Source organism: Triticum aestivum, chromosome 6A (genome assembly GCF_018294505.1).
Source record: "Triticum aestivum cultivar Chinese Spring chromosome 6A, IWGSC CS RefSeq v2.1, whole genome shotgun sequence".
Classification (NCBI taxonomy): domain Eukaryota; kingdom Viridiplantae; phylum Streptophyta; class Magnoliopsida; order Poales; family Poaceae; genus Triticum; species Triticum aestivum.
The window spans coordinates 146,108,202-146,180,290 of NC_057809.1; the positions used below are offsets into that span (position 1 = coordinate 146,108,202).

The 72,089-nt window shown below is 47.0% G+C and overlaps 2 protein-coding genes across 3 annotated transcripts; one reads left to right on the forward strand and one right to left on the reverse strand.

The window, feature by feature from the left end:
- The first annotated feature begins 18,920 nt into the window (after nt 1–18,920).
- Nucleotides 18,921–21,253, forward strand: LOC123132540 (protein ALTERED PHOSPHATE STARVATION RESPONSE 1). The gene is made up of 4 exons (XM_044552367.1): nt 18,921–19,866; nt 20,036–20,196; nt 20,310–20,533; nt 20,635–21,253. Exons 1-4 carry the CDS (start codon nt 18,975–18,977, stop codon nt 21,251–21,253), a joined length of 1,896 nt encoding a protein of 631 aa, XP_044408302.1. The 5' UTR covers nt 18,921–18,974.
- Nucleotides 21,254–21,323: 70 nt separating this feature from the next.
- On the reverse strand, nt 21,324–23,855 carry LOC123132541 (bZIP transcription factor RISBZ4). 2 transcript variants are annotated; one of them, XM_044552370.1, is made up of 5 exons: nt 23,440–23,855; nt 22,650–22,755; nt 22,244–22,397; nt 22,072–22,147; nt 21,324–21,982 (listed from the first exon to the last, which is right to left on the reverse strand). In XM_044552370.1, the coding sequence occupies exons 1-5, from the start codon at nt 23,599–23,601 to the stop codon at nt 21,542–21,544; spliced, it is 939 nt and encodes a 312-aa protein (XP_044408305.1). In that variant the 5' UTR covers nt 23,602–23,855; the 3' UTR covers nt 21,324–21,541. The 2 variants fall into 2 exon arrangements, with proteins under 2 accessions (XP_044408305.1, XP_044408304.1); XM_044552369.1 differs by having other exon boundaries at nt 22,244–22,400.
- Between the last annotated feature and the right edge of the window lie 48,234 nt (nt 23,856–72,089).

The following is a 72,089-nucleotide window of genomic DNA, read 5'->3' on the forward strand; positions in this document are numbered from 1 at the left end:
AAGAAAAACGGTAAAGATAGGAGTTGTGATTGTGATACGATACCGGGGCACCTCCCCCAAGCTTGGCAGTTGCCAAGGGGAGTGCCCATACCCATGTGATTATATCTCCTTGGTTGGTGAAGAAGGTGGTGGTGACGTTGGCTTAGTTGATGGCTTAGGCTTCTCCCTTAATTTGCGCTTGAGGACGGCATTTTGATCCCTCAGATCATCAATCTCCCACTCCAGGGTTAATATCTTTTTGCATAGGTCCTGCTTATTTTCCTGCAAGAGACAAAAATGGATAAACTCGAACTTGGGTTTCTTTACCCTATCAGGGAGACTTGACTTTTTGAACTCCACGTGCATGTCCCCAGGTTGAGGTAATGGTGCTTCATCTTCATCTAAGCTCGTCTCCTCCTTCTCCTTGGGTTCATAGTCCTCTTCTTCCTCCGTGGTCCATCCATTATGTTCCACATCTCCATAGACCTTTGGATTTGCTAAGTAATCATCCACATAGCTTTCTCCTTCCGAATCCTGGGAAGACATGTTGATTTAATCTGCAATGGGACAGCTCAAAACAAAGACACGAGATTTTTGCGTGATACGGGAGCCAAAACCTTCGGGAGAATATATAATGAATTTTTACCGACCAAAATATGTATCATGAAAGAAAACGGAGTCCGGAAGGCACACGAGGTGCTCACGAGGTAGGGGGCGCGCCCACCACCCTCGTGGGGCCCTCGTGTCCTTCCCGGACTGCTACTTATTTTTCTATTTTTCTAAATATTCCAAAACGAAGAAATATTGCCTTAAAATTTTTTTGGAGTCGGTTTACTTACCGTACCACATACCTATTCCTTTTCGGAGTCTGAAATGGTCCCGAAAGTGTCCCTTATGTATTCCTCCGGGGTTACGGTTTCAATAATATTGGTTTCAACATTTATGGGATTACCTGAGATATAATGTTTAATTCTTTGACTGTTTACCACCTTCGGATTTGTGCCTTCGGAGTTGTTGATTTTTATGGCACCGGAACGATAGACCTCTTTGATAACATAGGGGCCTTCCCATTTAGAGAGAAGTTTTCCTGCAAAAAATCTTAAATGAGAGTTGTATAGCAATACATAATCACCTACATTAAACTCATGCTTTTGTATCCTTTTGTCATGCCATCTTTTAACTTTTTTTAAACAACTTGGCATTTTCATAAGCTTGGGTTCTCCATTCATCAAGTGAGCTGATATCAAATAACCTCTTCTCACCGGCAAGTTTAAAATCATAGTTAAGCTCTTTAATAGCCCAATATGCCTTATGTTCTAGTTCGAGAGGTAAGTGACATGCTTTTACATAAACCATTTTATACGGAGACATACCCATAGGATTTTTATATGCTGTTCTATAAGCCCATAATGCATCATCAAGTTTCTTAGACCAATTCTTTCTAGACCTATTAACAGTCTTTTGCAAAATTAATTTGAGCTCTCTATTGCTCAACTCTACTTGACCACTAGACTGAGGGTGATAAGAAGATGAAATTCTATGATTAACATCATATTTAGCAAGCATTTTAAGGAAGGCACCATGAATAAAGTGTGAACCACCATCAGTCATTAAATATCTAGGGACTCCAAACCTCGGGAAAATAACTTCCTTAAGCATTTTAATAGAAGTGTTATGACCAGCACTACTAGTTGGAATAGCTTCTACCCACTTAGTAACGTAATCAACGGCAACTAGAATATGTGTGTATCCATTCGAGGCAGGAAAAGGTCCCATATAATCAAAGCCCCAAACATCAAATGGTTCAATTACAAGAGAATAATTCATAGGCATTTCTTGATGTCTACTAATATTACCAATTCTTTGACATTCATCACAAGACAAGACAAACTTACGGGCATCCTTGAAGAGAGTAGGCCAATAAAAACCAGATTGCAATACCTTATGTGCAGTTCTATCTCCAGCGTGGTGTCCTCCATAAGACTCGGAGTGACACTTGCGTAGGATCTGTTCCTGTTCATGCTCAGGTACACAACGTCTAATAACACCATCTACTCCTTCTTTATAAAGATGTGGGTCATCCCAAAAGTAATGTCTCAAGTCATAGAAGAACTTTTTCTTTTGCTGGTATGTGAAGCTAGGTGGTATAAACTTAGCAACAATATAATTAGCATAATCAGCATACCATGGAGTACTACGAGAAGTACTTATAACATTTAATTGTTCATCAGGAAAGCTATCATTAATAGGTAGTGGGTCATCAAGAATATTTTCTAACCTAGACAAGTTGTCTGCAACGGGGTTCTCAGCTCCCTTTCTATCAACAATATGCAAATCAAATTCTTGTAGCAAGAGAACCCATCTAATAAGTCTAGGTTTAGTATCTTTCTTTTTCATAAGATATTTAATAGCAGCATGATCTGTTTGAATAGTTACTTTAGAATCAACAATATAAGATCTGAACTTATCACAAGCAAATACAACTGCTAAAAGCTCTTTTTCAGTAGTAGCATAATTTCTTTGAGCATTGTCTAGAGTCTTACTAGCATAATGAACAACATTTAATTTCTTATCAACTCTTTGCCCTAGAACAGCACCTACAGCATAATCACTAGCATCACACATAATTTGAAAGGGTAAATTCCAATCAGGTGGCTGAACAATAGGTGCAGAGACTAATGCTTTCTTAAGTATCTCAAATGCTTCTACACAATCATCATCAAAGACAAATGGTATATCTTTTTGCAATAAATTAGTTAGAGACCGAGAAATTTTTGAGAAGTCCTTAATGAACCTCCTATAAAATCCAGCGTGACCAAGGAAACTTCTTATACCTTTGATGTCCTTGGGACATGGCATCTTTTCAATAGCATCAACCTTGGCTTTATCAACTTCAATACCTCTTTCAGAAACTTTATGCCCCAAGACAATACCTTCATTAAGCATAAAGTGGCACTTTTCCCAATTCCAGACAAGATTAGTTTCTTCACATCTCTGCAAAACTCGATCAAGATTGCTCAAGCAATCATCAAAAGAGGAACCATAGACGGAAAATTCGTCCATGAAAACCTCACAAATCTTTTCACAAAAGTCAGAGAATATAGCCATCATGCATCTTTGAAAGGTAGCAGGTGCATTACATAAACCAAAGGGCATACTTCTATAAGCAAAAGTACCAAAAGGGCATGTAAAAGTAGTCTTTGATTGATCTCTAGCCGACACAGGTATTTGAGAGAAACCAGAATAACCATCTAGAAAGCAATAGTGTGTATGTTTGCATAATATTTCTAGCATTTGATCAATAAAAGGTAAGGGGTAATGATCTTTCTTAGTAGCTTTATTTAATTTGCGTAAATCAATTACCATCCTATAACCTGTGATAATTCTTTGTGGAATCAATTCATCTTTATCATTAGGAACAACAGTAATACCTCCCTTCTTAGGGACACAATGGACAGGACTTACCTACTCACTATCAGCAATGGGATAGATTATACCTGCCTCCAGAAGCTTTAATATTCCTTTTCTTACCACTTCTTTCATCTTAGGATTCAGACGTCGTTGAGGATCACGAACTAGTTTGGCATCTGCTTCCAAATTTATTTTATGTTGACATAGAGTGGGACTAATGCCCTTAAGATCATCAAGAGTATATCCAATAGCAGCATGGTGCTTCTTCAGAGTTTTCAATAATCTTTCTTCTTCATGCTCTGAAAGGTTAGCACTAATAATAACAGGATATATCTTCTTTTCATCAAAATAAGCATATTTAAGATTATCAGGCAAAGGTTTAAGCTCAAACACGGGATCACCCTTGGGTGGAGGAGGATCCCCTAAGATTTCAACAGGCAAGTTGTGATGCGGAATAGGTTCCTGTTTAAAGAATACTTCATCTATTTCCCTTCTTTCATTCATGGACATATCATTTTCATGGTCTAGCAAATAGTGTTCTAAAGGATCGCTAGGAGGTACGGCAATAGAAGCAAGACCAATAATTTCATCCTTACTAGGTAATTCTTCCTCACGATGTTATTTACTAAATTTAGAGAAATTAAACTCATGAACCATATCATCCAAGCCAACAGTAACAACATTCTTAGTGCAATCTATGGTAGCATTGACAGTATTTAAGAAGGGTCTACCAAATATAATGGGACAAAAGCTATCTTGCGGAGAAGTAAGAACAAGAAAATTAGCAGGATACTTAGTTTTCCCACACAAGACTTCAACATCTCTAACAATTCCAATTGGTGAAATAGTATCTCTATTGGCAAGTTTAATAGTAACATCAATATCTTCTAACTCAACAGGTGCAATTGCATTCTTAATTTATTTGTATAAGTCATGAGGTATAACACTAGCACTAGCACCCATATCACATAAGCCATGATAACAATGATCTCCTATTTTAACAGAAATAACAGGCACGCCTACCACGGGTCTATGTTTATCTTTAGCACAAGGTTTAGCAATTCTAGCAGTTTCACCTTCGAACTAAATAACATGCCCATCAATATTATCAGACAAGAGATCTTTACCAATAGCAATATTAGGTTCTACTTTAACTTGCTCAGGAGGTGTATAAGTTCTAATATTGCTTTTACGAACAACAGTTGAAGCTTTAGCATGATCCTTTATTCTAATAGGGAAAGGTGGTTTCTCAATATAAGAAGTAGGAACAATAGGATCATTATAAGTGACAATCTTTTCTTCAACTTTAATAGGTGCAGCTACTTTTACTTCTATGGGAGGATGATATTTAAACCACTTCTCCTTAGGGAGATCAACATAAGTAGCAAAAGATTCACAGAAAGAAGCTACTATCTCAGAGTCAAGTCCATATTTAGTGCTAAACTTACGGAAAATATCGGTGTCCATAAAAGATTTAACACAATCAAACTTAGGTGTCATACCTAACTCCTTACCTTCGTCGAGGTCCCAATCTTCAGAGTTGCGTTTAATTCTATCCAATAAATTCCATCTGAATTCAATAGTCTTCATCGTAAAAGAGCCAGCACAAGAAGTATCGAGCATGGTGTGATTGTTATCAGAAAGTCGAGCATAAAAACTTTGCATAATTATTTCTCTTGAGAGCTCATGATTGGGGCATGAATATGTGAAGCTAGATCTATTAACAGTCTTGTGCAAAATTAATTTGAGCTCTCTATTACTCAATTCTACTTGACCACTGGACTGCGGGTGATAAGGAGATGCAATTCTATGATTAACATCATATTTAGCAAGCATTTTATGGAAAGCAGCATGAATAAAATGTGAACCACCATCAGTCATTAAATATCTAGGGACTCCAAACCTTGGAAAAATGACTTCTTTAAGCATCTTAATAGAAGTGTTATGATCAGCACTACTAGTTGGAATAGCTTATACCCACTTAGTAACGTAATCAACAGCAACTAAAATATGTGTGTATCCATTGGAGGCAGGAAAAGGTCCCATATAATCAAAGCCCCAAACATCAAATGGTTCAATAACAAGTGAATAATTCATAGGCATTTCTTGACGTCTACTAATATTGCCAATTCTTTGACATTCATCACAAGATACAACAAACTTACGGGCATCCTCGAAGAGAGTAGGCCAATAAAAACTGGATTGCAATACCTTATGTGCAGTTTATCTCCAGCGTGGTGTCCTCCATAAGCTTCGGAGTGACACTTGCGTAGGATCTGTTCCTGTTCATCCTCAGGTACACAACGTCTAATAATACCATCTACTCCTTTATAAAGATGTGGGTCATCCGAAAAGTAATGTCTCAAATCATAGAAAAACTTTTTCTTTTGATGGTATGTGAAGCTAGATGGTATAAATTTAGCAACAATATAATTAGCATAATCAGCATACCATGGAGCAGTACGAGAAGCATTTATGACATTTAGTTGTTCATCATGAAAGCTATCATCAATAGGTAGTGGGTCATCAAGAACATTCTCTAGCCTAGACAAGTTGTCTACAACGGGGTTCTCAGCTCCCTTTATATCAATAATATGCAAATCAAATTCTTGTAGTAAGAGAACCCATCTAATAAGTCTAGGTTTAGCATATTTCTTTTCCATAAGATATTTAATAGCAGCATGATCCGTGTGAATGGTTACTTTAGAATCAACAATATAAGGTTTGAACTTATCACAAGCAAATACAACTGCTAAGAATTCTTTTTTGGTAGTAGCATAATTTCTTTGAGCATTGTCTAGAGTTTTACTAGCATATTGAATAATATTTAATTTCTTATCAACTCTTTGCCCTAGAATAGCACCTACAGCATAATCACTAGCATCACACATAATTTCAAAGGGTAAATTCCAATCAGGTGGCTAAACAATAGGTGCAGAGATCAATGCTTTCTTAAGTATTTCAAATGCTTCTACGCAATCATCATCAAAAACAAATGGTATATCTTTTTTTAATAAATTAGTCAGAGGCCGAGAAATTTTTGAGAAGTCCTTAATGAACCTCCTATAAAAACCGGCATGACCAAGGAAACTTCTTATACCTTTGATGTCCTTGGGACATGGCATCTTTTCAATAGCATCAACCTTAGCTTTATCAACTTCAATACCTCTTTCAGAAACTTTATGCCCCAAGACAATACCTTCATTAACCATAAAGTGGCACTTCTCCCAATTCAAGATAAGGTTAGTTTCTTCACATCTCTGCAAAACTCGATCAAGGTTGCTTAAGCAATCATCAAAATAGGATCCATAGACAGATAAATCGTCCATGAAAACCTCACAAATCTTTTCACAAAAGTCAGAGAATATAGCCATCATGCATCTTTGGAAGGTAGCAGGTGCATTACATAAACCAAAAGGCATACATCTATAAGCAAAAGTACCGAATGGGCAAGTAAAAGTGGTCTTAGATTGCTCATCAGCTGACACGGGGTTTTGAGAGAAACCGGAATAACCATCTTGAAAGCAAAAATGTGTATGTTTGGATAATCTTTCTAGCATTTGATCAATAAAAGGTAAGGGGTAATGATCTTTTTTAGTAGCCTTATTTAATTTGAGGAAATCAATTACCGTCCTATAACATGTAATAATTCTTTGCGGAATCAATTCATCTCTATCATTAGGAATGACAGTAATACATCCCTTTTTAGGGACACAATGGACAAGACTTACCCACTGACTATCAGCAACGGGATAAATTATACCTTCCTCGAGGAGCTTTAGTATTTCCTTTCTTACCACTTCTTTCATCTTAGGATTCAGTCGTTGTTGGTGATCACGAACTGGTTTGGCATCTTTCTCCAAATTTATTTTGTGTTGACATAGTGTGGGACTAATGCCCCTAAGATCATCGAGAGTATATCCAATAGTAGCACGATGTTTCTTCAGAGTTTTCAATAATCTCTCTTCTTCATGCTGTGAAAGGTTAGCACTAATAATAACAAGATATATCTTTTTCTCATCAAGATAAGCATATTTAAGAGTATCAGGTAACGGTTTGAGCTCAAACACGGGATCACCCTTGGGTGGAGGAGGATCCCCTATGATTTCAGTAGGCAAATTGTGTTTCAGGATGTGTTCCTTTTTAAAGAATACTTCATCTATTTCCCTTCTTTCATTCATAAACATATCATTTTCATGGTCTAGCAAATACTGTTCTAAAGGATCACTAGGAGGCACGGCAATAGAAGCAAGACCAATAATTTCATCTTTACTAGGCAATTCCTCTTCACGTGTTGTCTACGAAATTTAGAGAAATTAAATTCATGAGACATATCACCTAAACCAATAGTAACACCATCCTTTTCGCAATCTATCCTAGCATTAACTGTATTCAAGAAGGGTCTACCAAATATAATGGGACAAAAGCTATCTTGTGGGGAACCAAGAACAAGAAAATCAACAGGATATTTCGTTTTCCCACACAAGACTTCAACATCTCTAACAATTCCAATTGGTGAAATAGTATCTCTATTGGCAAGTTTAATTGTGACATCAATATCTTCTATCTCAGCAGGTGCAATATCATGCATAATTTCTTTGTTTAAGTCATGAGGTATAGCAATAGCACTAGCACCCATATCACATAAGCCATGATAACAATGATCTCCTATTTTAACAGAAATAACAGGCATGCCTACCACGGGTCTATGTTTATCTTTAGCACAAGGTTTAGCAATTCTAGCAGTCTCATCACAGAAATGAATAACGTGCCCATCAATATTATCAGACAAGAGATCTTTAACAATAGCAATATTAGGTTCAACTTTAATTTTCTCAGGAGGTGTATAGGTTCTAATATTACTTTTACGAACCACAGTTGAAGCTTTAGCATGATCTTTTATCCTAACAGGAAAAGGTGGTTTCTCAACATAAGCAGTAGGAACAATAGGATCATTATAAGTGACACTCTTTTCTTCAACTTTAATAGGTGCGACTAATTTTACTTCTATGGGAGGATGATATTTAAACCACTTCTCCCTATGGAGATCAACATGAGTAGCAAAAGATTCACAGAAAGAAGCTACTATTTCAGAGTCAAGTCCATATTTAGTGCTAAATTTACGGAAAACATCGGTATCCATAAAAGATTTAACACAATCAAACTTAGGTGTCATACCTGACTTCTTACCTTCGTCGAGGTCCCAATCTTCAGATTTGCGTTTAATTCTTTTCAATAAATCCCATTTGAATTCAATAGCCTTCATCATAAAAGAGCCAGCACAAGAAGTATCGAGCATGGTGCGATTGTTATCAGAAAGCCGAGCATATAAATTTTGAATAATTATTTATCTTGGAAGCTCATAATTGGGGCATGAATATAACATTGATTTAAGCCTCCCCCAAGCTTGAGCGATGCTTTCTCCTTCGCGAGGCCAGAAATTATATATATAATTGCGATCACGATGAACAAGATGCATAGGGTAATACTTTTGATGATCCAGCTTCAATCTTTTATAGTCTCATGATCTCATATCATCACATAGCCTATACCATATCAATGCGACTCCCTTCAAAGATAAAGGGAAGACCTTCTTCTTAGCGACATCATCGGGTATACCTGCAAGCTTAAATAATCCACAAACTTCATCCACATATATTAAGTGCTCATCAGGATGCTTTGTTCCATCTCCTGTAAAAGGATTAGCTAGCAGTTTTTCTATCATGCCCGAAGGATACTCATAAGGAATTTCATTTTCAATAGGTTCAGTAGGTTGAGGAGCAACTCTTTGCTCTACTGGACGGGGTGAAGATACCCCGAACAAGCCCCTCAGAGAATTACTTTCCATAGTAACAAGTGACAGTAAATTTCAGCACACTATATAAATTTTTCCTTACCAAAATCCACCTACCAAAGGGGCTAAACTCCCCGGCAACGGCGCCAGAAAAGAGTCTTGATGACCCACAAGTATAGGGGATCTATCGTAGTCCTTTCGATAAGTAAGAGTGTCGAACCCAACGAGGAGCAGAAGGAAATGATAAGCGGTTTTCAGCAAGGTATTCTCTGCAAGTACTGAAATAAGTGGGAACTGATAGTTTTGTGATAGGATAAATTGTAACGAGCAACAAGTAACAAAAGTAAATAAAACGCAGCAAGGTGGCCCAATCCTTTTGTAGCAAAGGACAAGCCGGAATAAACTCTTGTAATAGGAAAAGCGCTCCCGAGGACACATGGGAATATCGTCAAGCTAGTTTTCATCACGTTCATATGATTCGCGTTCGATACTTTGATAATTTGATATGTGGGTGGACCGGTGCTTGGGTGCTGTTCTTACTTGAACAAGCATCCCACTTATGATTAACCTCTATTGCAAGCATCCGCAACTACAACAAAAGTATTAAGGTAAACCTAACCATAGCATGAAACATATGGATCCAAATCAGCCCCTTACGAAGCAACGCATAAACTAGGGTTTAAGCTTCTGTCACTCTAGCAACCCATCATCTACTTATTACTTCCCAATGCCTTCCTCTAGGCCTAAAGAATGGTGAAGTGTTATGTAGTCGATGTTCACATAACACGACTAGAGGCTAGACAACATACATCTTATCAAAATATCAAACGAATACCAAATTCACATGACTACTCATAGCAAGACTTCTCCCTTGTCCTCAGGAACGAACGTAATTACTCACAAAGCATATTCATGTTCATAATCAGAGGGGTAATAATATGCATATAGGATCTGAACATATGATCTTCCACCAAATAAACCAATTAGCATCAACTACAAGGAGTAATCAACACTACTAGCAACCTATTAGCAGCAATCCCGGACTTTGAGACAAGAATTGGATGCAAGAGATGAACTAGGGTTTGGAGATGAGATGGTGCTGGTGAAGATGTTGATGGAGATTGCCCTCTCCTGATGGGAGGAGCGTTGGTGATGACGATCGTGATGATTTCCCCCTCCCGGAGGGAAGTTTCCCCGGCAGAACAGCTCTGCCGGAGCTCTAGATTGGATCCACCAAGGTTCCGCCTCGTGGCGGCGGAGTCTCGTCCCAAAAAGTTCCTTCTTATTTTTTTCTCATCGAAAGACCTCATATAGGAGAAGATGGGCGTCGGAGAGCCACCAGGGGGCCCACGAGGTAGGGGGCGCGCCCTAGGGGGGCGCCCCCCACCCTCATGAGCAGGGTGTGGGCCCCCTGGCCTTCATCTTTGGCGTGGATTTTTCCTTATTTCTTTTAAGACGTTCCGTGGAGTTTCAGGACTTTTGGAGTTGCGCAGAATAGGTCTCTAATATTTGCTCTTTTTCCAGACCAGAATTCCAGCTGCCGGCATTCTCCCTCCTTATGTAAACCTTGTAAAATAAGACAGAATAGCCATAAGTATTGTGACATAAAGTGAAATAACAGTCCATAATGCGATAAATATCGATATAAAAGCATGATGCAAAATGGACGTATCAAGGAGCTCGTCCAGATCCAGCAAGGAATGGTAGAGGCAGGCACCGGCGAGGGTTGCCTGAGGCATGGCGACGTCAGGCGGTCTTGCGGAAGAGGGAATGGGGTGAGAGGGAGCGCGAGGGGAAAATGAGAAGAGGAGAGGGAGCGGGATCGGCCTGGGAGGTCCTTCGGCGGAGCTTGACGGCGACGAGATCTTTGGTGGCCGCCGATGACTGACGGGGTGCGGCGCAGACGCGAGGTGGCGCTCGGGCGGAGGTCGTTGCCTCGATCCAGATTGGATCGAGCGCTGTGGGAGGAGCAGCGGCGCGCTTCGGGCGGAGATGGGCTTCCAGGGCCCCGATCTGGGTCCTGGCGGACCGCGCGGCGGCGCAGGGGTGTGGGAAGGCGCTGGCGACAGGTGGCGTGGCGTGATAGGCCGAGGGTGGCGGTGCTGGTGGTGGCTGGCAGTGGCTGGCGAACGGCGGCGTGCCAAGTGGCGGCGGGAAGCGGGCAGGCGCGGAAATTGAGGAGGGTAGGTGGATGGAGGTAGGTGGAGTCTAGTGGATGCCAAATTTGGAAGGAGGGTGTCCATATATAGCAAAATGGCTAGGGTTTGGGTCTAGGGGTTGTTTCTGGACCCTCCGATCTCGATCGAACGGCACTGGACGCAAGGAGGGGTAGGTTGGGCCTTGTGGGCTGTGAAGAGGAGGTTGGGCTGAGATGAGAGGGAAGGAGTGCAGCCCGGCAACTGTTTCCGGAGACCGAAAACGTCCGACATTTGACTGGCTATACTGCCGCTATAGTTAATCGTTGGGGCATCAAACGGACTCCGAATGCGATGAAACTTGGCAGGCGACCTACTAACAACATAACAACACCGCATGCCAACTTTCAACCCATTCTGAGAACATTTTCTGGCCACTTATAAAAATAATATTTCGGACGTGCTGCGGGCGCGTGCAAGTGTGTCTGGGCTCAGAACGGATAACGGAAAGGACTGGGAGACCCAAACGGATGCAAGTTTTGAAAACATGATGATGCAATGTGGATGATGACATGGAAAGATGCAACACGCAAGCGAATGACATGGCAACAACAGCGAATAATGGAAGACACCTGGCGCAACGGTCTCGGGGCGTCACATGGAGGCAGGAGTAAAGTTGTGCAGTTAGAGGCCGTAATACTCCAGAAGCCCTCGGAGGAACGGATGAATTGGAAACCCGACACCTCTTAGCCGATAAGGGACGAAGCACACTCGTTCCCCCTGGATGGATTGGGGAAATTTTCAGCCTGAACCCCGCCATTGAAGGAGGTCAATCCAGCTCGAACAGGGACTAGATCTGCGGGGGGAAGGAATCCCTGTGTTTGTAGCTTCACCAGCTGACTGTGGGATACGGAACACCTCTCCCATTTGCCTTTTTCGGGAACGTCGGGGTGGGATGAAGAGTTGGGAGCGTCAGCCATATTGGAACAGACTATCCTAGCGTGCTCAAAGGATTTCTCCATGTGGTGCTGAATGGATCTGAGATCCAATCTCTTTAAATAGACACTCCTCCTTACATGGCCGTGGTGTTATGAGTAAAAACTCCCTGACCTCTCACCTTCGCTCGACATGTGGAAATTGAAGTTGTTGACACACATAAGCCAAGGGGTACGACATTAAATGGGAGGCCGAGTAGATCACTTTGAAGTCATCGGAGGAAGAACCCGCCTTGCAATGCCGGAGACAATCTGCAAGCCGGACACCTCATCATTGAAGTCTGGTTCGGGGGCTACTGAGGGAGTCCTGTACTAGGGGGTCCTTGGGCGTCCGGCCTGTTAGCCATGGGCCGGACTGTTGGGCTGTGAAAATACGAAGACCGAAGACTCTACCCGTGTCCGGATGGGGCTCTCCTTGGCGTGGAAGGCAAGCTTGGCGACCAAATATGAAGATTTCCTTCTTCTGTAACCGATTTTGTGTAACCCTAGATCCCTCCGGTGCCTATATAAACTGAAGGGCTAAGTCCATAGAGAATAATCATAATCATAGTCATACAGGCTAGACTTCTAGGGTTTAGCCAGTGCGATCTCGTGGTAGATTGATACGTCTCCAACGTATCTATAATTTTTGATTGTTCCATGCTATTATATTATCTGTTTTGGATGTTTATGGGCTTTATTATACACTTTTATATTATTTTGGGGACTAACCTATTAACCGGAGGCCCAGCCCAAATTGCTGTTTTCTTGCCTATTTCAGTGTTTCGAAGAAAAGGAATATCAAACGGAGTCCAAACGGAATGAAACCTTTGGGAGAGTTATTTTTGGAACGGAAGCAATCCAGGAGATTTGGAGTATACGTTAGGGAAGCTTCGAGGTGGCCACGAGGCAGCGAGACATAGTTGCATAATTATTCGACTACTCATTGATCTTCACTTATATCTTTCGGAGTAGTTTGTCATTTGCTCTAGTGCTTACTTATATCTTTTAGAGCACGGCGGTGGTTTTATTTTATAGAAATAATTGATCTCTCATGCTTCACTTATATTATTTTGAGAGTCCTTTAGAACAACATGGCATAATAAAAACTATCATAAAAAGTGCATTGAATACTATGAGAAGTTTGATACTTGATGATTGTTTTGAGATATGAAGATTGTGATATTAGAGTTATGCTAGTTGAGTAGTTGTGAATTTGAGAAATACTTGTGTTGAAGTTTGTGATACCCGTAGCATGCACGTATGGTGAACCGTTATGTGATGAAGTCGGAGCATGATTTATTTATTGATTGTCTTCCTTATGAGTGGCGGTCGGGGACGAGTGACGGTCTTTTCCTACAAATCTATCCCCCTAGGAGCATGCGCGTAGTACTTTGTTTCGATAACTAATATATTTTTGCAATAAGTATGTGAGTTCTTTATGACTAATATTGAGTCCATGGATTATATGCACTCTCACCCTTCCACCATTGCTAGCCTCTCTAGTACCGCACAACTTTCGCCGGTACCATAAACCCACCATTTGCCTTCCTCAAAACAGCCACCATACCTACCTATTATGGCATTTCCATAGCCATTCCGAGATATATTGCCATGCAACTTTCCACCGTTCCGTTTATTGTGACACGCTCCATCATTGTCATATTGCTTTGCATGATCATGTAGTTGACATCATATTTGTGGCAAAGCCACCGTTCATAATTCTTTCATACATGTCACTCTTGATTCATCGCTCATCCCGGTACACTGCCGGAGGCATTCACATAGAGTCATATTTTGTTCTAAGTATCGAGTTGTAATTCTTCAATTGTAAGTAAATAAAAGTGTTATGATCATCATTATTAGAGCATTGTCCCAGTGAGGAAAGGATGATGAAGACTACGATTCCCCCACAAGTCGGGATGAGACTCCGGACAAAAAAATAAAAAAAATAAAAAAAGAGAGAAAAAAGAGGCCCTAAAAAAAGAGAAGGCCCAAAAAGACAAAAAAAATGAGAGAGAAAGAGAGAAGGGGCAATGCTACTATCCTTTTACCACACTTGTGCTTCAAAGTAGCACCATGATCTTCATGATAAAGAGTCTCCTATGTTGTCACTTTCATATACTAGTGGGAATCTTTCATTATAGAACTTGGCTTGTATATTCCAATGATGGGCTTCCTCAAATTGCCCTAGGTCTTCGTGAGCAAGCAAGTTGGATGCACACCCACTTAGTTTCTTTTGTTGAGCTTTCATACACTTATAGCTCTAGTGCCTTCGTTGCATGGAAATCCCTACTCATTCACATTGATATCTATTGATGGGCATATCCATAGCCCGTTGATACGCCTAGTTGATGTGAGACTATCTTCTCCTTTTTTTTCTTCTCCACAACCACCATTCTATTCCACCATAGTGCTATACCCATGGCTCACGCTCATATATTGCGTGAAGATTGAAAAGGTTTCAGAACATCAAAAGTATGAAACAATTGCTTGGCTTGTCATTGGGGTTGTGCATGATCTAAATATTTTGTGTGATGAAGATAGAGCATAGCCAGACTATATGATTTTGTAGGGATAGATTTCTTTGGCCATGTTATTTTGAGAAGACATGATTACTTTGTTAGTATGCTTGAAGTATTATTATTTTTATGTCAATATTAAACTTTTGTCTTGAATCTTATGGATCTAAATATTCTTGCCACAATAGAGAAGATTACATTGATAAATATGTTAGGTAGCATTCCACATCAAAAATTTTGTTTTTATCATTTACCTACTCAAGGACGAGTAGGAATTATGCTTGGGGATGTTGATACGTCTCCAACGTATCTATAATTTTTGATTGTTCCACGCTATTATATTATCTGTTTTGGATGTTTATGGGCTTTATTATACACTTTTATATTATTTTTGGGACTAACCTATTAACCGGAGGCCCAGCCCAAATTGTTGTTTTCTTGCCTATTTCAGTGTTTTGAAAAAAGGAATATCAAACAGAGTCCAAATGAAATGAAACCTTCGGGAGAGTTATTTTTGGAACGGAAGCAATCCAGGAGACTTGGAGTATACGTCAGGGAATTTTTGAGCTGGCCACGAGGCAGGGAGGCGCGCCCCCCACCCTCGTGGCTCCCCTGACCGACTTTTTTCGGGAGTTCAGCCGCCAGAAGCCTCCGTAGCCACCGAAAACCAATCTAGACCCGTTCCGGCACCCTGCCGGAGGGGGGGATCCCTCTCCGGTGGCCATCTTCATCATCTCGGCGCTCTCCATGACGAGGAGGGAGTAGTTCTCCCTCGGGGCTGAGGGTATGTACCAGTAGATATGTGTTTGATCTCTCTCTCTCTCTCGTGTTCTTGAGGTGATACGATCTTGATGTATCGCGAGCTTTGCTATTATAGTTGGATCTTATGATGTTTCTCCCCCTCTACTCTCTTGTGATGAATTGAGTTTTTCCTTTGAAGTTCTCTTATCGGATTGAGTCTTTAAGGATTTGTGATCCACTTGATGTATGTTTTGGTGACCAACTTGCGAGTCCCGTGACCTCGTGAACTTATGCATAGGGGTTGGCACACGTTTTCGTCTTGACTCTCCGGTAGAAACTTTGGGGCACTCTTTGAAGTTCTTTGTGTTGGTTGAATAGATGAATTTGAGATTGTATGATGCATATTGTATAATCATACCCACGGATACTTGAGGTGACATTGGAGTATCTAGGTGACATTAGGGTTTTGGTTGATTTGTGTCTTAAGGTGTTATTCTAGTACGAACTCTATGATAGATTGAACGGAAAGAATAGCTTCATGTTATTTTACTATGGACTCTTGAATAGATCGATCAGAAAGGATAACTTTGAGGTGGTTTCGTACCCTACCATAATCTCTTCGTTTGTCCTCCGCTATTAGTGACTTTGGAGTGACTCTTTGTTGCATGTTGAGGGATAGTTATATGATCCAATTATGTTATTATTGTTTTGAGAACTTGCACTAGTGAAAGTATGAACCCTAGGCCTTGTTTCAACGTGTTGCAATACCGTTTGTGCTCACTTTTATCATTAGTTACCTTGCTGTTTTTATATTTTCATATTACAAAAACCATTATCTACTATCCATATTGCACTTGTATCACCATCTGTTCGCCGAACTAGTGCACATATACAATTTACAATTGTATTGGGTGCGTTGGGGACACAAGAGACTCGTTGTTATTTGGTTGCAGGGTTGCTTGAGAGAGATCATCTTCATCCTACGCCTCCCACGGATTGATAAACCTTAGGTCATCCACTTGAGGGAAATTTACTACTGTCCTACAAACCTCTGCACTTGGAGGCCCAACAACGCCTACAAGAAGAAGGTTATGTAGTAGACATCATAGATCAACTCTTGTAATACTCATATTCATCAAGATCAATCAAGCAGGAAGTAGGGTATTATCTCCATAGAGAGGGCCCAAACCTGGGTAAACATCGTGTCCCTTGTCTCCTGTTACCATCGACCTTAGACGCATAGTTTGGGACCCCCTACCCGAGATCTGCCGGTTTTGACTCCGACACTCAACGCTATATATTATTTCCCAATGATGTATGGCTATCCTATGATGTTTGAGTAGATCTGTTTTGTCCTATGGGTTAATTGATGATCGTGATTGGTTTCAGTTGCATGTTTTATTACTGGTGTTGTCCTATGGTGCTCTCCGTGCCGCGCAAGCGTGAGGGATCCCAGTTGTAGGGTTTGCAATATGTTCATGATTTGCTTATGGTGGGTGGCGTGAGTGACAGAAGCACAGACCCGAGTAATTGTGTATGGGAGTAAAGAGGACTTGATGCCTTATAATGCTATGGTTGGGTTTTACCTTAATGATCTTTAATAGTTGCGGATGCTTGTTAGAGTTTCAATCATAAGTGCATATGATCCAAGAAGAGAAAGTATGTTAGCTTATGCCTCTCCCTCAAATAAAATTGCAATAATGATTACCATTCTAGTTATCGATTGCCTAGGGACAAATAACTTTCTTATTGACAAAAGCTTTCCACTTTTATTACCTTGCAATTTATCCGTATTTTTATTCTCGCAAAGTACTCATAGTTTTATCCTTGCAAAATAGTTTCATACTTGTTTTCGGTAAAGCAAACGTCAAACGTGCATAGAGTTGTATCGATGGTTGATAGAACTTGAGGGAATATTTGTTCTACCTTTAGCTCCTCATTGGGTTCGACACTATTACTTATCGAAAGAGGCTACAATTGATCCCCTATACTTGTGGGTTATCAATTAGCGTTAAAAAGACCCAGAAATATCGAAAACCCTTCGAAAACCACACCAAAACCCTCTTATAAAAGTGACAAAATATCGAGCCATTAGGCAACTTTAGCCCGGACTCCAAGGCTACCTCAAATGCAACGCCTGGTCGAAGCGCTCCAGATCAACCACCCCAAGACCACCCAAGATTTTAGGGGTACACACCATCTTCTAGTTCACCAAGGAACACCCACCACTGGCGTTTTCACTATCATCAACATGTCAATTAAAATTCCTGGCCAACTTTTCCATCTTTGAGTGCCCATATGGGATGCAGGATGACCACCGAGTAGTAGCAATGAGAACCGGCTTTGTCAGATCGACCCAGCCAGCCCACGTTAGGTTTCTTCCCCTCTAGCCATGAATGTGAGCACCAAACTTGCCGATGAGAGGTTGCAATTCCACCTTCCGGGGGCGCTGAATGTGCAGGGGGGATCGAGGTATTTGCCGGGGAAAGCGGACATCTTAGCTGGGAAGATCGAGAGGGTGTCAGCTAGGTCAATGTGCTCGCAACGAATAGGAAATACTTCAATCTTGCTGATGGTCGTTCTTAGACTAATGGCATCGGCGAAAACATCAAGGATGTGGCGGATGGCTGATAACTTCTCCTTGTTTGGGTGGCAAACATTCCAGCATCATCTACGTACAGAGGAGTTCTTAGTCTAGCATTACGAGGCTAAACAAGCTTAAGAACCCCCATTTCTGTAGCCATGTTGTGTATCTGTTGCAGCAGTGGGTCAATGGTGAGGATGAAAAGCATGGGTGAAAGCGGGTCGACATGACGAAGCTCTCAAGCATGGTGGGATGGGGGCGGAATCTCGTTAAGCAAAACGCTAAAGGTCAAGGATGACAGGAACAAAGAAATCCAGTCGTGCATATTCTGGCCAAAACCCAGAGCTTGCAACACCTCAAACAGGTACGCCCAATCAACTGAGTCGAAGGCCTTAGATATATCGAGCTTTAAGAAGTGGTTGGATTTTTCTTTGTGTGCAAAGTTTCGATAAGATTCTAGACATGGAACATTATTGTATCTCCATTGGAGATTCTTCCTTTCATCGGTCTGAGCCAAGAAGCAATGCTAAGATGCAACTTTCGCCAGTCTATCTATCAATAAAGAAGCACAGCGTGTGAAGCGTTACGACCATTTCTTGTCAGCGAGAGATTCTTTGCAAGCCTGAGCTCTTCCATGTTTCCCTCAGCTTCAGTTCACCTCCCCAGGGAATTCTTCGTTTCTTGCACAGACCCAACGCAACCAAAGCATCTCAAGACGTACTGATCCCTACTACAAGAACACGTAAACAGAACGAGACAGTAATCACGTCCGCCTCTCGTCCTCGTACCGACCGACCCAACGGCAGCAGCAAGCAATCTGGCCTGCCGGGACCGATGGGCTGCTCCTCGTCGAAGAAGCTCGACGAGGAGGAGGCCGTGAAGGCGTGCCACGACCGCCGGAGCTTCGTCAAGAAGGCGATCGCGCAGCGGGACCTCCTGGCCTCCTCCCACGTCGCCTACCTCCAGTCGCTCCGCCGCGTCTCGCTCGCGCTCTTCTACTGCCTCGCCGAGGACGAGCACCTCTACTTCCTGCAGGACACGTCCGCGCAGTGCACCCACCGCCCGTGCTCGCCGGAGAAGAGGGCCGTCCTCCTCGTCGTCAACCGCCTGAGGCAAGGAGGGGCGCCCGTGCACCCGCTGGTAGGGCGGTGGGACGGCGAGGCTGGAGCTGCCGAGGCCGCCGTGGTTGACGGGTTCTTCGGCGTGGATCCCCGGCTCTTCCGCCCTCCGGCGAACGACGTGCCGGTTTCCTCGCCGTCGCACCTGCCGTCGGCGTGGGACGTGTTCTGGGTCGACCCCTTCTCTTCGCTGCCGACCGATCGCGTGGGCTATGTGAATCACGGCGTCCAAGAGGCGAATGCTGATCAAGAAGATGGTGAGATGCCGGAGCTGGAAGAAATAAGCGAGGATGGCAGCAATGGAGAAGGCGAATCAGAGGAGGAGGAGGCGCCTGGTCATGAGCAGGCAGAGGCAGCGCAGGTGGTAGTGGAGCCAAGGGAGCGAAAAGAAAAGAAAAAGGTGGCGGGTGTGAGCAACAAGCTGAGGGTGCGGGCGAGCGCCGAGGTCGAGCAGCAGAGCACCCCCGGCCGATTCACGGTGTTTGTCGACAGGCCGCCGGCGAGCGTGGCGGAGGCCATGAGGGACATCAAGGGCCATTTCTCGAAGGTCGCCGAAACCGCCGGCGAGGTCTCGGTGCTGCTGGAGGTCGTCCCCTACCAGAAGAAAGGTACAGTCATCAGTCATGCAAAACCTCTTCCCCTACCTCAAGCCTGAACTTCTGAATTATACCCTGTCATGTCAATTGCTTTTCTATTCTTCAGACTAGAACAGAGTGAATTATTCAGAACATGCCATAGAGCTGTAGCATTGATCATTGCCGTCTTGTACATAGACAGTTCGACCACCTGCTCCGAGAGGGGACGTCGAGGGGGACGACGGCGGCGAGCAAGTCGGCGCCCGTGAACCTTCGCCGGAGCCATTCCAACTCTTCCAGAGCCACAAGGAGAGCCTCGACAGGCTCTACGCGTGGGAGAAGAAGCTCTACGAGGAAGTCAGGGTACGTTCGACCGATCACACGCGCTTCTCTTCGAATTCAACTCCAACTCTCGTAGAATGATCATAAGTTCAGAACCAGTTAGGATGAAGTTGTGATATGAAATGTATTTCCAGGCAGGGGAGCGCGTCCGGCTGTCGTACGAGAAGAAGGTGGCGCAGCTGAGGAGCCAGGACGCCAACGGCGCGGAGCCGTTCGCGATCGAGAGGACCAGGGCCGCCATCAGGGACCTCCGGACCAAGCTCAACATCTCCCTCGCCTCCGTCGACGCCGTGTCCCGGCGGATCGTCGCCGTCCGCGACGACGAGCTGCTGCCGCAGCTCGCCGAGCTCATCCGAGGGTACGTGTGTTTATTATGGCGTGCTCGATCGGTTCCCCGGACAATGGTGACGCCGCAAGTGTTTGATCGATGTTTCTCGTCGGCGTCGCTGTGCTGTTCAGGCTGGCAAGGATGTGGCGCGTGATCGGCGACGCGCACCGGGTGATGAAGCGCACGGCGGACGAGGCGAGCGCGCTCCTCTCCTCCTCGGCCGCCGGGGCGGAGGGAGGCATCAGGGGCCCGCCGCCGCCGCCGGGGCCGACGCGCGCGGCCACGGCGGCGGGCGCGCTGGCGACGGAGCTCCGCGGCTGGCGCGCGGCGCTGGAGGCCTGGGCCGAGTCGCAGCGCGGGTACGCGGCGGCGCTCTGGGGCTGGGCGCGGAGCTGCGTCAAGGACGGCGAGGACATGCCGCGGCAGATCGTGGCCTGGGCCCGCGCGGTCGAGGCCGTGGACGTGGACGCGGCGATCCGGGCCGTAGAGGGCGTCGCGGCCGAGGCGGCGGCTATCGCGACGGCCGCGCGGCGCCGCAACAGCAGCGCCGAGGAGGAGCCGCCGAACGAGGAGGAAGGGAAGCGGAGGGTCTGCGTCGGGCTGGCGGCGGCGCTGGGCGCCATCGCCGAGGCCGGCGGCCTGGCCTCCGCGGCGTACCGCGAGCTGGTGGCCGAGATGGATGACAGAGAACGCGAGGCAGAAATGGCGGGAAGGGACGACGAGCCGTCCATCCAAAACAACCCACCGTAACCTGTAAATGAAATGGCGGGAAGGGAAGTGCACCGTGTGTAATCTGTAAATGATGAAGCTTACCGCCGACTGACAGATCACAGTTAACTGACATGGTCTCACCATTACATGTACTCTGGGTAGAAAGTTCCATTACATAGCTATAGGCACGGCGAAGACGTAGAGTTATTACCGACTGACGCGACACGAGAGGACTCTGAAAAACTCAAGTCCATCAAGAGTTTTCATCAGCTCAAACACTTTGATGTACGTAGGTAGGTACGCGGGCAGGGAGGGACGTGCATGGCTTCACTTGGACATGGCGCCGTTGGAGCTGGAGTCCCAGCCCCAGACGTCGACGGCGTCGCTGCCGCCGCCGTGCTGCATCCTGCTGCTGTGCTCGAGGCTCTCCAGGCTGGCCATGCTCTGCATCGGCGAGCTCTGCACCTGCTCGGCCGGGGACAGGCTCCCGAAGCAGGCGTCGTCGGGGCCGCCGGGGAGGAAGTCCAGCCCGGCCAGCACGTCCGGGACGCGGCACGGGTTCAGCGCCGCCGGGGACAGACCCAGGTGGCCCAGCCCGCACGACATCGCGCCGCGCGCCACCATGTCCTCCGCCAGCTTCACCTTCACCCGCAGCGCCTCCACGTCCGACTTGAGGATCCGGTTGTCCGTGACCGCCGTCGTGAACTGCTGGTTCGCGTCCGTCAGCTGCTTGAAGATCGACGCGTTGTCACCCCGGAGCTGATCAACCTGCAGTCCAGTCACCCACAAGCCATAATGAACTCAACTGAACCTTGAAAATTACTCCTAGTCAGTACGCACGCCGTAGCCTATCTTACCTGCGTCTCCAGCTCAACCAAGTGAGCTTGCTTCCTCTTCCTCGACCGTCGGGCCGACTCTCGGTTCGACACCATCCTGTAGTAATTGGCAAACAAGGGTTTATGATTTGAGCAGTGAATGAAGAACACAAGGGGAAAAAAAAGGCATAATGGTTCATGGTTGTTGATGTACCGTCTCATCCTTTTCACGTCTGTTGGGTTCGTGCCGTTGTCGCACAAGCCACCGTCGTCGAACATCGACTCGCTGTCGGAGTCCGAGCCGCTCGTGCCTCCGAAAGCTTGGCTCTCTTTGATGCTCAGATTGGTCGCCGACGTGGGACTCGCCGCTGCTGCATAGATAGAGAATTCAACAGAGCATGAGCAAGACACACCAGTCGTCTAGTCATGTGTTGTAACCAAGCCCGGTTTAGACGCAACAGCACCTACTATGTCTGCCCAAACATCTGAATATCATGTGATTCAGTGTGCAGTTTAGTACTGAAAACCATGGCACACAGCAATGAACCATTCTTCTTCTAAACACAATCATATGAACTCACTGAAAACTGTGGAAGAGGAACTATGTTGGATGCATTTACCATAGATTGACGACTGCGACTCGATTGTCGTGGAGACCGCGGGATGCCGTGCGCCGAGGTTCGGGGACTGAGACCACAAGTGAGTCTGAATTGTTCCATTCAGGGTCTGCTTAGTTGGGAAAAAACGAAAGAAATTCAGTACAGTGAAAACAATCGCCCAAGTGGAGCTCTACATCAGAACATATCATGCATAGCAAAGGTGTATTATTCGTTTGCATCTTCTAGTACTACATAGAATTCAGATGTTTGACAAAATTTGATAATTTTTTGGTTGAATTTCAGTCAAATTCGAACACAACTTTTGGTGTTGGCCGAATTGAAAAAGCCAAAATCACCATAAAAGCCACTGATTTCAGTTGATGACCGAAATTCGAATGAAAGAAAAGAAAGACTGAACACACACACACACTCCTAACTTTGGCATATGGGAATCTTTCGTCCACCTCCAAAATATAGTTATATTTTTAAATAAATATGATTTCTTTCTCAAGGATGTTAAGCGTGCATGTTGCCAAGAGGAAAGGCTAGGTCGCATCGCATGGCCCGCATCTCACCCACAAGCCGCAGGTGGTTCAATTAATTCTAGTCGGCAGGAATGATGCAAGCACCATCTCATGCCATCAAGGGGAAAAAATATATGCATATGTCGCGTATGATCATCAGAAATTCAGAACATGCCATGCCATAAGCATCCAAAAATTCCGTGCTATGCAGTACGCGCCACAGTTTCATCAGCTCCTCTGCTGCGCTACGTTAACAGGAGGAGATCGATCGAGGGCGACGGACTCACCGCGTCGGCGAAGCCGAAGGCGCCGGAGAGGTCGGCGGCGGAGAAGAGGCCGTAGGGCCCGTTGGCGGTGCCCACGGCGGCGGTGCCGGGCTTCTGCTCGGCGCCGAGCCCCCGCCCGCGGATGAAGGCCTCCAGCTCCAGCTCCGACGCGCACTTCTTCATCGCCGGTCGCTCGCTCGCTCGCTGCGCTGCCGCTGCGGAGAGGGGGAGGGAGCTGAGGTGAGCTGAGCAGAGCTGCGGAGGAGGAGTCTGGTGGGTGCTCCGGTACGTGGCGTCGGCGTCCGGTGCTTCCTTTTAGAGGGGAGATGCCGCGGTGAGGCGGAACGCTATAGAGAGAAAAAGCTCTTTTCGGCGGTCGATCGATCAATCGGATAGAAAAAAACCAAAGGAGAAGAAAGGTGGCTGGCTGGCTGGAAGGAGTGAAGTCGGGCGTGGAAAGCGGTTCGGCTCGTCTCTGGGGCGCCTTCTTCGAGGATATCTACGGGTCTGCCCCTCGACCGGCCGTATCCAGGCCAGACACGCGGGACCACGGTTTAGGATCCTCGTCACCGCGAAATTGCGAGGCAACGCAAAGAGGAAGTGACGTCCGTGCATGGGTGTCGAGCTCCGGTGGGTTCTCTCTTCTCTGCTTCGAAGAAAATAAAAACATATCGTAGAGCATCTACAATCAGACTTTACAAAGTTTGCCCCACAATGTCTGGGATGCGTCCGCGGACAGCGCCTAGTCACTCCTCATTCCTCGCCTCACAATAGAACATTTCCAGCCGCGTCCCCAACAGGCACCCCAGGACACTTTTTCGGCACCGGTGCCGAAAAAATAGCCCAGTCGCGCCTTCAGGAATCCGTTTTCCGCCGGATTGGGCAGAAATTGACGCCGGCGTATCCAACTCGAACCCGGCGTGCTGGGGATCGCCTGGGGGCGCCGGACGGACCGTTTTTGGCGCGAACTGTGATGGACCCGCCCTGTCAGCGACGCGCCGCTTCGTCGTCCACATCGCCTCGTTTCCCGCGGGAATCAATGCTGAAAGGATCGATATGGTTGACTAGAGGGGGGTGAATAGGCAACTAACAATTTTTAGCTTTTCTTTAGCAATTTAAACTTTGCATCAAAGTAGGTTGTCTAGATATGCAACTAGATGAGCAACCTATATGATGCAACACGAATAGAAACACAAGCAAGCAAGATATATGAAACAAATAATCTACACAAGTAAAGGCACGAGATAACTAAGAATGGAGACGGTGGAGACGAGGATGTGTTGCCGAAGTTCCTTCCCTTTGAGAGGAAGTACGTCTCCGTTGGAGCGCTGTGGAGGCACAATGCTCTCCAAGAAGCCACTAGGGCCACCGTAATCTCCTCACGCCCTCACACAATGGGAGATGTCGTGATTCCACTATTGGTGCCCTTGGAGGCGGCGACCGAACCTTTACAAACGAGGTTGGGGCAATCTCCACAACTCAATTGGAGGCTCCCAACGACACCACGAAGCTTCACCACAATGGACTGTGGCTTCGCGGTGACATCAACCGTCTAGGATGCTCAAACACCCAAGAGTAACAAGATCCGCAAGGGATTAGTAGGGGGAATCAAATATCTCTTGATGGAAGTGTAGATCGGGGTCTTCTCAACCACTCCCGAGCAAATCAACAAGTTTGGTTGGCTAGGGAGTGAGATCGGGCGAAAATGGAGCTTGGAGCAATAATGGAGTTTTAATGATGGAAGAGGTGAGTCAACGGGGAAGAAGGAGACCCTTTATATAGTGTGGAAAAGATCCAACCGTGCGGTACAACCGTACCGTCCCACGGTACTGCCGCGACCCTAGCACAGAAACAGACGCAAGCTGGGGGCGGTACTTCCGCACGCGCGGTACTACCGCGCCCCCCATGCGGTACTACCGCAACGCAAAAGTCCCAGTCAGGGGGAAGGGAAACTACCGTGCCTACTTCCGCAAATAAACAGAAGTAGCAAAAACCCGACACAGTACTACTGCCGAGGGGCGGTACTACTGCCTGACCGCATAGCGCAGTACTACCGCACGGCGAAAGCGGTACTACCGCGGCAGGTGCGGATGTAAAAAATTACATCCGCTCCTACTACCGCAAAGGGGCCGCACTAGCCTGGTGGGCAGCGGTAGTGCAGCTCCAGGGGAGCGGTACTACCGTGAGCACCAGCGGTACTACCGCGCCACCGCGCGGTACTACCGTGGATGCCTACGGTACTACCGTTGATCCAGGAGCGGTACTGCCGCAACCACAATAGCAGCCAGTCAAAGGAGGCAGGAAAAACGGAGGAAGCTCTAAGGAAGAAAGAGGGATAAAAGGAGACGTGTACGTGATGATTCCACCCAAACCTTTCCAACGCGGACCCCCTCTTAATAGTATGGCTTTCCTATGACTCAAATCCACCAAAAAGAAACGTAGAAAAGACGCCGTCTTCGTCAGTCTTCGAGGGGCACCCAATCGTCTTGTGCCTAGCAAAGAAGTGTCTGGAAAACTCATGGCACACGATTAGTCCGCAAATGCATTGTCATCAATCACCAAAACACTTAGGGATAAATATGTCCTTACAATCTTCCCCTTTTTGGTGGATTGATGACAAAACAGGATTTGCACAAGGAAAAATACTATTAAGTAAAAGCAAACCCCTCCTCTCTATAATATAGACGGGCTCCCCCTAAATGTGTGCCACCTAGATGAGCACGAATACTAGGAACAGAGCTCCCCCTATATTATAGAGACAAGGCAAATTTATCACTAGACAAGATAGTACAAACATAAGATAACTAAGATAGATAGAGTGCATATGTCTTACACCATATGGAGGAAAGGTCTCGAAGGCACAAACCGAACAAAAGCAAATGAGGCAAACGAGGTCCAAACGACAAAGCAAACAAACACACCAAGCACGACACAACGCAAATCCCCACACTATCTTCCCCTTTGTCATCGAGACGCCAAAAAGGCAGAGAGGACACCTACACACACGGGGTGGCTCAGGCAGAGAAGTCGTCCCACTGCTCCTCGTGCTCCTCGTCAGACTCAGTGGCGGGGATAGTCTCCTCGATGTCATCCTCTGAACTGGTCCACTTGTAGCCCTGCTTTGACATCCAGGCAGCCTCAGGTGTGATAACTGTTGGGGAACGTAGCAGAAATTCAAAAATTTTCCTACGCGTCACCAAGATCTATCTATGGAGAAACCAGCTACGAGTAGAAGGAGAGTGTATCTACATACCCTTGTAGATCGCTAAGCGGAAGCGTTCAAGTGAACGGGGTTGATGGAGTCGTACTCGTCGTGATTCAGATCACCGATGATCCTAGTGCCGAACGGACGGCACCTCCGCATTCAACACACGTACAGCTCGACGATGTCTCCCACGCCTTGATCCAGCAAGGAGAGAGGGAGAGGTTGAGGAAGACTCCATCCAGCAGCAGCACAACGGCGTGGTGGTGATGGAGGAGCGTGGCAATCCTGCAGGGCTTCGCCAAGCACCTACGGGAGAGGAGGAGGTGTCACGGGAGGGAGGGAGGGAGGCGCCAGGGGCTCAGGTATAGATGCCCTCCCTCCCCTCCAGTATATATAGGGGCAGGGGAGAGGGGGGAGGCGCAGCCTTGCCCCTTCCTCCAAGAAAGGGGTGCGGCTAAGAGGGGGGGAGGAGTCCATCCTCCCCAAGGCACCTCGGAGGTGCCTTCCCCCTTGAGGACTCTTCCCTCTAGGGTTCCCTAGGCACATGGGCCTCTTGGGGCTGGTGCCCTTGGCCCATGTAGGCCAAGGCGCACCCCCTACAGCCCATGTGGCCCCCCGGGGCAGGTGGCCCCACCCGGTGGGCCCCCGGGACCCTTCCGGTGGTCCCGGTACAATACCGATGACCCCGAAACTTGTTCCGATGGCCGAAACAGGACTTCCTATATATAAATCTTTACCTCCGGACCATTCCGGAACTCCTCGTGATGTCCAGGATCTCATCCGGGACTCCGAACAACATTCGGTAACTACATACAAGCTTCCTTTATAACCCTAGCGTCATCGAACCTTAAGTGTGTAGACCCTACGGGTTCGGGAGACATGTAGTCATGACCGAGATGTTCTCCGGTCAATAACCAACAGCGGGATCTGGATACCCATGTTGGCTCCCACATGTTCCACGATGATCTCATCGGATGAACCACGATGTCAAGGACTCAATCAATCCCGTATACAATTCCCTTTGTCTAGCGGTATGGTACTTGCCCGAGATTCGATCGTCGGTATACCGATACCTTGTTCAATCTCGTTACCGGCAAGTCTCTTTACTCGTTCCGTAACACATCATCCCGTGATCAACCCCTTGGTCACATTGTGCACATTATGATGATGTCCTACCGAGTGGGCCCAGAGATACCTCTCCGTTTACACGGAGTGACAAAATCCCAATCTCGATTCGTGCCAACCCAACAGACACTTTCAGAGATACCCGTAGTGTACCTTTATAGCCACCCAGTTACGTCGTGACGTTTGGCACACCCAAAGCACTCCTACGGTATCCGGGAGTTGCACAATCTCATGGTCTAAGGAAATGATACTTGACATTAGAAAAGCTTTAGCATACGAACTACATGATCTTGTGCTAGGCTTAGGATTGGGTCTTGTCCATCACATCATTCTCCTAATGATGTGATCCCGTTATCAACGACATCCAATGTCCATAGCCAGGAAACCATGACTATCTGTTGATCACAACGAGCTAGTCAACTAGAGGCTCACTAGGGACATATTGTGGTCTATGTATTCACACGTGTATTACGATTTCCGGATAATACAGTTATAGAATGAATAAAAGACAATTATCATGAACAAGGAAATATAATAATAATACTTTTATTATTGCCTCTAGGGCATATTTCCAACAGTCTCCCACTTGCACTAGAGTCAATAATCTAGTTCACATCGATATGTGATTAACACTCAAGGTCACATCCCCATGTGACTAACACCCAAAGAGTTTACTAGAGTCAATAATCTAGTTCACATTTACCATGTGATTAACACTCGATGAGTTCTGGGTTTGATCATGTTATGCTTGTGAGAGAGGTTATGGTCAACGGGTCTGAACCTTTCAGATCCGTGTGTGCTTTACAAATCTCTATGTCATCTCCTAGATGCAGCTACCATGTTCTATTTGGAGCTATTCCAAATAACTGTTCTACTTGGAGCTATTCTAAATTGTTGCTCCATTATACGTATCCGGTATCTCTACTCAGAGCTATCCGGATAGGTGTTAAGCTTGCATCGACGTAACCCTTTACGACGAACTCTTTTACCACCTCCATAATTGAGAAAATTCCTTAGTCCACTAGTTACTAAGGATAACTTTGACCGCTGTCCTGTGATCCATTCTTGGATCACTCTTGTACCCCTTGACTGACTCATGGTAAAGCACACTTCAGGTGCGGTACACAGCACAGCATACTGTAGAGCCTATGTCTTAAGCATAGGGGACGACCTTCGTTCCTTTCTCTCTATTCTGCCATGGTCGAGCTTTAAGTCTTAACTTCATACCTTACAACTCAGGCAAGAACTCCTTCTTTGACTGATCCATCTTGAACACCTTCAAGATCACGTCAAGGCATGTGCTCATTTGAAAGTACTATTAAGCGTTTTGATCTATCCTTATAGATCTTGATGCTCAATGTTCAAGTAGCTCAATCCAAGCTTTCCATTGAAAAACACCTTTCAAATAACCCTATATGCTTTCTTGAAATTCTACATCATCTCTGATCATCAATATGTCAACAACATATACTCATCAGAAATTCTATAGTGCTCCCACTCACTTCTTTGGAAATACAAGTTTCTCATAAACTTTGCACAAACCCAAAATCTTTGATCATCATCAAAGCATACATTCCAACTCCAAGATGCTCACTCCAGTCCTTAGAAGGATCGCTGGAGCTAGCATACCTTTTAGCATCCTTAGGATCGACAAAAACTTTCTGATTGTATTACCTACAATCTTTCCTCACGAAAACTGGTAAGGAAACTCGTTTTGATATCCTTCTGCCAGATTTCATAAATACAGTTAATGCTAACATGAATCCGACGGACTTTAAGCATCGCTACGGATGAGAAAATCTCATCGTAGTCAACTCCTTGAACTTGTGAAAAACTTTTCGCCACAAGTCGAGCTTCATGGACGGTGACATTACCATCCACGTCCGTCTTCTTCTTAAAGATCCATTTATCTTAATGGCTTGCCGATCATCGGGCAAGTCCACCAAAGTCCATGGATCCGTTCTCGGATTTTATGGCCTCGAGCCATTTATCAGAATCCGGGCCCACCATCGCTTCTCCATAGCTCGTAGTTTCATTGTTGTCCAGCAACATGACTTCCAAGACAGGATTACGTACCACTCTGAAGTAGTACGCATCCTTGTCATCCCACGAGGTTTGGTAGTGACTTGATCCGAAGTTTCATGATCAATATCATAAGCTTCCACTTCAATTGGTGTAGGTGCCACAGGAACAACTTCCTGTGCCCTGCCACACACTAGTTGAAGAGACGGTTCAATAACCTCATCAAGCCTCCACCATCCTCCCACTCAATTCTTTCGAGAGAAACCTTTCCTCGAGAAAGGACCCGATTCAAGAAACAATCCATATTGCTTTCGGATCTGAATTAGGAGGTATACCCAACTGTTTGGGTGTCCTATGAAGATGCATTTTATCCGCTTTGGGTTCGAGCTTATCAACCTGAAACTTTTTCACATAAGCGTCGCAGCCCCAAACTTTTAAGTAACGACAGCTTAGGTTTCTTTAAACCATAGTTCATACGGTGTCACCTCATCAGAATTACGTGGTGCCCCTTTTTAAAGTGAATGTGGTTGTCTCTAATGCCTAACCCATGAATGACAGTGGTAATTCGATAAGAGACATCATGGTACCCACCATATCCAATAGGGTGCAACTATGATGTTCGGACACACCATCACACTATGGTGTTCCAGGCGGTATTAATTGCGAAACAATTTCCACAATGTCTTAATTGTGTGCCAAAACTCGTAACTCAGATATTCATCTCTATGATCATATCATAGACATTTTATCCTCTTGTCACAATGATATTCTACTTCACTCTGAAATTACTTGAACCATTCAGTAATTCAGACTTGTGTTTCATCAAGTAAATATTCTCAACATCTACTCGAATCATTTGTGAAGTAAGAACATAACGATATTCACTGCATGCCTCGGCACTCATTGGACTGCACACATCAAAATGTGCTGCTTCCAACAAGTTGCTATCTTGTTCCATCTTACTGAAACCGAGGCTTTTCAGTCATCTTGTCCATGTGGTATGATTTGCATATCTCAAGTGATTCAAAATCAAGCGAGTCTAAACGCTCCATCTGCATGGAGTTTCTTCATGCGTATGTACCAATAGACATGGTTCGCATGTCTCAAACTTTTCAAAAATGAGTGAGTCCAAAGATCCATCAACATGGAGCTTCTTCATGCGTTTTATACCATTATGACTTACATGGCAGCGCCACAAGTAAGTGGTACTATCATTACTATCTTATATCTTTTGGCATTAAAATGTGTATCACTACGATCGAGATTCAATAAACCATTCAGGTTTAATACTAATCTTGATGGTAGAGGGAGCGTGCGATGTTTTATCACATCAAACTTGGAAACACTTCCAACATATATCGTCAGCTCACCTTTAGCTAGTCTCCGTTTTATTCCGTAGCTTTTATTTCGAGTTACTAACACTTAGCAATCGAACCAGTATCTAATACCCTGGTGCTACTAGGAGTACTAGTAAAGTACACATTAACATAATGTATATCCAATATACTTCTATCGACCTTGCCAGCCTTCTCATCTACCAAGTATCTAGGGTAATTCTGCTCCAGTGGCTGTTCCCTTTATTACAGTAGCACTTAGTCTCGGGTTTGGGTTCAACCTTGGGTTTCTTCATTGGTGCAGCAGCTGATTTGCCGTTTCATGAAGTATCCCTTCTTTCCCTTGCCCTTCTTGAAACTAGTGGTTTCACCAACCATCAACAATTGATGCTCCTTCTTGATTTCTACTTTCGCGATGTCAAACAACGCGAATACCTCAAGGATCATCATCTCTATCCTTGATATGTTATAGTTCATCACGAAGCTCTAGCAGCTTGGTGGCAATGACTTTGGGGAAACATCACTATCTCATCTGGAAGATCAACTCCCACTTGATTCAAGCGATTGTTGTACTCAGACAATCTGAGCACAAGCTCAACGATTGAGCTTTTCTCCATAAGTTTGCAGGCTAAGAAAATCGTCGGAGGTCTTATACCTCTTGACATGGGCACGAGCCTGAAATCCCAATTTCAGCCCTCAAAACATCTCATATGTTTCGCGATGTTTCAAAAACATCTTTGGTGCCTCAACTCTAAACCGTTTAACTGAACTATCACGTAGTTATCAAAACGTGTATGTCAGATGTTCGCAACAACCACAGACAACGTTCGAGGTTCAGCACACTGAGCGGTGCATTAAGGACATAAGCCTTCTATGAAGCAATGAGGACAATCCTCAGTTTACGGACCTAGTCCGCATAATTGCTACTATCAACTTTCAACTAATTTTTCTCTAGGAACATATCTAAACAGTAGAACTATAGCGTGAGCTACGACATAATTTGCAAAAACCTTTTGACTATGTTCAGGATAATTAAGTTCATCTTATGAACTCCCACTCAGATAGACATCCCTCTAGTCATCTAAGTGATTACATGATCCGAGTCAAACTAGGCCGTGTCCGATCATCACGTGAGACGGACTAGTCATCATCGGTGAACATCTTCATGTTGATCGTATCTTCTATACGACTCATGCTCGACCTTTCGGTCTCCGTGTTCCGAGGCCATGTCTGTACATGCTAGGCTCGTCAAGTTAACCCTAAGTGTTTCGCGTGTGTAAATCTGTCTTACACCCGTTGTATGTGAACGTTAGAATCTAACACCCAATCATCACGTGGTGTTTCGAAACACGAACTGTCGCAACGGTGCACAGTTAGGGGAGAACACTTCTTGAAATTGTTGTAAGGGATCATCTTATTTACTACTGTCGTTCTAAGCAAATAAGATGTATAAACATGATAAACATCACATGCAATCAAATAGTGACATGATATGGCCATCATCACTTTGCTCCTTTTGATCTCCATCTTCGGGGCTCCATGATCATCATCGTCGCCGGCATGACACCATGATCTCCATCATCATGATCTCCATCATCGTGTCTTCATGAAGTTGCCTCGCCAACTATTACTTCTACTACTATGGCTAACGGTTAGCAATAAAGTAAAGTAATTACATGACGTTTAAGTTGACACGCAGGTCACAAATAAATAAAGACAACTCCTATGGCTCCTGCCGGTTGTCATACTCATCGACATGCAAGTCGTGATTCCTATTACAAGAACATGATCAATCTCATACATCACATATACCATTCATCACATCCTTTTTGGCCATATCACATCACATAGCATACCCTGCAAAAACAAGTTAGACGTCCTCTAATTGTTGTTTGCATGTTTTACGTGGCTGCTATGGGTTTCTAGCAAGAACGTTTCTTACCTACGCATGAACCACAACGTGATATGCCAATTGCTATTTACCCTTCATAAGGACCCTTTTCATCGAATCCGATCCGACTAAAGTGGGAGAGACAGACACCCGCCAGCCACCTTATGCAACTAGTGCATGTTTGTCGGTGGAACCGGTCTCACGTAAGCGTACGTGTAAGGTTGGTCCGGGCCACTTCATCCCACGATGCCGCCGAATCAAGATAAGACTAGTAACGGCAAGCATATTGAACAATATCGACGCCCACAACTACTTTGTGTTCTACTCGTGCAAAGAATCTACGCAATAGACCTAGCTCATGATGCCACTGTTGGGGAACGTAGCAGAAATTCAAAAAATTTCCTACGCGTCACCAAGATCTATCTATGGAGAAACCAGCTACGAGTAGAAGGAGAGTGCATCTACATACCCTTGTAGATCGCTAAGCGGAAGCGTTCAAGTGAACGGGGTTGATGGAGTCGTACTCGTCGTGATTCAGATCACCGATGATCCTAGTGTCGAACGGACGGCACCTTCGCGTTCAACACACGTACAGCTCGACGATGTCTCCCACGCCTTGATCCAGCAAGGAGAGAGGGAGAGGTTGAGGAAGACTCCATCCAGCAGCAGCACAACGGCGTGGTGGTGATGGAGGAGCGTGGCAATCCTGCAGGGCTTCGCCAAGCACCTACGGGAGAGGAGGAGGTGTCACGGGAGGGAGGGAGGGAGGCGCCAGGGGCTCAGGTATAGATGCCCTCCCTCCCCTCCACTATATATAGGGGCAGGGGAGAGGGGGGAGGCGCAGCCTTGCCCCTTCCTCCAAGAAAGGGGTGCGGCTAAGAGGGGGGGAGGAGTCCATCCTCCCCAAGGCACCTCGGAGATGCCTTCCCCCTTGAGGACTCTTCCCTCTAGGGTTCCCTAGGCACATGGGCCTCTTGGGGATGGTACCCTTGGCCCATGTAGGCCAAGGTGCACCCCCTACAGCCCATGTGGCCCCCCGGGGCAGGTGGCCCCACCCGGTGGGCCCCCGGGACCCTTCCGGTGGTCCCGGTACAATACCGATGACCCCGAAACTTGTCCCGATGGCCGAAACAGGACTTCCTATATATAAATCTTTACCTCCGGACCATTCCGGAACTCCTCGTGACGTCCGGGATCTCATCCGGGACTCCGAACAACATTCGGTAACCACATACAAGCTTCCTTTATAACCCTAGCGTCATCGAACCTTAAGTGTGTAGACCCTACGGGTTCGGGAGACATGTAGTCATGACCGAGATGTTCTCCGGTCAATAACCAACAGCGGGATCTGGATACCCATGTTGGCTCCCACATGTTCCACGATGATCTCATCGGATGAACCACGATGTCAAGGACTCAATCAATCCCGTATACAATTCCCTTTGTCTAGCGGTATGGTACTTGCCCGAGATTCGATCGTCGGTATACCGATACCTTGTTCAATCTCGTTACCGGCAAGTCTCTTTACTCGTTCCGTAACACATCATCCCGTGATCAACCCCTTGGTCACATTGTGCACATTATGATGATTTCCTACCGAGTGGGCCCAGAGATACCTCTCCGTTTACACGGAGTGACAAAATCCCAATCTCGATTCGTGCCAACCCAACAGACACTTTCAGAGATACCCGTAGTGTACCTTTATAGCCACCCAGTTACGTTGTGACGTTTGGCACACCCAAAGCACTCCTACGGTATCCGGGAGTTGCACAATCTCATGGTCTAAGGAAATGATACTTGACATTAGAAAAGCTTTAGCATACGAACTACATGATCTTGTGCTAGGCTTAGGATTGGGTCTTGTCCATCACATCATTCTCCTAATGATGTGATCCCGTTATCAACGACATCCAATGTCCATAGCCAGGAAACCATGACTATCTGTTGATCACAACGAGCTAGTCAACTAGAGGCTCACTAGGGACATATTGTGGTCTATGTATTCACACGTGTATTACGATTTCTGGATAATACAGTTATAGAATGAATAAAAGACAATTATCATGAACAAGGAAATATAATAATAATACTTTTATTATTGCCTCTAGGGCATATTTCCAACAATGACGTCCTCAGACCCGCCAGACACATCCTCTCCAAAGAGCCTCATCACCTTCTTGTCACGGCGGCGACTCTCCTTATCTGTCACGTGAGCCCTGTACTGTCCCTTCGCCTGCATGCAGAAGAGAGTCTTCATCTTGTCCTTCAGCTTCTTGGCCCATGACGGCTCAGAGGAAGAAGTGGTGGACCTAGCAGCACGGTCCTCAGCAGCAGTCTCAGCAGCAGTAGCCTCCCCCTGACCAGCAGCCCTCCTAGCAGAAGATGCCTCAGCACGGGTAGTGGTGTTGGCCCAGTTGGGCTTGACGCGGAGGCTGATGGACTCATGGCGAATCCAGTCTGAAGCAAGGAACTCATCACCTGGATACGTCTTCTCCCAAGTGGTGGAGAGCAGCAGAAACAGGTACGGTCCATAGATAGATACCTTGTGAGTGAACACCGCAAACCGAAGCTCACACCACATGATGTGTGAGACATCAAGTGGTTGAGTCTGAGAAGTACGTGCCTCTGCACACAAGAGCAACATGTCCACTAGATATGCATGAACCTTGTCCTTGTCGCCAATGCGTGGGAACAGAGTGTTGCGGAAGATGCGATGCATGATATCCAGAAAGGAGTTCAACACCCAAGATGACTTGCCATTGGGGAGTACCTTCTCAACAAGGAAGGGCTGAAGCTGGTTCTTGTTGGCAGACTCAGAATTGGCATGGGGCGAACGCCAACGGGGGTGTGAAGCCCGTCATCAGGAATGTGCAGCAGATCCATGAACTCTTTCCATGTAGCAGACAGCTGACGGCCATTGGTCATCCAGGTCATCCAGGTCATCCTCCGCTCCTCCCCGGGATGAAAGTACACTGAGGCAAAGAACTGACAGATAAGCTCAGGGTCATAGTCAAGGTGAAAGGAGATCACCGGCTCAATAGCAAACTGCTCCACCAAGTCCAGAGCCTCTCCAAAATAGTCACGAAACTTGTCTTTCCGCAGGTGATGCATGTCTGTCCACTTGACATCCACGAAGGTATTCTGCTTGTTCTTGATCACATCCAGATAGATGAGAGCCCGTTGCTTGGTCCAGAACAACTCGGTGCCTCTGAGGATAGCCCGAGGATTCACATAGGGATTGATCTTCCGGCGCTCGACATACTCAGTGGTTGAAATCTCGTCCATGCCCTTAACCGGTTCCTTTTGCTTGCTGGCAGTGGTCTTGACATTGTGCTTGGGGGCATTGGAGCCCTCTGGGGCTTCATCTTGGGGGTTGCGCAGACGCTTGGAGCCAGTGTCACGACTGGGATTGGAACGGCGAGAGCCACCACCTGAGACATAGAACGCAAAAACACCCACAACAGCCAAGAGAGATTAATGCAAAGACCACAACAAAGCAAGTGAAACAAGTAGAAAGCACACATGATAAATGCCTAGAGAGAGATTTGATCCCTACGGTAGTACTGCCAAGAGCTGCAGAGCTAAGAGAGTAGTACGGCTCTTAGACGCAGTAGTACCGTGCAAGATCACGGTAGTACCGGGTGTAGGAGCAGTAGTACGACCTTAGCGCCGCGGCCGGCGCGGTAGTACCGCGTCTGCGGAGCGGTAGTAACGTACGGTACGGTAGTACCGCACCTGATGGGCGGTAGTACCGCAAGAGCGGTAGTACCGCACATCGGGCACGGTAGTACCGCACCGCGTCAGATCTGAACGGGTTCAAATCTGAGAAAGCCCGCGAAACCACGGCGGTACTACGGTTGGACAAAGCTACCACAAGACAGCATATCAAGTATGTTTCCTACGCATCACGACTCTCCTACATCCTACTATTGCATAGATTTGGCCTAAAATCTCAAGAACGACAAGTTTCTCCCCAAAAGCCTAGAAGCAAGAGAACAACCAAGAAAAAAGAGGGATTTGGGGAAAAATCTTGGTCCATGGCAAGAGGAAGTGGTGGGGAACGATCCCACCGGTCGAAATCCGAGGAGAGTGGCCGGAGACGGAGATCCGGCGAGGGACTCTGGCGCCGTTCTTGAGAGGGAGAGACGTGGAGAGAGAGAGAGACAATGAATGGGTATGGGGAGTTGGAACTCCCCTGCCCGAGTCATAACCCCCACGCGCCCTTGACAGCGCGGTAGTACCGTGCCCAGACACGGTAGTACCGCACGGTGCGGTACTTCCGAGGTACCACACCAGAGCGGTAGTACCGTGCTATGGCGCGGTAGTACCGTGCCTCCCAAAGCGGTAGTACCGCGCCCAGACGCGGTAGTACCGTGGGCTCAAGAAGATGCACGTTTCGAGCGCGAAAAACTGGATCTTTAAACAAACCACTCCGAGCCAACACGACACCACAAGACCACGCAACACACAAAACCAGAAAGGCACACGACAAACGAACCAACCACGAGACACCACCTCTCCAAAAGAGAGGGCAGTGGCCGTAGCCACCTATGTTTGAGTCAATTGGTATGGCACCACGAAGAATTATCCTTGGGTCCATGACCAAAACCCGTCTTTGAAGCACAAGTACCATCAAACATGGCTAATGTGAAAGACTTGATTGATTTATGCATAATTGGGGGAGGGAGAGTTCATTGAGAGAACATCACTCCCCCTATGTCCATGCCTACATCTAAATAGGACAACACATTGAGTATGGTGGGGTGTGTAAGGGTTCAAGCAACATTGCTCGAATCGATGATATTTAGCTCATGCCTTAACTCGCGAAATCTTGCTTCATCCAAGGGCTTCGTGAAGATATCTGCAAGGTTATCATGAGTGTTGACGTAGTTGAGCTTGATCTCTCCTCGCCTAATGTGATCCCGGATGAAGTGATACCGGATCTCAATATGCTTCGTCTTGAAGTGTTGCACCGGGTTGAGAGAGAACTTGATGGCACTTTCATTGTCACACCAAAGAGGCACTTTGTCACAAGTGACACCATAATCCTTTAAAGTTTGCCTCATCCATAAGAGTTGTGCACAACAACTACCGGCCGCCACATACTCCGCTTCGGTGGACGAGAGAGATACACAACTTTGCTTTTTGGAAGACCAACTTACCAAAGAGCAACCAAGGAATTGGCACCCTCCGGAAGTGGACTTCCTATCCACTTTGTCTCCCGCCCAATCGGAATCCGAGTACCTTACAAGCTTGAAGTTTGATCCTCTTGGGTACCATAAGCCAAAGTTTGGGGTATGAGCCAAATATCGAAAGATTCGTTTGACCGCCACATAGTGACTTTCCTTAGGTGCGGCTTGAAACCGTGCACAAATTCCCACACTCAACATGATGTCCGGTCTAGATGCACAAAGGTAAAGCAAGGAACCAATCATGGAACGATATACCTTTTGATCCACCACTTCACCATTGGGATCTAAGTCAAGTTGGCACTTGGTGGGCATTGGAGTGGAAGCCGGCTTGACGTCACTTAGCTTGAATCTCTTGAGCATGTCTTGAGTGTATTTGGATTGATTGATGAAGGTTCCTTCTCTTCTTTGCTTCACTTCGAACCCTAGAAAGAACTTCAACTCTCGCATGGAGGACATCTCGAACTTTGAGGTCATGAGAGCAGCAAATTCCTCATTGAAAGCTTTGTTAGGAGAACCAAAGATAATATCATCAACATATAATTGGCACACAAACAACTCCCCTTTGACCTTCTTAGTAAAAAGAGTGGGGTCGATTAGCCCAACTTCAAAACCACGGTCTTGTAACAACTCGGTAAGGTGGTCATACCACGCACGTGGGGCTTGTTTAAGGCCATAGAGTGCCTTATCGAGTTGATACACATGATCGGGAAAGTAGGGATCCTCGAACCCGGGGGGTTGCTTGACGTACACCAATTCATTAATGGGACCATTAAGAAAAGCACTCTTCACATCCATTTGTTGTAACTTAAAGTTATGATGAGAAGCATATGCAATCAACATGCGAATGGATTCAAGACGAGCAACGGGAGCAAAGGTTTCACCGTAGTCGATACCCTCGACTTGGGAGTAGCCTTGTGCTACCAAACGAGCCTTGTTGCGAATGATAATCCCATGGGCATCTTGCTTGTTCTTGAATATCCACTTGGTTCCAATGACATTGTGGTTCCCCGTTGGCCTTGGCACCAATCTCCACACTTTGTTGTGCTCGAAGTTGTTGAGTTCTTCGTGCATGGCATTGAGCCAATCCGGATCTTCTAGCGCCTCATAGACCTTGTGGGGTTCCACACAAGAGACAAACGCGTGATGCTCACAATAATTTGCTAATTGTCTATGAGTGCTTACCCCCTTTCTTAAGCTTCCAAGCACATTCGTCATGAGATGATCCTTGGTGGAGAGCTTGGAAGCAACCTTGGCGGCACGACGCTCTAATTCCTCCTCGGTGGTGAGTTGAGGAGCGGTTACTTGATCATCTTGAGCGCCGTCATGAACTTGTTCTTGATCTTGAACTTGCTCGGGGGAGAGAACTTGAGCTTGGGCATCACTTGGTGTGTCCACACCGTCTTGAGTATGATCTTGCCCTTGGTCTTGTTCATGAGGTTGAGGGCCTTCACTTTGTTCTTCGGAAGCATGTGGGCCTTGGGTTGGTGATGACTCCACTTGAGTGGAGCATTGTCCTTCTCCTTCGGCCACAAGGGGTTCCTCAATGGGTAGGATGAAACCAACACCCATTCTTCTTATGGCTTGAGGAGGAATTTCATCACCTACATCACAAGTGCCACTTTGCTCCACTTGGGAGCCGTTATTCTCATCAAACTCCATGTTACACGTCTCCTTAATAAGTCCCGTGGATTTATTGAGGACACGGTAAGCATGAGAGTTTGTAGCATAACCAACAAATATGCCCTCATAAGCTCTAGCCTCAAATTTAGACAACCGAACACCTTTCTTGAGAATGAAACACTTACACCCGAATACCCAGAAGTACTTGAGGTTGGGCTTGTTACCGGTGAGTATTTCATATGGAGTCTTGTTCAAGCCCTTGCGGAGGTAGAGCCGATTTGATGCATGACACGCGGTGTTGATGGCTTCGGCCAAAAAGTTGTACGGAGACTTGAACTCCGCCATCATGGTCCTTACCGCATCCATCAACGTCCGGTTCTTCCTCTCCGCAACACCGTTTTGTTGAGGGGTGTAGGGTGCGGAATATTGATGCTTGATTCCCTCGTCACTAAGAAACTCATCCAAGGTGTAGTTCTTGAACTCGGTGCCGTTGTCACTTCTTATTGTCAAGATCTTTGCATTGTGTTGACGTTGTGCTTCATTTGCAAAGTCAATGACGGTTTATTGGGTCTCGCTCTTCCTCTTGAAGAAATACACCCACGTGTACCTTGAGTAGTCATCCACAATCACCAAGTAATACTTCCTAACTCCAAGACTATCAAAGGATGGAGGCCCAAAGAGATCCATGTGAAGGAGCTCCAAAGGCCTCTTTGAATAAATGATAGTCGTGGGAGGGTGAGCCTTCTCATGTAGCTTTCCTTCGATACAGGCACTGCAAGCACGATCTTTAGCAAAACTAACATTCGTTAGTCCATGGACATGGTACCCCTTGAGGAGACTTTGCAAAGATCTCATATTGACATGGGCTAAACGGCGATGCCAAAGCCATCCTACATCAACTTTAGCCATTAGGCATGTCGCGGTCTTAGTGGGTCGCTCTGAAAAGTTAATCACATATAGACCGTTCTCGACATGCCCAACAAAGGCTACTTTAAGAGTCTTGCTCCACAAGAGGGCCATGGTATCGATATCAAAGAAAGTGGCAAAGCCCATGATAGCAAGTTGACGAACGGAAAGTAAATTGTATGCAAGGGACTCAACAAGCATGACCTTCTCGATCATGAGACCATGAGAGATGACCACCTTACCAAGTCCCAATACCTTAGAAGATGAGGCGTCACCCCACTCGACATTGGTGGGCATAGATGGAACCTTGTGCATGTCCACCACCAAGTCCTTGCTTCCAGTCATATGATTTGTAGCTCCGCTATCGAGCAACCATGATCCCCCACCGGAAGCAAACACCTACAAGAGATCAATGCTTGGTTTTAGGTACCCATTTTGTAATGGGTCCTTTGATGTTAGTAACAAGGGTTTTTGGAACCCAAATAGACCATTCAATGTATTCATGAAGAGAACCAACAAATTTGGCATAAACATGCCCATCACTAGCACGGCATAACACATAAGAATGTTAAAATCGCCGGCTTTGTTGAGAGGGATGGCATTGCCCTTCTTGACATTGTTCTTCTTCTTCTCCTCAGGGGCACTCTCCCCTCCCTCACAAAGGTTTGCATGAGGGGAGGAGGTCGTTTGGTCTTGTCATTCTTCTTCTTGTTCTTGGAGTCGGGCACGTACCCAACCCCTTCCTTGGCCACACCTCCCTTTTGGTTGATCAAGAGATCGTTGAGATTCTTCTTGCCTTGTATGCAAGTCGCAAGACCTCTCTCAAGTTGCTCCTTCAACTTCGCATTTTCCTCAACAAGATGTATGTGCTCACAACACGGGTTAGTAGCATTTGCATTATCAATTAAAACCATATGAGGAAAAGTTGCTTTATCCTTAGTTAGCTTCACTTGGAGTTGATCATGAGACTCCTTGAGACTAGCGTGAATACCCTTCAAGGCCTTGTGGGCCTTGTCAAGTATATCAAACTCCTCTTTGAGTCTAGCAAGATCAACCCCGAGTTTGGCCTTCTCGGAATTTAGCACACGAGAAACAATGAGGGCATGATCATAATCTTTCTTTAACTTAGCATGATCAACGTTGTGTGACTCCTCAAGAGCCAAACGAAGACCACGCTCTTCCTCAAGAGCATTGGAAAGATCCAAAATCTCATCGGCATAGTCACGACTATGCCCTTCCATCTTAGATATGGTGTCTTCGTGAGCCTCGATCATGTCATTGGCCTCACCCAGTTGTTCCAAGAGATCAACAAAGTGCTTCTTGGATTTTCCCTTGAGTTTGCCCATAAAGGCCTCAAACTCGTTAGCCTCCACATTAGCTCCCTCAAGTTCATTAATGCTATCCATTGGGGAAGGATGATTAATGATGGTAGTTTTGATGTTGGAGGTTACCTTGTTGGTGGCTTTAGCCATGATGCACTTGGCGGTGATGCTCTCGTTGGGTGAGTCGAAGAGAGACACCCGTGACGTTGTTGCAATGGCAACGGAGGCCATGGCAACCGACTCACCATCTTCATCATCATCATCATCCTCATTGTACTCTTCTTGCACAACCAAAGCCTTGGGAGGAGTTTTCTTGGTGAAGTTGTTCTTGTTGGGGAACGACTTGGCCTTGTCCTTTCGGATGAGTTTGCCGCCATTGTCTTCCCTCTTCTCATACGGGCATTCCGCAACGAAATGACTCACGTTGCCGCAATTGTAGCAAGTCCTTACACGTTGCTTGCCCCTTGTGCCACTCGAGTTGTTTTTGCTAAAATTGGGCCTCGAGTTTTTCTTGCTCCAAAATTGCCTTGAAGCAAGTGCCATGTGTTCATTATATGCATACTTCATATCTTCGGGGTTGCTCTCCTCTTCTTCCTCTTCTTCTTCTTCCACGGTGAGCTTGGCCTTCAATGCAAGGTTAGGCTTCTTTGCTCGTTGAGAACGGAGCACCGCATTGTCGGCGGTCTTGTCCAAAATGTTCATGGCCACAAACTCATCCAACACTTCACTTGAGGTCAAAGTGTGGAAGTCCGGTCTTTGACGAATGACGGAAGACATGGCCTTGTGGTAGGGCATCATTGCCTTGAGGAATTTGCGCTTGATCCAATTGTCATCCGTGTCCTTGCTCCCGTGATCTCGTAGTGAGACCGCGAGTTTGGTTACTCTCCGATAAAGCTCACGAGGTTCTTCATCTTCCTTCATTGCAAACTCATCGGCCTCATCTTGTACCACTTCATAGTTGGACCGTTGAATGCTTGCGCTTCCCCGATAGAGAGACACGACACAATGCCATGCATCTTTGGCCAAGGCGAAGGGACGAAGATGAGGTAGGTCTTCGGGTGGAATTGCATCTTGAATGATGAAGAGAGCATTCTCATTGAATTGATTGTCCGCGGCTTCTCGAGGAGTGAAGTTGCTTGGATCATGTGGATAGAAACCTTCTTCAATGATTCTCCAAAGGTTAGTGTTCACATGATTTAAATGACGTTTAAAGCGGTAAACCCAAGAATCAAAATCCTCATTTTTCACAATCTTAGGAGGAGGACCGGTATGATTCAAATGAGTGGAAGGAACCGGTCCACCATAAACAAGTGGTGGTTCCACATGGGCAAAGATGCCGGTGCCATTCTTGCCACTAGAAGAAGGAGCCTTTTCACTACTAGCTTCCCCCTTGTCGGGGATAGCATCCGACACCTTGATGGCGGGATCACCCACTTTCAACGGTGCGGTGGATAGTTTAAGCCCCTCAAGAAATTTAGTAAACATGCTTTCAACTTCGGTCGTCATGGAGGTTTTCAATGTCTCCAAGGCCACATTGAACTCTTCACGAGAGACTGAAGTTCCCCCATCGCCCGTAGACGAGATAGGATTCACACCGGAGTGTTCCTCCGCACCGTCTACGGTATCAACCATACTCTTTGGATGGTAAAGTCCTTAATAAAGAGACGAGGCTCTGATACCAATTGAAAGGATCGATATGGTTGACTAGAGGGGGTGAATAGGCAACTAACAATTTTTAGCTTTTCTTTAGCAATTTAAACTTTGCATCAAAGTAGGTTGTCTAGATACGCAACTAGATGAGCAACCTATATGATGCAACATGAATAGGAACACAAGCAAGCAAGATATATGAAACAAATAATCTACACAAGTAAAGGCACGAGATAACCAAGAATGGAGACGGTGGAGACGAGGATGTGTTGCCGAAGTTCCTTCCCTTTGAGAGGAAGTACGTCTCCGTTGGAGCGGTGTGGAGGCACAATGCTCCCCAAGAAACCACTAGGGCCACCGTAATCTCCTCACGCCCTCACACAATGCGAGATGCCGTGATTCCACTATTGGTGCCCTTGGAGGCGGCGACCGAACCTTTACAAACAAGGTTGGGGCAATCTCCACAACTCAATTGGAGGCTCCCAACGACACCATGAAGCTTCACCATAATGGACTATGGCTTCGCGGTGACCTCAACCATCTAGGATGCTCAAACACCCAAGAGTAACAAGATCCGCAAGGGATTAGTAGGGGGGAATCAAATATCTTTTGGTGGAAGTGTAGATCGGGGCCTTCTCAACCACTCCCGAGCAAATCAACAAGTTTGGTTGGCTAGGGAGTGAGATCGGGCGAAAATGGAGCTTGGAGCAATAATGGAGCTTTAATGGTGGAAGAGGTGAGTCAACGGGGAAGAAGGAGACCCTTTATATAGTGTGGAAAAGATCCAACTGTTACCCACCAACCAGCCCGCGGCCAGCGGTACTACCGCGCCTGGCCAGCGGTACTACCGCAAGGCCGCGCGGTACTACTGCTTGCAACCAAGCGGTACTACCGCACGGCAGTGCGGTACAACCGTACCGTCCCACGGTACTGCCGCGACCCTAGCACAGAAACAGACGCAAGCTAGGGGCGGTACTTCCGCACGCGCCGTACTACCGCGCCCCCCATGCGGTACTATCGCAACGCAAAAGTCCCAGCCAAGGGGAAGGGGAACTACCGTGCCTACTTCCGCAAATAAATGGAAGTAGCAAAAACCCGACACAGTAGTACTGCCGAGGGGCGGTACTACTGCCTGACCGCATAGCGCGGTACTACCGCACGTCGAAAGCGGTACTACCGCGGTAGGTGCGGATGTAAAAAATTACATCCGCTCCTACTACCGCAAAGGGGCGGCACTAGCCTGGTGGGCAGCGGTAGTGCGGCTCCAAGGGAGCGGTACTACCGTGAGCACCAGCGGTACTACCGCGCCACCGCGCGGTACTATCGTGGATGCCTACGGTACTACCGTTGATCCAGGAGCGGTACTACCGCAAGCACAATAGCAGCCAGTCAAAGGAGGCAGGAAAAACGGAGAAAGCTCCAAGGAAGAAGGAGGGGATAAAAGGAGACGTGTACGTGATGATTCCACCCAAACCTTTCCAACGCGGACCCCCTCTTAATAGTACGGCTTTCCTACGACTCAAATCCACCAAAAAGAAATGTAGAAAAGACGCCGTCTTCGTCAGTCTTCGAGGGGCACCCAATCGTCTTGTGCCTAGCAAAGAAGTGTCTAGAAAACTCATGGCACACGATTAGTCCGCAAATGCGTTGTCACCAATCACCAAAACACTTAGGGATAAATATGTCCTTACAAATGCCAAAGCTGCCGCGCTGCCGCGCGGTCGCCTCCATTGATGCCGCCGCGACGGCCTGATCGCCTCCACCAACGGCATCGTGCCTCACGGATGCCACAACGCCGAAGGGCGGCGCGATTGGTGGGGGGTGCTCGGCCGCACCCTCGAGCATGTCCTCGACTACATCGAGGCCGGCAACAGGCCGCGCCTCGAGTACCCCGCCCCCGCACCCCCGTCCTTCTCTCGCCGCCATGGCAGCTCGTGGATGCCGCGGCGGTTGTCGGACGCGACGACCTCCTCCTCCTCGAGCGGCTCGCCGGCGGCCTTCGCCGTCAAGCCCGAGCCGCAGGACACGGCAGGGGAGTCCCCGCTAGGGCGCCGCACCCGCAACGGTGCCCTAACCATCCCCGAGGAAGGCCGTGGCGGTCGCATGCGCCGCGTCCGGCCGAAAACCGAGTCGAAGCCTCCCCTGCTCCCGGTGAAGCCGGAGCACCTCGCGATGGCCGCCGCCGACGAGACGGGCATGAGGTGGGCGAGGGAGGACTACGCCCGCGAGCAGGTGGCTCGCCAGCGCTGCGCCCTCGAGGAACTCAAGGCGCGCCACCCCCGCCCCATCCGCGAGGTGGACGGCGTCCTCTACCTCGACAGCGACGAGGAGGAGGCCGGGCCATCCCGCGTCGGCGACCCTGGACAGGGCTGCAACAGGGACGGCGGCGGGTGGCAGGGCGAGGACGACGACGACTACACTGACTTCTACAAGCGCCTAGGCATGTAGAAGTCGGACGGCGGCGAGGCGCGGCGAGGATGGCGTAGCTAGGCCGTGTTTGTTTTTTTATTTGTTTTTTGTACAAATTTGAATGAATGTCGCCGAGTTTGGATGAATTTCGACGAGTTTGTGCCAAAAAAACGCCGAATTCGTTTAGCCCTGGGGCCGACCTGGGGGCGACGACTGGGAACGCAGTCGCCCGCACGCCAAAAATCTCGCCGACTCGCCCCTAGGACGCGTTTTTTTGGCGTCCTGGGGTGCCGAACGGCTGGAGATGCTCTTAGAACCTTCGAATCACAACTTGATCAAATTGCATTTTTGCGACGTTAGTGGCAGGTCCCGTGGATGACGTCGCGGTGGAGGTCCTCGCCCGAGTCGGCAGGCGGCAACAGATCTGCATGACTTGCTGCCAGACCAAGCGGGTCTGGTCCGTGCCACCCTCTGCCTCATGCGACGAGTGGACCGCACCTATTACTGGGTTCTGCGGGGACGAGCATCCCAGCGTCGTCCAGGATAAGCAGGGGTTGGAGGTGCCTGGCGCCATTGGCCACTCATCGCCTCTTCGAGGAGGGCGCAGAGCATGAGCTACCCCTTTGGGCCATCGAGGAGCGTGGGGAGCTCAAGCGCACCCCCCTCCTATCCATTCGTGGCAGTCGTTGGGCGATACGTAGGGAGAGTTGTTCGTCGATCAACGTGGAGCTCAAATCCGACATGACGGCGAGGGCGTCCAAGCCGGATGGGCCCGGCCAAACTGCCGGGTCCGGGCTTGGTGGTGCGGGGAAGGGAACAGGCAGGAAGGGGACAAAACAGAGAGGAACTGTCGAGAGTGAGGCTAGGGTTTGGTCTGGGTGGGGAATGGGATGAAATTGACGGACCATTTCTAAAAACTTTTGAAAAAGTCAAACAATATATTTTTCCGACACATTTAAAACTTCTTAGAAATTCTATCCAAAGTTAATGATTTTGTAGTACTCCCTCTGCTTCTAAATATAAACCTTTTAAATATTTCGGTATAGACTACATACTGCTGTATATAAGTTTATTTTAGAGTGTAGATTCATTCATTTTGCTTCATATGTAGTCTGGATTAGAATCTCTAAAGAGAGTTATATTTAGAAAGGGAGGGAGTATAATATTTGTGGAGATGGTAGGGAGTGGGGTTTAATGTTTGTGTTTCTACACTGTAACAAAATTATTGTAAACGAGTCTAGACACTCCGCATGACACAACGACCCTTTTCCTTTTGAGAAAATTTGTAAACCCTCCAATAGCTGCTTCACGTCTACGTTCACGAAACACAGCTCGCTGGCTCCTATATATTAGTATAAAATTAGGTCATCTATTTTGAAATGGAGGGAGTACCACACAGAAGCACACTCCGTTTCCGAAACCACTGTAGTAGTATGTTTTATGTCACCTTCCTCCACGCACGACCAACGTGTATCTTTTACGCCCCACCCGACCCCACACGCACGTAACGCGATAGAGTAGAAACGATGCCGGTCGAGGGAGGGCATTCTGGGCATCCAAGTGCATTCCGATGAGATCGCCGATGCCCCCGCTACGCTAGCGACCAAACCGGGCCAAAAGACGAGGTCGGCGGGGCGAGCTGGACACCACGAGGCCGGACCACGACGTCACCGGTGCAAAAAGGCGGTGCACAGCAGCACAGGTTCGAACGAACCCGGCGACAGCGAGCGGGGCGTTCCCGACAATTCTCGGCCGCCGAGGAATGGGGGCTGACTCGGATCCGCACCGACCTCCGGGGCCGCCAGGGCCGAGCACGTGGGCACCCCCCGTCCCCGGCCACCTGGTTTGTCTACCGCACCGTCCACTGACATGTGGGGTGGATCCGGTGGGACCGCGCACTCGGTGAGACGGGTCGGCTCGGGCGTCGCGGCGGGGGAGCGGGGCGGCCGTCGCATTGGCCACCACCGGCGGGAAGCAGGTACGCGCCAGCGTCCCCAGATCCTCTGCGGCCACGCGGACGCAGAGACCCCTGCTGCGCGCGCACGTGTTACGAGGCTAGTGGAGGGAACCGACGGCGCGGTGCAGGCTGCGGAGGCTGGAGCCGCGACGGTGGGCCGCAGAGGATCCTGTGGGGGGTGGAGACGGGACGGGAGCGGTGGACGGGGGACGGGGGCGTCCGAGTCAGGTGACGCACTTGGCCGAGTTGGCTGCTTTGTCCTCTTGCCCCCTCTCACTCGCACCGTCGCACGTCTCACCAAACCAAACCCCTCCTCTCGCTCTTGTTTATTTTGGATTGGAGGTGCCTCGTGTGTCTCTTTCCTTAGCTGATGCTTCGTGGTCTAGAAGCCTTCGGCGACACGCATCCGACGCAGGCAAAGTGACAAAGGGAGCGTGAGTGTGTGTGACCGTCTGCCTAATGTAATGTTCCCGTTGATGCAAGCTCTATATGATGGTGTAAAATGAACACGGCAAGGGGTCCTTTGAATCTCAAAAGAATTCTATACGATTTTTCAAGGATTCAAGTCCTTAGGAATTTTTCCTACAATGGTCCTTTGCTTCATAGGATAAAATCTTTTGTACTATATTTTATAGGAAATCTAACATCCACTCTAACCTCTCTTTATAGTACCTTTAACTTTTTCGTGGCATCAAACACTCATTGCTAATCCTATAAAGTTAAAGAAGACATGCCACTGATCATATACGTTTTCTATTCTTACATTTTTAGAATCCTGCGAATCATAAGAGGCCCTAAAGAGGTTGCGTCATTTAGTTGGGATCCGAAGGAGTAATGTTTTCCCCTCGCCATGCCATTCCAAGCTACTACTAAACGATTTTTTAAATCTGTATGTAGTCAAACTTTCCAAAACCAAGTCTAACAAGGTACAATCAGCAGGCTATAAGGACTAACATTTATATTTTTTATTGAGTTGGATGAAAGAGAAGGTGAGAGAGAAGGGAAGTGGGTTGTAGATCAATAGGCAACTACAAACATGAGCTCCAAGAAATATTGTGAGAGTGTAACGTGAGTCATGTATTAATAAAATAGTAGTGCTTCTTAGTAACTAAGCTACTATACATGTTTATTTTTATAAAAGCTACTATACATGTTGGCTATTAAGTTGACTATATGTGACGGGGCAACATTATACATCCGATTACCGACTATATTATTAACCATGCTCTAAAGCTTGACCAACTTTACAAAGAAAATAATATCAACATTCGTATTACGAAATCAATACTGTTAGATGCATCATGAAATTAATTTTCATGCTATATAACTTTAATATTGCAGATGTTAATATTTTTAAGTATAAAGTTTGGTCAAATTTTGCGTAGTTTGACTTTAAATAACTCTTATATGCGGATTAAAAAGAAAAACAGAGGGAGTACTATTAGGAAGTTGTTAACTTCTTTTGGCAAGGCGATGATTGTGCATTGTGCCCGGGAAAACAATGTTGTGGCATTGGTTGGCCGGAGCTAGTTTGGGGGGAGGGGACCTTTTGTGGAGTGGCATGATCATCCTCCTAACTTGTTGATCCCTTTCTTGGAATAGACATGACTATTGTTCAATAGATGTCTCCAAAGTTGAAAAAGAACCTCAGTGGTTTGGGCGTCGTTTTTGTTGAAATATATTGTATGAAAACAATGTGGTAGCAAAAAAATGAGTAGAAAGAATAAGGGCCTCTTTGATTCGCAAGACTCTCAAAATGTGGGAATAGGAAAAATGTAGGAATAGAGTGTCATGTTCTCTTATACCCTATATGATTTGAAAGAGTGTTTGATAGCACAGGAAAATCAAAGGAATCGATCAAAAAGGTTTGAGTGGATGAAAGTATCATCAAAACTATAGTATAAATGAATCCTATGATTTTTTAAGGATTTCTATCCTACAAATCAAACAACCATCATAGGAAAACAATTCCAAAGGTTCCAAATTCTTAGAAAATCCTGTGAAATTCCCGTCCCTAAGCTTCAAGACCGAAACATGGGAATATTGGCTATCATCTCATCTCATAGCATCTGTAGCCGAACTCCTAAAACAGGCGCTCACATATACACACGCACAATCATCCCTATAAAAATAGGCACACGCTAAAACAACATCAGAGAACCTGAAATAAATATGGAAAATATATGAGCACCCGTGTCAAGTTTAATTTGAACACGAATGAGCAGTGGCGGAGGCAGGGGTGCTGGCAGGGGCCCTGGCCCCCCCTGTGCTCTCACAAATACAACTATATGTGCTCCTAATTGTCCATTTTTCAAACATAATTAGTAAGATTTAGAAGATTTGGCCCCGTCTAACATTATATTACATGTTTTTTTAGAACGAAGACAGGATCCAACAGGTTCAACACAGAACAACAAAGATAAAACGGTCGTAGCCAAGGTACGATACAGGCTACCGGCCGAAGCCTGCAAGTGGAAGATAAGCTACATAAAGCCATAGGCCGGTCGAAAAGGCCAGAACCTACGGCAGGCTAGTGGCGGGCATCAATCTGAATCATCCGAATCCGCTCCATAGCCTCCGTCATCCGATCCGCATCACGCCGTTTCCCCAACGGCGTCCATGTCTGAAGAAATAAGTGGCATTTGAAAATAATGTCAACCGGGTGAGAAGGAAATTTGTGCTCTATAGTCATCTTATTGTGAGTGGTCCAAATGGACCACAGCAAAGCTCCCACGCAGCGCCATAAGACACGTCCGAAGCCACCCCTATGAGCGACTAGCAGAGCGCGCAGGTCCAAGGCTGAGCGGGGATTCCAGTTCTGACCGAAAGCCTCCCTAACCGCGCTCCAAGCAAAGCGAGCGAGGTGACAGTTGAAAAATATGTGGTTGGCATCTTCATGATGACCACATAGCACGCAAGAGCCGTCGGAGGGCCCATTCCTACGAGTGATATTATTGGAGGAGGGAAGGCGATCGCGAAACATCTGTTACAGGAAGATTTTGATATTTAAGGGAATGGAAGCTTTCCATAGCCCCCTAGCTATGTCCAGGGTCGGCCCCTCGGTCAGTTTGTTGTACAAGGATTGGACGGAAAACTTCCCCGAGCGCGAGAGAGCCCAGGAAACCGAGTCGGCCTCAGGGCGAAGGTTCACTCCCGCCAAATCAGCTACGAGCCCGTCCCAACAGGCTCGTTCGATATCGAGTAGTGGTCTTTTGAAGGAGACCGCAGGCGGGCTGGTGCGCAGCGCATCTGCCACTAGGATATCAACGTTAGTAGCAAGTCGATAGGCTAAGGAATGGCTTTTCCACAAGGGTTCCGAGCCCAACCAGTGGTCCAACCAAAACCGTGTTGAGGACCCATCGTTGACACAAAACTTGGCTCCTAAAGTGAATGCCGGCATAACTTTTTGGATCCCATTCCAAAAAGTTGATTCCTTAGCTTTGGAAGTTAGAAAATTCCCATCTGGGAAGTATTTGGCGCGAAGGATATCCGCCCAGAGCCCTTGCTCGTTTTGGGAGAGTTTCCAAATCCACTTGGTTAAGAGAGCGACATTCATTAGCTTCGAATTAAGAATCCCAAGTCCTCCAAATTTCTTAGGGCGACAGAGCGCGGCCCATTTGATAAGATGGTACTTATTTTTGATCCCCGTTCCTTCCCAAAAGAACTTGGATCGGGGCGTATCAAGCCTGGCATGAACCCCATCAGCTAGCAAGAACATGCCCATCGTGAACAGAGGAAGGGAAGACAGGCTAGAGTTTGTTAGAATTAGTCGGGCCGCCGAGGAGAGGAAACGACCGCGCCAGGGGCTAACCCTATTTGCCACCTTGCCATACAAGGGCTCCCATTCCAGAATGGAGATGTGTTTATCCGAAATAGGCAGGCCCAAATACTTAATTGGAAAGCTCCCTAGCTTACAATTAAGTAGATTGGCTACTCGAGAAGCGAGCAGAGGATCCATCCCAATGGCTATTACCTCGCTCTTAAGGAAATTGATCTTAAGACCAGAGATGATTTCGAAAGCGAGGAGGATAAGTTTGACCAAGGCTATGCTATGATCGTCAGGCTCAAAGAGCAGCAAGGTGTCGTCCGCATATTGGAGGTGGGTGAGTCCACCCGGAATAAGGTGAGAAACCACCCCGCGGATGTGTCCGGCGTCCTTAGCCTTATGGATCATGGCTGATAGGGCGTCCGCAACAAAGTTAAAAATCAGGGGCGAGGAGGGATCCCCTTGCCTGAGACCTCGTTTGTTGCGGAAGAAGTTCCCAACCTCTCCGTTGATCGACACCGCGGTCTGGCCACCCGAGACCAGATGCATGATGTGGTGAACAAAGCCTGACTCGAATCCCTTCCGAGTCAACACCTCGCGGATGAACTCCCAGTTCACGCGATCATATGCTTTCTCAAAGTTGAGCTTTAGGAGCACGGCATGATGCCCGGTGCGTTTAAGCTCATGGATAGTCTCCTGCAACACTATCGGCCCTTCGAGAATGTTGCGACCTTTGAGAAAGCCAGACTGACTATGGTTTATAACACACTGCGCGACCGGAGCAAGTCTGGTCGCATACGCCTTTGAGCATATCCTGAAAGGTAAGTTAATGAGAGTGATAGGACGGTACTGCTTGATAGTGTCGGCCCCTTTGACTTTGGGAATAAGGCTAATCACGCCATAGTTAAGGCGCGAGACATCTACCGTACCTAGCGCAAAACCATTGATAATCCCGTAGAATAGGTCTTTAAACATCGGCCAGAAGCGTCGGAAAAATTGCGACCGACCAGCCGTCCGGGCCAGGCGCCATGTCAATCTTCATTGCACCCACGGCTTTGTCGATCTCCTCCGTGGAGAAAGTCAAAGCCAAGAGGTCATTTTCGGCTTGAGACACGCGACCCTCTTCCCCCCCCCCCCCCCCCCGAAGTCTGCCCGAAGTTGGAGGTGCTTTTCCTCATCTGTACCCAACAGATTGAGAAAGAAGTCATAGATATGTGCCACGATGTTAGCCTGACTAACCAAAATTCCTTGATCAGATTGAAGTCTCAAAATCGAGCACTTCCGTTTACGACCGTTGGCAAAGGCGTGGAAATATCCCGTATTCGCATCGCCCTTGGTAACCCACTTGACGCCGCCCCGACGACGCCAATATTCCTCCTCCTCCCTAATAATGGCGAACACCTGGTTCTCAAGAGCGTAACAGTGGGCCCATTCAGCTTCCAGGAAGGGTCTGGAATCAGCTTGTACGTCTAGGGCTTTGATTTCAGCAATAATAGCTTCCCTAACGCGCTTCGCTTCGCTCCCATGGTTTGCACCCCACCCACGGAGGAAACCCCGAAGGGTCCCAGCCGCCGCGATCCAAGTGTCCAAGGGACCCCTGGAGCAGCCGACCGCAGCTCTGGCACGCTCCCAGCACGCCATGGGCAAGGGCCCGAAGCCCTCTATCTCAAACCACCCAGTTTCAAAGAAAAAGCGGGGGCTGTGCTTGATCCGATCCTCCCCCGAGGCTAGGATCAGTGGCACATGATCCGACCCAATACGCGTTTCCGCCACCAGCGTACACATGGGGAATAACACTTCCCAGTCAGAGGTCACAAACACCCGGTCGAGGACACTGCGCACCGGCGACAGTTGCTTGTTGGTCCACGTGAATCTAGCGCCAGTCCTAGCGATCTCCCGCAGGGCGCATGATGCAATCGTATTATTGAACAAGTTCACTCTAGGCCAGTCAATGTTAGGATTATTCTTATCCGCTCCCGAACGGATAAGGTTAAAATCACCCCCAAGGACAATGGGTACATTGGCGCCTTGCTTAGCCCCAACCAAGCTTTGAATTTCTCCCAAGAAATCAGCCGCCCTAGAGTGGTCAGCCGGGCCGTAAACGCAAACAATTGCCCATGAAGCGAGCGAGATCTTGTGTTTAATCGTGACTGAAATGAAAAACGCGCCCACATCCTAGCTTACAACATCGCATACATCACTGTTACATCCCAATAGGAGACCACCAGAATAGCCTACAGACGGCACCCAGCCCCAAATAAAACGATGAAGAGGATCGTAGGCAGCCAAATCTCTATATGTGAAATCAGCTTTAATCGTCTCCTGAAGCGCAACCACGTCAATGCGCTCCCTAGCAATATATTCTTTAAGCTTGGTCCGACGACTAGCGTGGCCGCAACCCCGAATGTTCCAAAAAAGGTAGCGCATCTAAATAATACGGTTGCGAAGGCGCACCCCCCTGGATGTCACCGGTTTTTCCACTCATTTTTTAGCCGGGGCACGGCTTGTCGAGGGGATAGCCTCCACCTCCCTGGCGTCAGTGTTCCCACTCGCCACCACAGCAGTCCCAACAGGGTCAGAGAGGACCAGCGCCATGGCAGAGGCCTCCCTGGCCTTAGCCAACGCGGCAGCTGCGGCCAAAGCCGCTTGGGCATCTTCACGAGCACGAATCAATGACACTAACTCGCCGCTCTCCGCACCTACTTTAAAACTGCCGTCGTTTAGAATTGAGAAAAGTTCCAGGTCCGTAAAGGCATTCAGAATCTTAAAGGAGGGTGGGGGATTACCTGAGGTTTCGAGATTCTTCTCCGCAAGATGAAGCTGCGCACTCTCCATGGAAGAAAGCTCACCCAACTGGGACTTGGCCCGAGCACTTGGCGCGCGCTGGGCCACTGGAGAAGCTCGAGAGCGCCGTGCCTTGGCCGAGACGCCCGCGGAGCCCAGAGCCGCCTGCAGGTCCACGCAAGCTGGCGCGGTTGGCGATGGAAGGGAGAGCACCGCAGCGTTGGCTGAGGGCTTGCGACCCGCCGTCTTCTTGGGAGCGTGCCCGGAGCCCCCCGCACTGTGACGGCTTGACAACGGGGTGTGCATGGATGGTTCGTTGAGCACCACACCCGTGTCGGAGCCCAGCAAACTGGGGGAGGCCGAAGCACCCGAAAGCATGGGGCCAGCACCATCCCGCACATTAAAACCAGACTGGTCAAAAGCCCCCAGCAACGCGAGTGCTGGTGGCGGACTGCTCCCAGCCGTGTCCGCCGTCGCAAGAGCGCCCGGCGCCACCACTTCTCTGTCCTCCTCTAGAGCGTGGGAAGTGAGACCCAACTTGTCCCAAGTCTCAGTATCAATCGACGTGTCCGACATGCTGTCCTCATTCTCCTCATCACGGCAGGCCATCTCCACATCTTGTTGGTGGCTGCCAACTGCGGTGACCGGCCCTCCTTGAGCCACGGTCGAACCCTACGGCAGCCCAAGCGCACCCCCGGTCCCCGAACCCGGCTGGCCCTGATTGTCGCTAGGGCGAGGAGGGGCCTTGTCAGAACCAGACGCCACAGATCCCTCGCCCGAGCGCTTCGGGAGTCTTTCCACCTCCACCTTGATGTCAAAACCCTCATGGTTGAACCACACTTGCACGTATCCATTCATCTAGTCCGGAGGTTTGCATCCAAACTTCATCCTCACCGGTCCCATCCGGATGAGGGAGAGCTCGTCCACCATAATGGGCCTGGCCAACATCTTCATTCCTTCCATCAGGTGATCAACACGCCGGTGCTTCTTGGGAATACCGTGGAGGCGGAGCCACACCTCCGGCATGGAGAGGGGCACAATGGTCTCCTGGATAGAATCGCGGACCCGTACCGTAATATCGTTGATAGAGAGAAACAGTTTACCACTAGACATAGCCATGTGCAACAGATCCGCAGAAGGGAAGATAACCGCAAAATCGTCATCCCCCACTCGAGAGACCTGCCAATCCCAGTCACCCGCAAACATGTGCTTCAACTCTTGCTTGAGCACACGCAGCGACAGCCTCCCTGGCTCCACCGACAGAATGACCCCATTAGCAGCCTGGAGGTCATAGCCCTCTGTCTCCTCTTCATCTTCAAAGTCTAAGCAGAAAAAACCTTCCCCCGGGATCGCGCTGCCCATGATCTGAAGGTGGAGATGCTTACCCCGCGTCGGGCAGAAGGCCGAGGCGTGCCCTTCCTGCTTACAGATCACGCAGAGGGGGGGAGGTGCACTTGGCCTGGAAATGCCCTGTTCGGTCGCACTTGAAGCATTCGCCTCCCTCTTCTTCGACGGGGATGGGCACGTCCGCCGACCCACGCGGCACATCCGGCAGCACCATCGCAAGCGGGGCAGCCGACGCCCGCGGCTTCTTAGCCAGCGGGTCCCGTTGGCCACCACCACAGAGGGGATGCTCCATCGGCTTGCGCTCCAGTTCACGCCGCTTCGACCCAGTCTTGCGCTTCTTCTTGCGCTCCTGCTGACCCCACCAAGGAGGAGGAGGACCCCAATCCCCCTCGCGCCCATGGGATCCAGAGCCATAGCCTTGGCCATAGCTACCCTCATAGCCCTGGCCGTAGCCTCCACCTTGGCCTTGCTCGTAGCTGAAGGAAATATGCCCTAGAGGCAATAATAAAGTTATTATTTGTTTCCTTATATCATGATAAATGTTTATTATTCATGCTAGAATTGTATTAACCAGAAACATAATACATGTGTGAATACATAGACAAACAGAGTGTCACTAGTATGCCTCTACTTGACTAGCTCGTTAATCAAAGATGGTTATGTTTCCTAACCATAAACAAAGAGTTGTTATTTGATTAACGGGATCACATCATTAGGTGAATGATCTGATTGACATGACCCATTCCATTAGCTTAGCACCCGATCGTTTAGTATGTTGCTATTGCTTTCTTCATAACTTATACATGTTCCTATGACTATGAGATTGTGCAACTCCCGTTTGACGAAGGAACACTTTGTGTGCTACCAAACGTCACAACGTAAATGGGTGATTATAAAGGTGCTCTACAGGTGTCTCCAAAGGTACATGTTGGGTTGGCGTATTTCGAGATTAGGATTTGTCACTCCGATTGTCGGAGAGGTATATCTGGGCCCTCTCGGTAATACACATCACATAAGCCTTGCAAGCATTGCAACTAATGAGTTAGTTGTGAGATGATGTATTACGGAACGAGTAAAGAGACTTGCCGCTAACGAGATTGAACTAGGTATGGGATACCGACGATCGAACCTCGGGCAAGTAACATACCGATGACAAAGGGAACAACGTATGTTGTTATGCGGTCTAACCGATAAAAGATCTTCGTAGAATATGTAGGAGCCAATATGAGCATCCAGGTTCCGCTATTGGTTATTGACCGGAGACGTGTCTCGGTCATGTCTACATTGTTCTCGAACCCGTAGGGTCCGCACGCTTAAGGTTTTGATGACAGTTATATTATGAGTTTATGAGTTTTGATGTACCGAAGTTAGTTCGGAGTCCCGGATGTAATCACGGACATGACGAGGAGTCTCGAAATGGTCGAGACATAAAGATTGATATATTTGACGGCTATATTCGGACATCGGAAGTGTTCCGGGGAAGTTTCGGATAAAACCGGAGCACCGGGGGGTTACCGGAACCCCCCGGGGGGTTAATGGGCCTCATGGGCCTAAAGTGGAGAAGAGGAGGGGCTGCCAGGGCAGGCCGCGCGCCCCCTCTCCCCCTAGTCCGAATTGGACAAGGAGGGAGGGGCGGCGCCCCCCCTTTTTCCTTCTCTCCTTCCCCCTCTCCTACTTGGACAAGGAAAGGGAGGGGAGTCCTACTCCCGGTAGGAGTAGGACTCCTCCTGCGCGCCTCCTACTAGGGCCGGCCGCACCCCCCCCCCTTGGATCCTTTATATACGGAGGCAAGGGGCACCCCTAGACACACAAGTTGATCCACGTGATCATATTCTTAGCCGTGTGCGGTGCCCCCTTCCACCATAGTCCTCGATAATATTGTAGCGGTGCTTAGGCGAAGCCCTGTGACATTAGTACATCAAGATCGTCACCACGCCGTCGTGCTGACGGAACTCTTCCCTGACACTTTGCTGGATCGGAGTCCGGGGATCGTCATCGAGCTGAACGTGTGCTAGAACTCGGAGGTGCCGTAGTTTCGGTGCTTGATCGGTTGGGCCGTGAAGACGTACGACTACATCAACCAAGTTAACGCTTCCGTTGTCGATCTACAAGGGTACGTAGATCACACTCTCCCCCTCTCGTTGCTATGCATCACCATGATCTTGCATGTGCGTAGGAATTTTTTTGAAATTACTACGAAACCCAACAGTGGCATCCGAGCCTAGGTTATATATGTTTATGTTATATGCACAAGTAGAACACAAGTGATTTGTGGGCGATATAAGTCATACTGCTTACCAGCATGTCATACTTTGGTTCGGCGGTATTGTTGGACGAAGCGGCCCGGACCGACATTACGCGTACGCTTACACGAGACCGGTTCTCCCGACGTGCTTTGCACATAGGTGGCTTGCGGGTGACAGTTTCTCCAACTTTAGTTGAACCGAGTGTGGCTACGCCCGGTCCTTGCGAAGGTTAAAACAGCACCAACTTGACAAACTATCGTTGTGGTTTTGATGCGTAGGTAAGATTGGTTCTTGCTTAAGCCCATAGCAGCCACGTAAAACTTGCAACAACAAAGTAGAGGACGTCTAACTTGTTTTGCAGGGCATGTTGTGATGTGATATGGTCAAGACATGATGCTAAATTTTATTGTATGAGATGATCATGTTTTGTAACCAAGTTATCGGCAACTGGCAGGAGCCATATGGTTGTCGCTTTATTGTATGCAATGCAATCGCGCTGTAATGCTTTACTTTATCACTAAGCGGTAGCGATAGTCGTGGAAGCATAAGATTGGCGAGACGACAACGATGCTACGATGGAGATCAAGGTGTCGCACCGGTGACGATGGTGATCACGACGGTGCTTCGAAGATGGAGATCACAAGCACAAGATGATGATGGCCATATCATATCACTTATATTGATTGCATGTGATGTTTATCTTTTATGCATCTTATCTTGCTTTGATTGACGGTAGCATTATAAGATGATCTCTCACTAATTATCAAGAAGTGTTCTCCCTGAGTATGCACCGTTGTGAAAGTTCTTCGTGCTGAGACACCACGTGATGATCGGGTGTGATAGGCTCTATGTTCAAATACAACGGGTGCAAAACAGTTGCACACGCGGAATACTCAGGTTATACTTGATGAGCCAAGCATATATAGATATGGCCTCGGAACACGGAGACCGAAAGGTCGAGCGTGAATCATATAGTAGATATGATCAACATAGTGATGTTCACCAATGAAACTACTCCATCTCACGTGATGATCGGACATGGTTTAGTTGATTTGGATCACGTAATCACTTAGAGGATTAGAGGGATGTCTATCTAAGTGGGAGTTCTTTAAGTAAATTAATTGAACCTAAATTTATCATGAAACTTAGTACCTGATAGTATCTTGCTTGTTTTTTGCTTGATTGTAGATAGATGGCTCATGCTGTTGTTCCGTTGAATTTTAATGCGTTCCTTGAGAAAGCAAAGTTGAAAGATGATGGTAGCAATTACATGGACCGGGTCCATAACTTGAGGATTATCCTCATTGCTGCACAGAAGAATTACATCCTGGAAGCACCGTTGGGTGCCAGGCCTGCTGCTGGAGCAACACCAGATGTTATGAACGTCTGGCAGAGCAAAGCTGATGACTACTCGATAGTTCAGTGTGCCATGCTTTACGGCTTAGAATCGGGACTTCAACGACGTTTTGAACGTCATGGAGCATATGAGATGTTCCAGGAGTTGAAGTTAATATTTCAAGCAAATGCCCGGATTGAGAGATATGAAGTCTCCAATAAGTTCTATAGCTGCAAGATGGAGGAGAACAGTTCTGTCAGTGAGCATATACTCAAAATGTCTGGGTATAATAATCACTTGATTCAATTGGGAGTTAATCTTCCAGATGATTGCGTCATTGACAGAATTCTCCAATCACTGCCACCAAGCTACAAGAGCTTCGTGATGAACTATAATATGCAAGGGATGAATAAGACTATTCCCGAGCTCTTCGCAATGCTGAAAGCTGCGGAGGTAGAAATCAAGAAGGAGCATCAAGTGTTGATGGTCAACAAGACCACTAGTTTCAAGAAAAAGGGCAAAGGGAAGAAGAAGGGGAACTTCAAAAAGAACAGCAAGCAAGTTGCTACTCAAGAGAAGAAACCCAAACCTGGACCTAAGCCTGAAACTGAGTGCTTCTACTGCAAGCAGACTGGTCACTGGAAGCGGAACTGCCCCAAGTATTTGGCGGATAAGAAGGATGGCAAGGTGAACAAAGGTATATGTGATATACATGTTATTGATGTGTACCTTACTAATGCTCGCAGTAGCACCTGGGTATTTGATACTGGTTCTGTTGCTAATATTTGCAACTCGAAACAGGGACTACGGATTAAGCGAAGATTGGCTAAGGACGAGGTGACGATGCGCGTGGGAAACGGTTCCAAAGTCGATGTGATCGCAGTCGGCACGCTACCTCTACATCTACCTTCGGGATTAATATTAGACCTAAATAATTGTTATTTGGTGCCAGCGTTAAGCATGAACATTATATCTGGATCTTGTTTGATGCGAGACGGTTATTCATTTAAATCTGAGAATAATGGTTGTTCTATTTATATGAGTAATATCTTTTATGGTCATGCACCCTTAAAGAGTGGTCTATTTTTATTGAATCTCGATAGTAGTGACACACATATTCATAGTGTTGAAGCCAAAAGATGCAGAGTTGATAATGATAGTGCAACTTATTTGTGGCACTGCCGTTTAGGTCATATCGGTGTAAAGCGCATGAAGAAACTCCATACTGATGGACTTTTGGAACCACTTGATTATGAATCACTTGGTACTTGCGAACCGTGCCTCATGGGCAAGATGACCAAAACACCGTTCTCCGGTACTATGGAGAGAGCAACAGATTTGTTGGAAATCATACATACAGATGTATGTGGTCCGATGAATATTGAGGCTCGTGGCGGATATCGTTATTTTCTCACCTTCACAGATGACTTAAGCAGATATGGGTATATCTACTTAATGAAACACAAGTCTGAAACATTTGAAAAGTTCAAAGAATTTCAGAGTGAAGTAGAAAATCATCGTAACAAGAAAATAAAATTCCTACGATCTGATCGTGGAGGAGAATATTTGAGTTACGAGTTTGGTGTACATTTGAAAAATTGTGGAATAGTTTCGCAACTCACGCCACCCGGAACACCACAGCGTAATGGTGTGTCCGAACGTCGTAATCGTACTTTACTAGATATGGTGCGATCTATGATGTCTCTTACTGATTTACCGCTATCGTTTTGGGGATACGCTCTAGAGACGGCCGCATTCACGTTAAATAGGGCACCATCAAAATCCGTTGAGACGACGCCTTATGAACTGTGGTTTGGCAAGAAACCAAAGTTGTCGTTTCTGAAAGTTTGGGGCTGCGATGCTTATGTGAAAAGCTTCAACCTGATAAGCTCGAACCCAAATCGGAGAAATGTGTCTTCATAGGATATCCAAAGGAAACTATTGGATACACCTTCTATCACAGATCCGAAGGCAAGACTTTTGTTGCTAAATTCGGAAACTTTCTGGAGAAGGAGTTTCTCTCGAAAGAAGTGAGTGGGAGGAAAGTAGAACTTGACGAGGTAACTGTACCTGCTCCCTTATTGGAAAGTAGTGCATCACAGAAAACTGTTTCAGTGACACCTACACCAGTTAGTGAGGAAGCTAATGATGATGATCATGAAACTTCAGAACAAGATACTACTGAACCTCGTAGATCAACCAGAGTGAGATCCGCGCCAGAGTGGTACGGTAATCCTGTTCTGGAAGTCATGCTACTAGATCATGATGAACCTACGAACTATGAAGAAGCGATGGTGAGCCCAGATTCCGCAAAATGGCTTGAAGCCATGAAATCTGAGATGGGATCCATGTATGAGAACAAAGTATGGACTTTGGTTGACTTGCCCGATGATCGGCAAGCAATTGAGAATAAATGGATCTTCAAGAAGAAGACTGACGCTGACGGTAATATTACTGTCTACAAAGCTCGACTTGTCGCAAAAGGTTTTCGGCAAGTTCAAGGGATTGACTACGATGAGACCTTCTCACCCGTAGCGATGCTTAAGTCTGTCCGAATCATGTTAGCAATTGCCGCATTTTATGATTATGAAATTTGGCAGATGGATGTCAAAACTGCATTCCTGAATGGATTTCTGGAAGAAGAGTTGTATATGATGCAACCAGAAGGTTTTGTCGATCCAAAGGGAGCTAACAAAGTGTGCAAGCTCCAGCGATCCATTTATGGACTGGTGCAAGCCTCTCGGAGTTGGAATAAACGCTTTGATAGTGTGATCAAAGCATTTGGTTTTATACAGACTTTTGGAGAAGCCTGTATTTACAAGAAAGTGAGTGGGAGCTCTGTAGCATTTCTGATATTATATGTGGATGACATATTACTAATTGGAAATGATATAGAATTTCTGGATAGCATAAAGGGATACTTGAATAAGAGTTTTTCAATGAAAGACCTCGGTGAAGCTGCTTACATATTAGGCATTAAGATCTATAGAGATAGATCAAGACGCTTAATTGGACTTTCACAAAGCACATACCTTGACAAAGTTTTGAAGAAGTTCAAAATGGATCAAGCAAAGAAAGGGTTCTTGCCTGTGTTACAAGGTGTGAAGTTGAGTAAGACTCAATGCCCGACCACTGCAGAAGATAGAGAGAAAATGAAAGATGTTCCCTATGCTTCAGCCATAGGCTCTATCATGTATGCAATGCTGTGTACCAGACCTGATGTGTGCCTTGCTATAAGTCTAGCAGGGAGGTACCAAAGTGATCCAGGAGTGGATCACTGGACAACGGTCAAGAACATCCTGAAATACCTGAAAAGGACTAAGGATATGTTTCTCATATATGGAGGTGACAAAGAGCTCATCGTAAAAGGTTACGTTGATGCAAGCTTTGACACTGATCCGGACGATTCTAAATCGCAAACCGGATACGTGTTTACATTAAACGGTGGAGCTGTCAGTTGGTGCAGTTCTAAACAAAGCGTTGTAGCGGGATCTACATGTGAAGCGGAGTACATAGCTGCTTCGGAAGCAGCAAATGAAGGAGTCTGGATGAAGGAGTTCATATCCGATCTAGGTGTCATACCTAGTGCATCGGGTCCAATGAAAATCTTTTGTGACAATACTGGTGCAATTGCCTTGGCAAAGGAATCCAGATTTCACAAGAGAACCAAGCACATCAAAAGACGCTTCAATTCCATCCGGGATCTAGTCCAGGTGGGAGACATAGAGATTTGCAAGATACATACGGATCTGAATGTTGCAGACCCGTTGACTAAGCCTCTTCCACGAGCAAAACATGATCAGCACCAAGGCTCCATGGGTGTTAGAATCATTACTGTGTAATCTAGATTATTGACTCTAGTGCAAGTGGGAGACTGAAGGAAATATGCCCTAGAGGCAATAATAAAGTTATTATTTATTTCCTTATATCATGATAAATGTTTATTATTCATGCTAGAATTGTATTAACCGGAAACATAATACATGTGTGAATACATAGACAAACAGAGTGTCACTAGTATGCCTCTACTTGACTAGCTCGTTAATCAAAGATGGTTATGTTTCCTAACCATAAACAAAGAGTTGTTATTTGATTAACGGGATCACATCATTAGGTGAATGATCTGATTGACATGACCCATTCCATTAGCTTAGCACCCGATCGTTTAGTATGTTGCTATTGCTTTCTTCATGACTTATACATGTTCCTATGACTATGAGATTATGCAACTCCCGTTTGCCGGAGGAACACTTTGTGTGCTACCAAACGTCACAACGTAAATGGGTGATTATAAAGGTGCTTACAGTGTCTCAAGGTACATGTTGGGTTGGCGTATTTCGAGATTAGGATTTGTCACTCCGATTGTCGGAGAGGTATCTCTGGGCCCTCTCGGTAATACACATCACATAAGCCTTGCAAGCATTGCAACTAATGAGTTAGTTGTGAGATGATGTATTACGGAACGAGTAAAGAGACTTGCCGGTAACGAGATTGAACTAGGTATGGGATACCGACGATCGAATCTCGGGCAAGTAACATACCGATGACAAAGGGAACAACGTATGTTGTTATGCGGTCTGACCGATAAAAGATCTTCGTAGAATATGTAGGAGCCAATATGAGCATCCAGGTTCCGCTATTGGTTATTGACCGGAGACGTGTCTCGGTCATGTCTACATTGTTCTCGAACCCGTAGGGTCCGCACGCTTAAGGTTTCGATGACAGTTATATTATGAGTTTATGAGTTTTGATGTACCGAAGTTAGTTCGGAGTCCCGGATGTGATCACGGACATGACGAGGAGTCTCGAAATGGTCGAGACATAAAGATTGATATATTGGACGGCTATATTCGGACACCGGAAGTGTTCCGGGGAAGTTTCGGATAAAACCGGAGCACCGGGGGGTTACCGGAACCCCCCGGGGGGTTAATGGGCCTCATGGGCCTAAAGTGGAGAAGAGGAGGGGCTGCCAGGGCAGGCCGCACGCCCCCTCTCCCCCTAGTCCGAATTGGACAAGGAGGGAGGGGCGGCGCCCCCCCCTTTTTTCCTTCTCTCCTTCCCCCTCTCCTACTTGGACAAGGAAAGGGAGGGGAGTCCTACTCCCGGTAGGAGTAGGACTCCTCCTGCGCGCCTCCTACTAGGGCCGGCCGCACCGCCCCCCTTGGATCCTTTATATACGGAGGCAAGGGGCACCCCTAGACACACAAGTTGATCCACGTGATCATATTCTTAGCCGTGTGCGGTGCCCCCTTCCACCATAGTCCTCGATAATATTGTAGCGGTGCTTAGGCGAAGCCCTGCGACAGTAGTACATCAAGATCGTCACCACGCCGTCGTGCTGACGGAACTCTTCCCCGACACTTTGCTGGATCGGAGTCCGGGGATTGTCATCGAGCTGAACGTGTGCTAGAACTCGGAGGTGCCGTAGTTTCGGTGCTTGATCGGTCGGGCCGTGAAGACGTACGACTACATCAACCAAGTTAGCGCTTCCATTGTCGATCTACAAGGGTACGTAGATCACACTCTCCCCCTCTCGTTGCTATGCATCACCATGATCTTGCGTGTGTGTAGGAATTTTTTTGAAATTACTACGAAACCCAACAGTAGCCACCTGTAACGCCCTCGATGCGGCTATATCTCCCACGTGTCGAAGCACGACTTAGAGGCATAACCACATTGAAAGCAATGTCGCAAGTGAGGTAATCTTCACAACAACCCATGTAATACAATAAGGGGAAAAGGATACATAGTTGGCTTACAATCGCCACTTCACACAAAAACATGAATAAAGCATTACATCATCCAAATGCAATCAGGGCCCGACTACGGAGCCAAAATAAAAGAAGACTACCCCAAATGCTACACAGATCCCCGATCGACCCCAACTGGGCTCCACTACTGATCAACTAGAATGAAACAACACAAAGGACAAGATCTTCATCGAGCTCCTCCTGAGCTTGGTTGCGTCATCTGCACGGTCTCATCGGCACCTGCGAGCTGGTTTTGGAAGTATCTGTGAGTCACGGGGACTCAGCAATCTCGCACCCTCGCGATCAAGACTATTTAAGCTTATAGGTAAGGTAAAGGTATGAGGTGGAGCTGCAACAAGCGACTAGCATATATGGTGGCTAACATATTCGCAAAAGAGAGCGAGAAGAGAAGGCAAAAGCACGGTCGAACAACTATGATCAAGAAGTGATCCTAGAACAACCTACGTCAAGCATTACTCCAACACTGTGTTCACTTCCCGGACTCCGCCGAGAAGAGACCATCAATGTTACACACGCGGTTGATGTATTTTAATTAAGGCCAACTTCAGGTTTTCTACAACCGGACATTAACAAATTCCCATCTGCCCATAACCGCGGGCACGGCTTTCGAAAGTTCAAATCCCTACAGGGGAGTCCCAACTTAGCCCATCACAAGCTCTCACGGTCAACGAAGAATATTCCTTCTAGCGGGAAGACCCGATCAGGCTCGGAATCCCGGTTACAAGACATTTCGACAATGGTAAAACAAGACCAGCAAAGCCACCCAGATGTACCGACAAATCCCGATAGGAGCTGCACATATCTCGTTCTCAGGGCACACCGGATGAGAAAGACGTCGGGTAAGCCAGCCCAGAGTTGCCCCTGGTAGCCTCGGACATCGCTCAGTTGGACCAACACTTAGAGAAGCACTGGCGCGGGGGGTTAAAATAAGATGACCCTTGAGCTGGCCGACTCAAGGGAAAGAAAAAGGCTAGGTGGCAAATGGTAAAACCAATGTTGGGCCTTGCTGGAGGAGTTTTATTCAAGGCGAACTGTCAAGGGGTTCCCATTATGACCCAACCGCGTAAGGAACGCAAAATCCGGGAACATAACACCGATATGACGGAAACTAGGGCGGCAAGAGTGGAACAAAACACCAGGCATAAGGCCGAGCCTTCCAGCCTTTACCAAGTATATAGATGCATTAATTAAATAAGAGATATTGTGATATCCCAACAAAACATCCATGCACCAAACACGGAACAAGCTTCAATCTTCACCTGCAACTAACAACGCTATAAGAGGGGCTGAGCAAAGCGGTAACATAGCCAAACAACGGTTTGCTAGGACAAGGTGGGTTAGAGGCCTGGTTCAACAATATGGGAGGCATGATAAGCAAGTGGTAGGTATCGCAGCATAGGCATAGCAAAAGAGCGAGCAACTGGCAAGCAAAGATAGAAGTGATTTCGAGGGTATGGTCATCTTGCCTGAAATCCCGCAAGGAAGAAGAACGAGTCCATGAAGAAGAAAAACAGACGTAGTCGAACGGTTCCTCACAAACGCGACGTTACCGGAATCAACCCGAAGAAGCAACACCGGAAAGAAGCAAACAACAAAGTAAACAACCATCACATAAACATGGCATGATGCACAATCAAGTATGATGCATGTCCGGTTTAATGAAGCATGGCATGACAAAGTGCACAAGCAATCCTACAAATTAAATGGAGCTCAATATGCAACGAGTTGCATATTGACGAAACACCACATCAATTATTTAGTTCTCTCTCGGTTATGCACTCAACAATATTACATGTTGGTTAACATGGCAAGAGGTGAGGCATAACAAAACTACACCATCTAAACAATTTAAATGGGGCCCGATATAACAAACAACAAATCCGGTAAATCCCCATATGCATTAGTAATTTATTGCAACAACAATTTAAACATTTTAATTGTTGTTATCATGATGCAGATGACATGTACAAGTTTATGCAATTTTTTATTAAAAGTTGACAAGAGCATTATGAAGCATTTTTTCACCGTAGTAGAAAGAAAGGGGTGCCACGGCGACGATAACGAAACGGTGCCACTGCAACGTTCTGGTTCCGACAACTCATTGAGAACGTCGGTGCAAAAGAAAGTGTGGCAGGAGCGTGCAAAAGATGGTGGGGTGATCCCGGTTACCGGGTTCCCACGAGTCAACGACGGCATGGCAATGAGGAGGAACCGCTAATGTTCACGGGCGAAAACAACAACTAAACATGCATCTCATACAACACATGCTTTCGTCCACGGGTCATCGTCTCGGCGGTTATACCTTCCAGGTGCATTCTTGGAGCGGTTCGGGTTCGTAGAGGAAGTAGGCGTTCTCGCAACGGTGGTGGTACAAGGTCGTCGTAGGAAGTAGTCGTACTCGCGATCTTGTCGGATCCACGGTGATGGTAGTGAAAACTTGGCGAATCCGAGTTCTTCGGAGGTCGTCATCGAACTTGGTCAAATACATGACGTGGGTAGATGTTCACTCGACGGCCTTCGGCTACGGTAGTTGTTCTCATTTCGTCGTGGAACTTGGCGATTTCGGAGACGGCGGAAGACGAACTTGGCGGTCCTCGTTGACCTAGTACTTGGCGTTTCCCGGTTCGGTGACTGTTTTCGGCATCGGACGTCGAGGTACTTGGCGGACTCGCACGGGGCAGCAACATGTAGTCGAGCTAGGGTCTCAGTCCTGGCGATCAAAAGGGCACTTGCGGTCTTGATGAATCCGTAGTGGTACTGGGCGAGATCACGTCCACGGCAGTCTTTGAACTTGGTTTTCCTGTATAAGACTCCACGGGTCCTGGGAGGACTCGGCGATGGCCATGTCAATGAGGCGACGGTAGATGATGAAGCACGAAGCAACAGCTCGAGTCGCGGGAGCAGCAGCTGTCACGGGCGGAGGTCGGGCTGGAGCTCCTGGCCGCAGCGGCGCGGTGCCCGAGCAGGGTCCAGCGGCAAGGCAAGGCGACGAGGAGGAGCCTGCGAGGGACCCTGGCGGGGAGGCAGTGGAGGACGGTGCGCAGCTGAAGTGAGGTCGGCGGCGCCGTGAGCCGGCAGGGTGGAGCCGAGGAGGACGTCTAGCGACGACCGGTGCTGGGGCTCCAGCGAGCTCTGGCCAAATCGGTTGGGACGAGCAGTGCGGGGGCTCCTGCTGGCCATGGAGGACGAAGGATGCAGGCACGGGAACGAGGTAGGACTCGACAGAGGAAGCGGGAGGCAGCCATGGTGCACGGAGGAGAAGCAGGAGGAAGGCCATGGCAACGAGGAGGGGCGCGCGGGATCGGGCGTGTGCGGAGACGGCGGCCTCACGGAAGAGGGAGGCACAAGCATGGGATACGCTCGTAGGCGGGCCAGCGTTGAGGAGGGATCGGGTCGAGGCACGAGGAGCTCCTCTCCCTAGCGATGTGCGTGGAGGCGGCGCAGGAGGGATCGATGGGAGAGGGAGAGAGCGAGAGATGGGGATTGGGCTGCGGGGACTCCTGGCGGCGCGAGGAGGTGGACGAAGGGAAAAAGAGGACCGAGGGGGATCGGGCTAGGTTAGAATTGGTGGGGGTCGGCTGGGCCTATGGGCCGGCGCGGGAGGTCTGCTGGCCTCGCTGCGGGTGGCCTAGGTGGGCTGGCGCGAGAGTGGGCCTAGGGAGGCCCAGTTGGGCTCTCTGCTCTCTCTCTCTCTCTCTCTTTAACTTTATTTCTAAGCATAAAACAAAATTGGATAAGAAAAGAAAGATGGAGGGGGTTTGGGAAAGAATTAGCGCATGCAAATAATATTCCCGGACTCGCAAAAATGCGCTGGTTCCAAGAAAAATATGAGAGGCATGATTGCAAGGATTTAATTCAAAGTTATTTCAATTTAATTCAAATGGTTTGAACAAGGGCTAGGAATTAGAGGTGTCCAAAAATGTTCCGATTTTTGGTGGAGCTTCGGAAAATGACGAAAGAATTTATGGGCAAAGTTAAATGCCAAGAGACGTGATGACTAAAGCATTGGGATTTTGCAAGTGTGTTAAGGTGAATTCCAAAAGAATGGAAATATTTATAATAGCTCCCTAATATCGGGAGGATATGTTATAAAGAGAATCACCATGTGAATTCCCTCAGTTTAAATGGACCGAAGATCCATGCAATTTATTTAGTTGAGCTTTAAAATGGGTTGCATGATGACATGATGCAATGCACATGATGCAGAGATGAATGCAACCGACGAAACAAATCAACAACGAATCTCAGAAACCCTGGAAGGCATCTGAAGCTCCGGTCTTGGGGCGTTACAACACTCCACCACTACGAGAGGATCTCGTCCCAAGATCTAAGATGGCACCGGAGAGAAATGGAAGAGGAAGAGAAGAGGTAAGGCTAAGTTGCTTCTTTGACAAACGAGTGAAACCAAAGAACCTTGAGAGGTTGAACAAATTGAAAGAAAGAATACAACGGAGATGAACGAAGTTGAAAACACTCCGTTAGAAAAGAGGAACAAGGAAGAACAAATTCGTATAGCACTCCGGTTGAAAAGAGATGCAAGACTTGATAGGATGAAAAGGACTTGAGCAAAGGGGGCACAACACTCCGGTTAAATGGGTAAGCATGAAAAGAACACCATCCGAGATGATGAGAGTAAAGAGCAACATCACAACGCCTCCGGAAGAGAGAATAGAAAAAAATAAAAATCTTCTTCCACCGAGGTGATAAGGATAAAACTTGGATCATAGATAATCACCACAAAGAGCAACATTCCCAATGGAAGGATTTAGGTGAAATATGACCCAAGATAACTCCAATGAAGAGATTGATGGATTGCAAAGGATCTCATGAACGAAATGAAAAAAGATGGTTTAATATATGTCATTCCGGACAACTTATGAATCGTGAAACATGAAGGGAAACTGTCAAGAGTGACAAAACACCATCTCAAAAGATAAATTAGAAAGAACTGCACTCCCGATTGCAAGATGAAGAAAACTTGAGCTCCTTTGAAAAGAATCTCGATGAACACTACGAGAAGGAATTAAATCCTTGATGAACCAACATGTAGAGCCTACATGAGGAAACTCCGGTAACAAAAGGATAACGAAAAGAAAGAGAAGTTGAAAACACAAGGTGAAAACCTTGTAATGATTTAGATGGATCTCCGTGATAATTAGAGCTTGGAACTCCGGATAAGAAAGATGAACAATTGAAATCAAGAATTTTGATGAACCTCCGAAATAAGGAATTGAATTCACTCGATGAAACAAGAATAAGAATTACAGTATGCTTATCCTTCACCAATTAAATTGATGACAAACAATGGATTTGGCATACTACTTATTCTCGTAGAAAGGTTAAGATAGATATTGCACAACTTGGAAAGGTCTTCAACGAACCGCCGGTAGGATTGAAACAACAAATAAATAAATATGATAAGGAGGTAGAGAAATCTTGAATGAACCACCGTAAGAATTGAGAATGAACGAAGAAAAGAGATGAATCACCAGTAAGAATTTGAAAACGAACAAAGATACTTGGGAAAATTTAGATACAAGAGAACGAAGAGATCCCGGGCTGATTAGAGAAATTTGAATGATGCATCGGTAAGATTTGGAGAACAATAGCTGAAAGCTGGAATGAATAATCCCGTAATGATAGTCTTCGGATAATCAAACTGAAAAGAGTCCTGGATTTCTCCGGATGGGTGAAAAGAATATCTCACAATCGAAAGCAATAATGAGAGGATGACACGAAGCTAGAGCCATGGATCCTTGAGAGAACTGATAAGATATGGAGGAAAACTCTTCTTCGGTCTTCAAATGTTGAGAATGATGACGAGAACCACCACTGAGAATTGTTGAGGCACTCTGGAATTAAAATTGGAAAGGTTGAACCAACGATGAAAAGAATTTGAGAGATCTTAGAGAAAGACATATGACTGATGACAAATCATACTTACGTCATACATTAAAAGAATTTAGGATAGCTCCGGGAAAAATAAGAAGAGTCAGGTAAGATCCTGGGAAAAGACCTGTGGGTTAGGGCCCACTCAAAAGAAACACCGTTGAAATGATTGCTTGAAAAGAGAGATTCCACCAGTTGAATTAAATGGCTTGAATGAGATAACAACCTCGAGATATCTTCAGCACTCCGGAACAATTGAATATCGAGAAGTGGAATGATAATAAGGTGCACCGGTAAGAGAAGGTATTTGAAACGAGGAAAAAGGGATATGATCAACACCAAAGCTTTAATTAGTTCCACCGGAGAAGAAAGAGAATGAATAATGATGAACTTGAGGTTCCGTTAGAATCTTCATGAGAATCACCGGATAAGAACATTGAAGGAACAGAATAGAGAGACTTCCACCAATAAAATGATACTTGATTGAGAAATCTGAGTCCTTGAAGAAAACAAAGGGAGGGAGGGTGGGAAAAAACAAAGGCAACTTGGAGACGGAAGAAATGAACACCGTTGAGAAGAACTAATACTTGATCTTGCGGATGTTGAAATGTTCGATCCACTTGAAAAGAAAACACGCCAGTTGGAAAGGATTGACTTGACAATATCGATGATCATGAAGGATTTGTATTCACATCGGAGTATGAGAACACCGTTTAGAGAAGGTATGGAATCAACATTTGACTTTGAAGCTGTTGGAAATATGCCCTAGAGGTAATAATAAAAGCATTATTATTATATTTCCTTGTTCATGATAATTGTCTTTATTCATGCTATAATTGTGTTATCCGGAAATTGTAATACATGTGTGAATAATAGACACCAACATGTCCCTAGTAAGC

Coding starts and splice junctions, on each gene's coding strand:
- LOC123132540 (XM_044552367.1), top strand. CDS start 18,975: ATGGGCTGCTCCTCGTCGAAGAAGCTCGACGAGGAGGAGGCCGTGAAG. Junction 20,197..20,309: donor AGCTCTACGAGGAAGTCAGG/GTACGTTCGACC, acceptor ATGTATTTCCAG/GCAGGGGAGCGCGTCCGGCT. Junction 20,534..20,634: donor CTCGCCGAGCTCATCCGAGG/GTACGTGTGTTT, acceptor TGTGCTGTTCAG/GCTGGCAAGGATGTGGCGCG.
- LOC123132541 (XM_044552369.1), bottom strand. CDS start 23,601: ATGAAGAAGTGCGCGTCGGAGCTGGAGCTGGAGGCCTTCATCCGCGGG. Junction 22,756..23,439: donor CCTTCGGCTTCGCCGACGCG/GTGAGTCCGTCG, acceptor CCAACTAAGCAG/ACCCTGAATGGAACAATTCA. Junction 22,148..22,243: donor GACGTGAAAAGGATGAGACG/GTACATCAACAA, acceptor CAATTACTACAG/GATGGTGTCGAACCGAGAGT.